The sequence below is a fragment of the Zingiber officinale genome, chromosome 9B (genome assembly GCF_018446385.1).
Source record: "Zingiber officinale cultivar Zhangliang chromosome 9B, Zo_v1.1, whole genome shotgun sequence".
Classification (NCBI taxonomy): Eukaryota; Viridiplantae; Streptophyta; class Magnoliopsida; order Zingiberales; family Zingiberaceae; genus Zingiber; species Zingiber officinale.
In genome coordinates, this window is record NC_056003.1 from 12,656,195 (window position 1) to 12,727,868 (window position 71,674).

Sequence of the window (71,674 nt, forward strand, 5' to 3'; positions counted from 1 at the left end):
GTTATCTGTAGCTCCTCCTAAACTGCTGCTTGCTTCTGTCGTAGCTCCCCCTTCATCGATGCTCTCGATGCTCATTTAGGATGAGCTTGAATCGTAGTCCTCGTCTTGATGACTTGCCATTAGTGCAAGTCTGGAGAAGGCCTCGACTTCCGATTCGGACGACGTATCGTCCCACGTCGCCTTTAAGAACTTGCGCTTTTGGAGAGATTTTTTACCTTTGTCCTTGTCCTTGTTCCTTAGCTTGGGGAAGTTGTCCTTGACGTGCCCTTCTTCGTTGTAGTGGTAGCAGCGGATTGCCATTTTCTTTTTACCCTACGGATGGTTAGTATTTCTAGACTTACATAGTTTCTTAAACCGTCTTACCTTCATAACCATTTCCTCGTCGTCGAGAGAAGACTCTGACTTAGGTTCGTCTCTTGATGCTTTGAGGGCAACGTTATGCTTGGGCTCCTTCGTACATGCACATCTTGATTCATGCACTTCAAATGTTGAGAATAATTCTTCCAAGGTAATTTTTTTCTAAGTCTTTAGAAATATAAAAGACATCTACTTGCCCATTTCGTATTTATTGGAAATAAATTTAGTGTGTACCTTAGCGAATCTCGGTTACTTACCTTTTCTCCGAGATTCGAAAGTCCGATGATGATTTCTTTAATTCTTGAGAGTAGATGCACAACTGTTTCATCTTCTTCAAGTAGCAGGTTGGTGAGCTGGTTGCGAAATAGGTCTCGTCTCGCGAGCTTGGCTTCAGACGTCCCTTAATGCAGCTCAAGGAATTTTTCCCACAGTTCCTTTGCTAAGTCGCAGTTGCCGATCCGGTTGAGTTCTTGTGGCAGAAGAACGCTCAGCAGATGGAATTCTGCCTTGCAGTTTGTCACGTAGTCGTCCTGCTCCTTTTTCGTCCACTGATATTTTTCTTTGCACTCCGGTGCTACAAAACCGAATTCCATAATTAACAATAAATCAAAGTCTGTCTTGAAAAATACCTGCATTCGCTTTTTCCAGCTAGCGAATTCTCCTTTGAATTTTGATGGATAGATTCTTGGTCCAACCATTAGTTCGGTGCTTCATTCGGCGGTTAGTCCTCCTAAATCATTCTGGCTCTGATACCACGTGTTGGGATCGTTGGAGGTCGGCTAGAAGGAGGGTTGAATAGCCTTGTAAAAATAAAACACAACCCTTCTCGATCTTTTAAAAAAATCTTGCATAAAATAGATTAAATAAACAGAAAGAAACTAAACGAAGAGGCACAAGTATTTTTACTTGGTTACAACCGGGGAGGTTGTTAATCCAAGGAATGAATCACACACTAGAATATCTCCTTCAGGCGGAGAAGCCTCTTACAGCAGTGAAGCACAAAAAATGAAGAAGCTAAACTAGAAATGAAGCTCATAAGTGTTGAGTACACAATTCTTGAATTGATGAAAAGTTTCTGAACCAAGGTTGTATTTATAGCCTTGGTCGGAGCGCCTGAAACTCTTCCAGGCGTCTGGGAGGGAATAAAATTTTATCTCCTTCACAACGGATCACGTTTGACCGCGATCCGGTCAAAATTCAATCTCGGGCGCCCGGAATGGCTCCGGGCGCCAAGACTAGTTCGACCGTCGGACCAAAAGTCAACAAGGTTGACTTTTGGTCCGGGCCCTCTGCTTTGGTGCTACTCGCCTCGGTCCGGGTCTTCCGCTCCGGCTCCGCTTGTTTGGGTGATTTCAGTCAACCGAAATAAGCCTCACCCGAATCCAATATCGGCCTTCTCGAGTAACCTTCCGCTCCGGATTCTCGTCCCTCAGAAACGTGCGTGCCTCCTTCTCGTCCGCATGCGTACTCTTCCGCAGCGCCTCGTACCTCAGACGCACTGAGCCCGTCGGCTCCATTCCTTGTCGTCCTTCTCGCTAGCTGCGTCTTTTGCTCGACTCCCTGTGCTTCTAAGCTCCTGCACACTTAGACACAAGGTTAAAATGTCACAGGACCTAACTTAACTTGTTGATCACATCAAAATAACCTTGGAGTTCCAACACTTGATTCCTTGTGTACTTGAAAAAAAAAAGTTGTGGACTGGACCAAGAACATTCAGGAGTTAGAATCCTTTTGGAGCAGAGGAATGAGAACCTATGTATGGAGATCTCTGATTATAGCCAGTCTAAAGGGAGGTTCATGCTATTACAGTACCAAACAGTTTTGTATTCCATACAAGAAACTACATAATTTAGTCCAAACTCTCTCTGAACTGAACTTCTAAACCTGAGTGTATGAAGAAAAAAAAAACAACCTCTAAATGGTATAGGTGTTGCTATACAACTGATTCTTGGAATTTTTGAAAATGTGAAGTACTAGAACTCTGATATTTCTTTGAATATAATTGTTGGCTTGAATCTCTGGTGCTAAAACGATTAGAAACAATATGCTCTTGATGTATATGGCACACAGAAGGAAGGTTATTTACATAATAGTGTAGGGATTATCTGGAAATAAAGAAGACTGGTGGAAGCTGGTTTAAAGGTAGAAACTGGGAAATGCAGGAATGAAATAGTTATTTCAGAACTTCAAGCTATTTCAGAGTTTGGAAGTGTGGCAGTGAAGTCTTGTTACACTGATAATTTTGATTAGTACACTCAGGAAAAAAAACAAAGGGACTATAGCTTAAGGTTGCAGAATTTGAATGAGAAATAATTGGAGAATGATACAACTGGAGTTTGAAATTGAATTCTAAAATGCTGAAATTGTATCTTGTTTAGTGCCAATTCTAAGATTAATTGGGGAGATCAAGGTTCGAAGAAATCTAGGTCGTCCATTCGAGATCAGGGGAGATCTATGTCATCCATCAAACATATGTTCCATCCAAGTCAAAAAGATGATAGATCAGGACCATAGATCAAGATCTAAAGCCTTTGAACTAGATCCGAACCGATCCTACCGTTGATCAAGATCTTGAAAAATCGGAGCAGTTGATTTAGATATCAGATTTGATTTAAATGAGAAGCTACAGCGTCTTTTTGGTTCGTCAATTCTCTCGCGTCAAAACAGAGGAGGTGATTGCGCTTTCTTCCTCTGGCGATCTCAATCCATTTCCACCGCCAGTGAGCAAGCGAGGTCAAGGGTGACCCTTCCTCCATCTAAAATCTACCCATCAGCAACCGGCGACGCCACTACAACCTTTTGATTCATCACTGATCGCCTACTTTGCCGTGATTTCGGGCGAGGAAGAAGAAGCGGATAAGGTGAAGGAATTCGGTGGTTTGAGTAGTTTCCTTTGTTTTCCAGCTGGCGATCTTCCTTACTCGAAGCTCTGCAACTATCTGAATGGGCAGGAGTGTTTGCTCTACCTTCCCCCCATATGACTGTCTACTCCATTGACGCCAACCGCAAGCCATCCTTCTTCTTCCTTGATCAGTTTCGAGACGAGAGGAAGAAGGCCGGAGTTACGAAGGGGATAGGGTTTGCCAATTCCTTCGGAATTCTGTCTTCGTCATGCCATCCATCTTCAGCAGATCACTCATCGACGCCGATCTTCTGCCTCTCTACATATCTAATCCGGAACCTCTTCATGTGTTGGTTTGTTCTTCATCTGTGTGTGGATTGTTCTACAACATTGCTAATTGTTTCTCTTTGGTTGATGATTGATTGTTTACTTGAGTTGTTGGATTGATTGTAATTGGATTCAAGTTTCCAATGGTTAGGATTTCATTTACTCAGTTTTGAATTGAATCATGTATGCAATGTGTTTTCTGAAATGGTTCTTAGAATTTAGTTAGTAATTCTATTAGTTAGTTGAATGCAATGCTTGTTAGTTTAGTGGTCTATGTTTCCATATGCTTGGTTCTCCATTTGGATGTCATTAGGTTGGATTAGATTTCTTTAGTGCTCTAGGTTTCATTCCATGCTTAGTTTTGCTAATGCCTTATTTCATGTTGTCTTTTATTTTCTGCAATTGTAGTTAGGTTGGACTTAGCTCTCATTACCTGTTTGCTATTTCGTATTATAGTTTTAGAACCAAAATCCAAACTCCTCATTTTCATATCAAAAACCTAAAAAACAATAACAAATCAATCCTAAGATACCATTATTGCTATATTCGTTGGGAGACGACTCGAGTCATCTTTATACTACATTAGTGTAGAATGAATTCGGTCACTTAATTCTTTTAATACTCATTTCATGATAAAATTAGGGTTTATCAAACATTCAGTCCAAGACAGATTCACTATGAATAAGTGAGTTCATCATCACTACCTCAAGGGATCTAACTTTTGGCAATGGAGGTAAGGGCCTCGGACTCTCCTTTGATTAAGCGACTTGTGGAAATTAAAGATAAGGTGGTTCAGAGGCTACACAGATAGGGAGCAGTGAACATGACACTACTGACTGGTTCGCAGGCAAGAAAAATAGGATCGCAAATGCTTATGAGTTTTTCAGGCCACGGGGGCCTACGGTATTTTAGGCATCAATGGTATGGAAATTGGGGACTATGCCTAAACATCTTTTTTGTGTTTGTCTCCTTGCACAGGGGAAGTTATGGACGGCGAACATATTGTCATATAAGGTGTACAAATGTTGTGTGCTTTGTGCAGATAGCGCAGGACGAATCTAATGCACATATTTATTTTGAATGCTCCATCACCCAAATTCTATGGAGCAAGATGAAGCAATGGTTAAATATTAGATGTGAGGTCTGAACAAGTGATGAACTGTTTCAGATCTTCCGGCTGCACTACAAAGGTGGAAACCACATTATGAAGGCAAGAAGCCTTGCTATTTCTTATTTGATTTAGTTTTGTGAAAAAACCGTAAGGGTGCGTTTAGTTCAAGTCATCACATAACCAAGGTTATAGGGAATAAAACATAGCCAAATATTATTTGGTTCAACTTAGGTAATGCAACAAAAACTTGTTTGTTTGAAGGTTTTAATGAATACCCTACTTTAATATTTTACCGTATTACCCTTAGTTACAAAACTAACTATACATATTATTATTATTATTATTATTATTATTATTTATTTTTTAATGTTTTTATATTTTTATATTATTTATATTTATATTTATTATTTTTTTACATTTTTTAATTTTAATTTTCATTTATTTATTTTATTTTTAAAATTTTATAAATTTTTTTTTACTTTTAAAAATTTTTATAATTTTTTAAAAAAATTTTATAATTTTTTTTAAAATTTTAAAAATTTTAAATTTTTTTAATATTTTTAAAATTTTTATAAAATTATTTATTTTTTAAAAAAATTAAATTTTAAAATATTTTTTTTTATTTTTTTTTATTTTTTTACATTTTTTTATATTTTTTTACATTTTTTCTTTTTTTTTCATGTTTTTTCTTATCGGAGGGTATTTTTGGTAAAAAAAAATTCGTTAACCCCGGGATCAAGAAAAACCTTAGTTTTCTGAGGTTTTTCGATTCCGGGCTGCATGACCCTTTTGCTGACGTGTCGGGCATGGAACATTACTTGGGAATCATCAAATACCTAAACCAAACAAGGTTTTTGTTGATAACCTTGGATGGATAACCAAGATTATCAAGAATAATCCCGAACCAAACGCACCTTAATAGATGTCGTTTTGAGAATTTTATATATAGGATGTTCCATAAACTATGAATCTATGTCTATCGATTTGTGGACTTCTAGTGATTGATTGTAAGCACTTGAGGGTATGCTCTTGACTGTAATTTTTTAGGACATCTTAAAAAAAACCTAAATTTTGTTTTTTTAATACTTTCTGACTTTTTAATTCTCCTATTTTTTTTTTTCTAGTGATGCCAATACTGATACATTTAAGAATTCTTTATATTTTCTATAAGAATTGCTATCAACCCATGTATTCCAAATTTTAAAATAACTTAATATTATTCAAACTATCACCTCTGTAACTATCTCATAATTAAGAACGAATAAGAGAGTCTTCTTTGCTCAACTTAATTTTTAACTTTACACTTTTTAAAATTGGCGCAATATTGATGATTTAATCTTCTTAGTTTCCTAAATAACCATTAAATGAATTAATTGCACGATCTCTACTAGATGGATAAAAAATGATTGAGATAGATATTAATATCACTCAACTACTACATCTTATATTACGAAATATTAACTAATAAAAGAGGTGATTATCATTATGGAATAATTTTTAAAATTTTGAATATTAATTGCTTACTTATAAGCTAATGGTTATGGGATTATGAAGAGCGTTTAAGATAATATAATCATCTTTTGTTACCTTTAATATAACATATAAATTTAATGTAATTGCATCTTTTCAAATTACAATTGTTGCAAAATTTTCAAAAACAAATCTTGTTTAATGAAGGGCTTTCATGAATTTGATACCTTTTAGTGTTTTTCAAATATAAAGGAAACATTCTTCTCACCACAAGAATTGGTTCTCAATAATCACTTGCAATAATATGCAGCTGTTGAAATACAAATTTCACTTGTTGATTATTGAAAACTTAAGTACAACACCTCTCGGAATACTTTGGCCACAGATTTTGAATCTTTTTTGTTTTCTATCAACATATTCCTAAAAATTGCTGGAAAAAAAAAATCTCTACTTCCATTTTAGAAAGGTTTCTAATTAAGAGACTACTAAGTTATGCACTATTTTGCTGCATCGTCTAGTTAGCTGAAGGCCATCTCTGTACTCTTCAATCTGTCAGTTCCTACGAGAGAAAGTCTATCGTCGTAAACGTCGATACATCCAAATGCATTTGATCCGAGAGGACACTCCAGAGCAGCCTCAAGAACACGGTGATGGATTCCATGAGAGTCGACGGCGTAGCCGCCCTTATGGTCGTGACCGGAAAGGCAAGCCTTCACGCATCCATACCGATGGATCAAAGTCAGCACATCTTCATAGTTCCACGGGAGTGCCAATGCCGATGCTGCTTCAGGATAAAGAGGGAGATGACAACACACGATGACCTTCTGCTTCTTCTTCGTGGATTCACGAAGCACATCATCGAGCCAACGCAATTGATCCTTGCCGACAGCTCCATTAAACATCACGAACCTCTGTTCAAGACCTTCCATGCCGGCCGGATTGTTCTTGTCGACGTTGGGATTCTTGGCCTTGAGAATTCGACTAGCTGCTAGTGTATTCGGATGGTCATGCGGCCAGCCAATTGCACTGATGTCATACGGATCGAGAACGACGAATCTGTACTCCGGACTAGGGGAGAAGTCGTAGTACAAATGGTCAGATTCAGAGGGCAACTTGAGCAACGAAATCAACTGATTGCGAGGGAGATTGTAAAGGCAGTGGTTGCCTATCATGTGGTAGGTCGGTCCATTGAACCTCTCGAATTCTTTGACGACTTTCTGCACGGCACTGAGTGACTCGGACTTTGGGCAATAGCCATCGACAATATCCCCAAAATTCATGGAGAACTGGACCTTCTTCTTCTTCTTCTGATCATCATTCCATTGCTGCACTGCTCTTTGTAAAACCTGAATGCTATGGCGATAGTATCGCGGGACGCCATGGAATGAGTGGCCGTTGGGAATATCGGCATACTGGATATCGGTTATGACACCGAAGGAGAAAAGGGGCTGCTTGGCATGGCCGTCTCCCGACCCACCATTGGAAGCCATTTTAGACCAGCACAGCTCTTCTAGGATTCCTGGATACGTGATTGATCAGCAAAATAAACCATGTTAGCACCTCAATTGCAAAGCTAAATATTCTTGGTGAAGAATTCTACAATAAGATGCATGATACAAAAACACAGAATTCTACAATAAGGACAGGCCATTGCCTGCCCTGCCCTGGAGAAAGAAAATAGAGAAGCCGTATGGGACGATGAAGGTAGGTTTGGAGTCAGCACCACCCATGTGGGTCACCTATAGGCAGCCATTACAAACAACATATCCTTTGTGTGCAATTAGCAATGCAGTGTTTATTATAATCCTTATTTTATCGTCTTCAAGAGCCCATCAAACAAAAGGACCAAACAACTTCGGGTAGGTTCTCACAGTCTTCTCTCAAATTCAAGAGCTAAACCTGAAACTGCCGAACTAAATTGTTCATCAATCGAGTCACAAAACTACTAAAGCGTCCATGATAAGTTTCAACTGCTGAACTCGAAGTTAAATCAACAGCTAATTTCTCATCTAAAAGATCAAATAGCTAAATCGACAATCTACGCAACATAATAAAAAAAAACAATTGAGAAACTGATAGAAACCTAAAGCAAAGCTTTTCTTCGCAAAAATCCAGAACAGGAGAGCATACGAACCTCGGCGAGAGATTTATCTGCAACGATTAATCTATCAGGATGCCGCGAAGTGCGAAGAGGGAGAAACGGAGAGAGGGCAGTTGTTTGATGCAGGGTGAGAATCATCGGTATAAATAACAGCGAGAAGGGTGGCAATTTGAGACTCATTCTTTTTTTTTTTTTTCTATTTCTGTTTCTATTTTTGTTCTATTTTTTTTTGTATGATTTAAGATTTTCTCAACTTTTAAATAAAAACAAAACAAAACAAAATTTTGAATTAAATTTTTTCCCCCTGTTTTTTCGCATGGTTTAAAGATCTGTTCAACTATCCGCAGAGAAATAGTAAATTCTAGCATTGTGTACGATCGACAGTAGCGAAAACAACACGATGCTGGCCCAATGCCACACCTTCTCTCCTCTTCTCGCCGTTTTCCCTCTAGCCTGTGTGGCATGCACGAAGATTGATTAATTTCAGCAATGTAGTGGCGATGAGCATTTTACGTACATTGAGGAAAATCATGCTTGGGAACACAAACGTGAGCGGGAAGAGCGTAAAAGACTCAAAGAGGTGTAAAGAAAGAACAGATAAAACTCCGACATTCGAAAGAGATCAAGAAAATTCAAGGAATTACAAGAAATATAAAACATCTAGAAGATAATTTTGACAATCATTACAAAAGTATTTAAAGACTCACACCTATTAATTAATTGGAAGTAAATTTTCTTAAAAAATAAAAATGCATTAAAACCCCACCTAAACAGTAGACTAAAATTAATTTAATCTTCTAGAAACATCACTTTATAATTCGACACCCCCTCTTAAAGTGATATTCTCAGAACTAATCCTAGCTTTGATCCTAGATCTTTGAATGCACTCTTCGGAAGTGATTTTGTAAAAATATCGATAATATTGTCTTTACTTTTAAATGCGATCATATCAATAATCTCATTGAGCACTTTCTCACAAATGAAATGATGCTCAAGTTCAATATGTTTCGTCCCCGCAAGAAAGACAGGATTGGATGTAAGCTTGATTGCACTTAGATTATCTTCATGAATAGGAATGGGTTGATTAATGGGCATGTGCATATTTTCAAAGAGTCTACGAAGTCACATGCACTCTTAAGCAGCATGAGCAGAGGCTTTGTACTCTGCTTCAGTCGTGCATAGAGATATCGAACCTTGCTTTTTGCTACACCACGATACACTTGTAGCTCCACATTGAAATATAAAACCAGAAGTTAATCTCTAATCATCCAAGTCTCCACCAAAATCAGCATCTACAAATCCCTGAAAGGAAAACTCTACACCCTTCTCATAAAATAAACTCATGTTAAGAGTAGAATTAACATATTTTAAGATCTTCTTTGCCTCTTCAAAGTGTAGCTTCCTTGGCTCTTGCATATATCGGCTGACCACACTAATGGAGAGAGCAATATATGGCCTTGTTATTGTCAAATAAATAAGACTTCCTACAAGTGCACGAAAGGGACGAGGGTCCGATAAACATGTTCCTTCGTCACGACAAAGTCTTGTACTCACATCAAGTGGTGTAGACCGCTTCTTCCCATCAATCAAACCAAATTTCTTAACGAGCCATTTAGCGTAGCTAAATTGAGACACAAAAATTCCCTTATCTAGATTTTCAATTTGTAGCCCAAGAAAATTATTAAGCTTCCCTAGTTTTTCCATATCAAAACGCAACAAAAGTTTTTCTTGAAGGCCAGTGACCTTTGCATAATTGCTGACCATTAGAATTATGTCATCCCCATACAATAAAATGACCACCATAAGTCCTGACGTTTTTTTGATAAAGAGACTCAAATCTGCTTTAGAAGTTGTGTAACCGCAAAATCTTAAATATTTTGTAACTTTTTCATACCACGCTCGTGGAGCTTGCTTTAATTCATAGAGGGTCTTCTTCAACTTACACACAAAACCCGGATGATACTCAGACACAAATCCAAGCGATTGCTCCATATAAATATCTCTATCAAGATCTCCATATAAGAAAGCATTTTTCATGTCCAATTGCCATAATTTCCAGCCAAGGCTAGCCGCTAATGATAGAATGGTACGTACTGAAGTCATCTTTGCCATGGGGCTAAATGTTTCTTCGTAATCTTTCCCGTATTTTTGAGAGAAACCTCCAGCTACTAGCCTTGCTTTGAATTGATCTATGCTCCTGTCATCCTTCCTTTTTATTCGAAAGACCCATTTGCACAAAACAAGTTGCACTTCAGGAGGATTTCGATCCAAGTCCCACGTTTGATTTTTCTATAGGGCATTCATTTCTTCCTTCATAGTAGCTTCCCATTCTTTCACTCCTTCAGCTTCATCACAAGAAGAAGGTTCTTCATCGTCGATAGGATTCGCAAAGAAGCAATAAAAATTTGTGACAAAATTATCATCTCTATAATGAGATGGTCTTACAACATTTCATCTCGGACGTTGGCTGATTGTCTCCTCCCGAGAACCATCATTTTGGATAGAACACAAGTTCTCCCTTCCCCCTTGATTTTCTTCGGACAAATCTTCTGAGAAATTGGACAATGGCAAAGTTACTGTATCATTTTCTTCCTGATAGGCATCTTTAGAATCATGGGGAGAGACCTCATCAAAGATAACATCACGAGATATAACACATTTATTAGACATATGATCCATACACCGCTAGCCCTTTCTTTGTTCATCGTAACTGACGAAAATGCATTTAATTGTCTTAGCATCCAACTTACTCCTTTCAGAATCAAACACATGAACATAGCAGATTGAACCAAATACTCGAAGATACTTCACATTTGGTTTAGCACCAAAAAGAAATTTATAAGGTACCTTATTATTGGTCGGACTAAGCGACACCCGGTTAATCACATAAGGTGCACATTTCATGCCCTCTGCCCACAATGCTTTAAACAAATTCATCGCATGCAACCAACATTTGCAGGTCTCCACAAGATGTCTAATTCTTGCTCAGCCACGCCATTTTGATGTGACATTTCCGGACAAGACATTTCTCTTTGAATGCCATTTTTTCGGCAAAATGAGAAAAATTCATTTGAACAAAATTCCCGTCCGTCATCTGTCTGCAAAATCTTGATATTTCTACACAATTCCCCTTTTACAATTTCCTTGAATTCAAGAAATCTTGAAAATACCTCTGATTTGTGTTTCACAAAATAAACCCATGTGAACCGTGTATAATCATCCAAAAATAGCAACATATAGTTAGATCCAGAATAAGAAGTGATTCGAGTAGGACCCATCAAATCACTGTGGATTCATTCCAAAGGGGATGTGTATCGTGAATTTGAGCTCTCGAAAGAAACTCTATGTGCCTTTCCAAACTGACAGCCTTCACAAATTCTTTCATCCTCAAACTTTGATAAATCAGACACACCATCAACTAATTTTCTCTGAACCATAACCTTTATCTTAGTCATGTTTAGATGACCAAATCTCACATGCCACAAAGAGGTAGTATCATTTCTACTCATCTTCTCAATGTATGAATTTGATGCAGATAGAACAAATAAATCATTCACATGCGTACCAGTATGAACAACATCATTTTTAATTTCTTTGACGTTCCGAAGAAACTTCACATCGCATGGTCCGAAGAGCACAAAATTTTCAGCATCCACTGCATTTGCAACTGAGAAAAGATTCTTTTGTATCCCTTGTACGTGATATACACTTTTTAGCGTGATTGATTCTCCACAATTGTTGTCAATTACAATGGTGCCTTCTTTCTGAATTGTATGAACCGTATTATCAGCGGTGATAATACCATTGTCGCTATCATGTAATCGAGAACACAAAAAAAATGATTCGTCTCCGGTAAGATGATGACCGCAACCAGAATCCACAATCCATTCATTGTTGGTTGAATGCTTTGTGTGAAAAGCTCCTTTAGCCATTAAGTGTGTTTCCTGTTAAGTTTTTCCATCAACAATATCAGTAAAAAAGCAATTCTTCCAATCATCTTCCTTTGGTTGTTTAGACTTCTCGACCACATTAGCCATATTTGCATAATTTTCTGACTTCAATTTAACTCGACAATTCTTTCTAATATGACTGAGTTTGCCGCACCTGTAGCATTTAAACGTCTTCTTAGATGCTTTAGAATAATCTAGAATACCTTCTTCCATCTTACCTTTGCCATTTTCTTGGCCAACGACTCCTATGACGAGAGAAGATTTTCAAGTTCTTCTAGTGATGGTTGTTGAGTTCATCCTTGAATCAAAGTGATAAACAGAGTATACTCAGGCCGAATACCATGGATAATATATCGCTTCTTTCTTGCTTTCGAGATTCACTCTTTGGGATTTAGAAGAGAAATTTCCGAACACAAATTTTTTACTTTAAGAAAATACTCAGAAATCGAGATACCATCTTGCTTTACAGCCGCCAATTCGTTTTTGAGCATTTGCAATTGAGCTACATTCCTCTTATTGAACAATCAATCGAGAGTTTGCCAAATTTCATGAGTAGACCCACATCCGATTATATGCTCAAATATTCCATGAGAAATGGATCGCTTCAAAACAAATTCTACCTTGGCATTTTGTTGCTTCCATTTCTTAAACGCTTCTGCATTCGCTGCAACATTTTCTGGAGCAACAACTCCATTAGTGGAAACGACATCCCATAAATCTTCACCGACGAGGTACGACTCCATACATGTCTTCCAAATCTGGTAGTTGGACTGATTCAACAATTCCAAACCAAGTCCCGCTACACGATCGATGCCTTCCATATTGAGAGAGCGATTAACCTTCCTCATGAAAATAACCGGAGCTCTGATACCATGTAAAGAAAACTAGAACAAATGAAACTCCGACACTCCAAGAAGATCAAAGTGATTGACCGTGAAAGAAACTCTCATGATATGAAGAAACTTCAAGGAATTACAAAAAATGTAAAACAACTAGAAGATAATTTTGACAACTGATCTTATCCGAAAGCGGGAAGGTGGAAAACTGAGGATGTGATGGCTTCGCTGATCGGTTGAAGACCTCGCTCCGCTCTGCAAAACAAGTAACGTCAGTGTTGAGCAAGGGAAGGGGTCCCCGACGTTGGCCCTCCGACACTCAAGTCAGTCATCGAAATGTGAAGAAAAGTGGAGCAACTGTAGAACTATGCACAAACAGTAGATAACGCGTACCTCCACCGGTGATGTACCCCCTTTATATAGAGCTCTAATGGGTGACATGCACGCTTATCAAGACATGGACACGCTCCCTGATATGTCCTATGAAATGACCTGTTAGAAAGTACTTTTGACAACATACCTTAACATGATATGTGTATCCCTGATGAGACAGTAGAAGCTTTCGCCATACGATCCGCCTATCGACCATGCATCATGTCAGTGGCACTACCTCACAAAAGGATATAGAGAGATATTACAATGGTTCCGTTGCTTGGCCGAGTGGGGTAGCCGCTCGGTCGGGGCTCCGCTCCTTCCACGACCAGGTCCCGTTGCTTACCCCAGTGGGGTAGCCGCTTGGTTGGGAGCCCTCTGCTTTGTCGACCTCAGTTGCTATTCCGTTCGATGGTTGTGCAACACATGTCTTCCCTCGTTCGGACAAGCTTTCCGATCTCCCTTGACATCCTGCTACTCCGTATCAAGTGTCGGTTGTCTTACGCATCATCTCGAGCTAGACTGGAGGTCTGCTCAGACCTATCTCCCGTCGGTCGGGCCCTGACTATCCCGACCGACCGTTGTAATTGTCCTCCGTTCGACCATTGACACTTGGATGTTGACCACCTTGACTTTGACCTCCACCCTGACAGTTGACCCCGTGCTAGGTAGACCTCCCTCCATCGCCGCATCACAAGCCTCCCCCTCAAGTCTAGTCGAAGGAGACTGCAAGTCCGACTAACTGGACCATTAGAGTCTTTGATGACTCCCATGCCTTTGCCATTCGGCTTCGCATTGTCATACTGGATATATAACTACCACTCGGCCCAAGCCTTTCAAAACAAACTGTGCCTCGGTCGTTTGGCTGCGTGATAATTGTATATCCGTGTCGCTTGGGCAATGAGTGGCAATACTTGGTGAAAAATTTCCTTTTCTTGCGCTCCTTGGCCGAGCGCCTTGATGTCATCCAAATTTCTTGAAGACTATGTAAATCTTTGATCATTATGGCCGAGTATGCGGCCATACCTTTTAATTTAGCCTCATTAATGTCTTCCGATGACTGAATGTCACGTGCCTCACTTTCTGTCGCCGCACGTTTGACGTGACAAGCAAATATCCACTGATGATGTGGCAAGCGTCTTTTCAAATTCAAAGGCTGGATATTCTCCTAGTTTTTTGCAACCCTGGATCGAACGGCTCAGGTCGATCGACCACGAGGTTTATAAACCTCGTGTGCGTCACCGTCACCTTCATTTCGCGTGTCTTCATCTTCGAGCTCCTTCGCGACGCTTCATTTTCTCTTCTTCTCCGGCGAAATTCCCTGTAAGCTCTTTCACCTTTTGTCATTTGAATCTATTCATTCCTCCCCGAATCTGTTCGTTCCTCCCTGATTCTATTTTCGATGGCCAGTGTCTTGCCTCCCCACTCCTGTTCTTGGACTCTGGTATACTTCCATCAAATCTAGATTCGATAGGGGTGACGCTGAGAGTTTGAAATCCGCTTATGAGTTTCCCCTTGGCTATCAAATTGCTCTTCCTTCTACTTTTGACTGACCCCATGAACCACCGCCAAATTTTTTTATGTTTCTTTAGGGACCAGTTCACCGTCGGTCTGCGGTTCCCTGTCCACCCTTTTTTCTCCGCTTTCTATAAATATTTCCGTATTTCCCTTAATTAATGTCAAACTCCTTTCAACTGATATGCGGGGTAGTAGTTTTGTTTTGCTTGCACGGCATTCCTCTAACTCCTCGGCTCTTCCATTACTTTTATTATTTGAAATTGTCTGAGCCAAGGTCTTTTCTCTTACAAGCCCGAGTGGGTTTAGTCTTCTTCAATAAGATGTCGTCCTCCAACAAGTATTGGAGAGACTACTATTTCTTCGTTCGTTTTCCCAAGCGGCCAGATTTCCCGACCAGTTGGCAGCTAGAAGTGTCGAACCCTCCGGTGCTCGGGAAGTACAAAAGCCGATTAAACTATCTCCAGGCAGTTTCAATCTTGGGTCGGTCAGAAGTATCACATCCACAAGTTGCTACTGGAGGGCATCCTCTACATGTTCGACTTGAGTCTGATCCGTACGAAGCTTCCGTCCAGCCTAGGTATATTATTTCTTCTCCCAATCTTTGAATCTAACTGATTTTTCCTCCTTTTGTGCAGCTCAAATCATGTTGCGAGCGCATTTTGCTGGCAAGTGCAAGCTCGCTGATGCAGAGATCAATGTTGCGGTCATGGCTAAACTCGAGGGTCATGGCTTGCAACCGGTCAACTCCCACGAGGATTCGTTCGGTGACGAGGAGGGAACACAACCGCTGGGGAGAGGAGGGGAAGTTGCCCAGACGATAGCTAGTGGAGCAGCAGCTACTGTTGACCTTCCGCTCGAACGATCATCGATGGTTCCAATCATAGTCACTTCAGAGTCAGCTACCTCCGACAAATCCCTGCGATAACACAAGAGACACCGAGCGGAAGGTTCCTCCCGATTTGCGACTTCTGCCCTGTAGACCCCAACATCGACCGTCTCCCGACCTTCCTCCGAGCGGGGTGAGACCTTCATTCCTCCTCTCGAGCAGGGAGTCGCAAAACTCCCTGCTTCCATATCATCTGATTGGACACCTTCGCTGTTCCCACTACCTCAGGGGATGATTTGCACGTCGTTGGTCGCCTTCATTCCATCCTCTTTGCTGGCAACCCAAGTGTCCTGCATCTGACCAGTCCCGACTTCATATTCGTCTGGCCCGAGTAGTCAGAGGCAAATAACTGTCATCATTCATTTGTTGACCGATGAGTATCGCAATGCGAACGACCCAGTGTCCCTCGCCCCCGAGCACTAGATAAGGATTCAAGGGTCGCTCGCATAGATATGGGTCGATGCCCGAACCCGTGTGGCGGCCATCTCTCCAAGGGAGCTCACCAACAATCATACTCAGATGTCCACTGGGATAAGTGCGTTGCTTTTGCATTTACTTTTCATCTGTTTAGCATTTACAATTTTACCTATTACTATAGTTCTGGGTGGAGAGCCTGGCCATGTGTCACGCCTATCTGGAGCACGAAGTCCAATAGCTGTGTGCTGGAGCACCTAATCGTCTTCTTCTCAGGCATGCGTGGAGCATATGAGCGTTGAGATGGTCCAATCAAAGGCCAATCTGAATAAGAGCTCTGAGTTGTTGGAGGTAGATAGGGGCAAAAGCGTCGGGCAGGCTAAGCAATTGGCTCGACTTAATAAACATGCCAACACCTTTGAGTCCAAGATCCACTCGGCCAATACCAAGAAGCTCTGGACCATCGAAGACTTGGAAATCAAAAACAAAGAGTTTCGGGTGTTGGCTCAGAACCTGAACGAGCGCGGAGGCCTCGCTGAATGCTGAGCGGGAAGGCAGGTCAGTCGATCGGTCTGCAGCGAAGGTCCAGCTTGACTCTAAAGATGCAGAGCTGGCCACTTTGAAGGCGGATTTAGAGGCATCTCGGCCGGTACTAGAAGTTTACCAAAGCACGGAGTCCAGCCGGTTCAAGGTGCAGAAAAAGGCTTACCTCCTCTTGGATGCCTTTAATGACCACCTCACCGATTGGGCGTTCCGTCTTTTCAACTTTGCCATGACGGGATGTTCAACCAACTGAAGGACGATGGTTATATTCCGACCAGCCTGACGATCAAGGTTATCAACAAAGACAGGATGACTGAGTTGTTGCCCGATGACGTACTCGACTACCTCGAGTGAGCCGGCTCCTGCGTACCTTGTCTATTTTTTGTATTGCCCTTCTAGCCTTGTAAAAACTATGCAAATGTTAATAAATGGTCGCCCGTTCCGTGAACTTTTTCATTTGATGTCACTCCTTCATGATGCGTCGTTCGACACTTTCTTGTTTTATTTTCCGACTTGTTTGTCCCTGCATTGTCGCTCAGGATCAAGTAGGACTACGAACCGTTTTCCATTTTACGAAAAAGCTTCTAAGTGCGGCTCCATAGCCCATCGGCCAGCGTTGTACTATTCGCTTGGATAAGTCGATTTTCGTTAATTTTGGATTTATAGTCGCTGCTCGGTTGTTGAAGACAAGGGCTTGAATTTAAGGTCACCTCTCGACCATTGTTGAAGACTTGAGTTTAAGGTCGCCGTTCGACCATTGCTGAAGACTTGGGTTTAACATCGTTGCTCAACTATTGCTGAAGGCTTGGGTTTAAGGTTGTCGCTCGACTATTGCAGTGTGCAGACAAGTGTTTAAGGGCGTCGCTCGACTGCTGGCGTAGATAAGGGGTTAAGGTTGTCGTTCGACCGTTGATATAGACAAGGGTTTAACGTCACCACTCGACGGTCGGTGAAGACTAAGGTTTAACGTCGTCGCTCAACGATCGATGAAGATTAGGGTTTAACATCGCCGCTCGACGGTCAGTGAAGACTAGGGTTTAATGTCACCACTCGATCGCTGATGACAACAAGAGTTTAAGGTCATCGTTCGATCGTTGATGACGACAAGAGTTTAAGGTCGTCACTCGACTTTTAACTTGGTCGATTAGCTCAAGAGTTTGGAACATTTGTAATTTTATTCATATTTGTCCCACATCCAGAAGACATACGTGCACTTATATAGATACATTTATATGTATTTGTACACCTCTCATCCGGCTCTATAAGGTTGGAGATGGTTTGCGCTCCACGGTCGCTCGAGCTGTCTTCCGTCTTCATCCTCTAGATAATAGGCTCCCGAGCGAAGCTTCTGCATGACCTTATAGGGTTCCACCCATAAGGCTTCGAGCTTGGTGATGTCGTCGACCAACTTTTTCTCTTTCACACCAGATCACCGACTTAGAAAGACCTTAGGATCACCCTCCAGTTGTAGTTCTGCTTCATCCGCTATTGATATGCCATCAGTTGAATGACAGTCTTATCCCGCGCTTCGTCTACTAACTCAAACTCCATTAGCCTTCGCTCGGCGTTCCCCTCATCGTAGAGTTGCACCCGGTCGGATTCTACTCCGACCTTGACGGGAACCACAGCCTCGCCATTGTACACCAGCTGGAATGGTGTGACACTGGTCGCCTCTTTTGGTGTTGTGCAAAGATCCCACGAGACACTGGAGAGTTCATCGACCCAGCTATCCCCTGTGTGGTTGAGTCGAGCTCGTAGGCCTCTAAGGATTTCCTGGTTGGTTACTTTCGTTTGGTCGTTGCTTTGGGGGTAGGTCATTGAGGTGAAGGCTTGCTGCATGCCATAGCCTTCGCACCACTCCCTGAGCTTCCGACTAGCGAACTACCTCTCATTATCTGAGACGAGCTGGTGGGGCATGCCGAACTGACACAAGATGTTCTGCCAGATGAATTTAATAATCATCTGTTCACTTATTTTAACTAGCAGCTCGGTCTCCACCCACTTTGAGAAGTAATCCACTGCGACGAGTAGGAATCTCCGCTGACCGATCACTATTGGAAACGGTCAAACGATTTCCATACCCCATTGGTCGAACGGGCAAGACACCGTGGATACCTTCATCTCCTCGATTGGTTGGTGCGGGATATTGTGATACCTTTATCAGGACAGACATATGGCTACTATCTGAGTGACATCCGTTTAGAGAGTGGGCCAAAAATATTCGGCCAGGAGAATCTTTCGAGCTAGTGAATGGTCGCCCGGATGGCTTCCACAGGAGTCTTGGTGGACTTCCTGAAGGATGTACTCTGTGTCCTCTGGTACAACGCACTTAAGCAGGAGCCTGGAGAAGACTCTCTTATACAACTGATTCCCGACCAAGGTGAACCGTTCGACCCTCTTTTTCAATAAGTGGGTCTCTTCCTGATCGGAAGGCGTGACACTCGATCAGAGGAACTCTATCAGTACCATCCTCCAGTCGTTTGGGAAAGTTATCCCTTCCATCCTGTCGATTTGCGCCACCAATGAGACTTGCTGATCGGCTACTCTATCACGATTAGCGATAATGAACTGGCTAACTTCGCCAACTCATCTGCAGCCTGATTCTCTGCCAAGGGAATCTTCTGTATAAGGACTTCTTGGAAATTCACGTTCAGCTTCTCGAAAGCTTCTACATATAGTTTGAGTCGAGAGCTGCTTATCTCGAACATCCCTGATGGTTGTTAAGCGACCAACTGAGAATCCGAGTGAATGAGGACTTTTGTGGCTCCAACATGCCACGCTACCTATAAATCGTCTATCAATACTTCATATTCAATTTCATTATTAGTGGCTTGATAATCCCGCCAAACAAAAAGTTACCTCCGATCCTCCCACGGTGAAATTAGTAGTATGTTGATCTCGCTGTCTTGTCGGGTGGAAGAACCTTTGACATATATTCTCCAAGTTGCTTCCGGTTCGGCGTTCTGGACCTCTGTGCCAAAATCATCTAAGGCCTGAGCTTTGATTGTCGTTCAGGGCTGATATTATATGTCGAATTCATTTAGCTCGGTTGTCCACTTGATCAGTCGGCCGGACGCCTCTGAGTTAAGAAGGACTCTTCCCAGGATGTTGTTGGTCATCACGACGATCGGATGCGCCAGGAAGTATGGGCGGAGTCTCCGAGCGGCTAGCACCAATGCACAAGCTAACTTTTCAAGACAGGTGTAGCGGGATTATGCATCTTTCAATATATGGCTCAAAAAATACACGGGTTGTTGTTCGTGGTCGTTCTGCCTAATTAATGTCGAGTCAACCATATATTCGGTGGACGACAGGTAGATCCAGAGTGGCTCACCAGCGCTCGGCTTAGCTAACATAGGAAAGGAGTTAAGATACTCCTTGAGCTCTTCCAACGTCTTATCATATTCTACATCCCATTGAAATTTCATCGCTCGGCGTAGCACCTTAAAGAATGAATGACTCTGGTCAGATGACTTAGAGATGAAGCTTGATAGCGCGGTGATCCGTCCGGTCCATTGTTGGGCCTCCTTCAAGTTGCGCGGTGGTGACATGTCTTTCAGGGCCTTTACGTTGCTTGGATTTACCTCGATCCCCCACTTGGTGACAATATATCTAAGGAAACAGCCACTCTTCGCACTGACCAAGCACTTGTTCGGGTTTAGCTTTATTCCATAGGCCCTCAAAGTTTGGCAAGTCTCCTAGACGTTTGGCCAAAGGTCAACAGCTCGAAGGAATTTTATTAATATGTCATTGATATATATCTCTATGTTGCGGCCGATCTACCGCTGGAACACCTTGTTCATTAGCCTCTGGTAGGTGGCGCAGGCGTTCTTTAGTCCGAACGACATGACGTTGTAGCAGTACATTCTGTCGACTGTGATGAAGCTGACCTTATATTGATCCTCTTGGACGAGCGACACTTGGTGGTAACCCTGGTACGTGTTGAGCATGAAGATTAGTTCGCAGCCCGCCGTTGAATCCACCATCTAATCTATCCGGGGCAACGGATAAAAATCCTTCGGACAGGCCTTATTCAAGTCACGAAAGTTGATGCAAATCCGCCATTTGTTGCCCGGCTTGGAGATCAGCACGACGTTAGCGAGCTAGCTTGGGAATTGGACCTCCCGTATATGGCCGGCCTCCAGCAATTTCTCTATCTCCGCCCGGATGATCAGGTTTTGCTTCGCGTTGAATTCCCTTTTGTTTTGCTTTACCAGCCAAACGTCCGGTCAGACGTGAAGCTCGTGCTGAGCCACGCTCAGCGAGATACCGAGAAGCTCGTGTGTCAACCAGGCGAACACATCATAGTTTTGTCTGAGGCAAACGACCAACTTTGCCTTCTTCTCGCATTCCAGGTCAGCGAAGACGAAGGTGGTTGCCTCCGACTGGCTCGGGTGGATTTGAACCTCTTCCTTTTCATCATAGACCAACGTAAGAGGTCTCTCTGTGATCGCGTTCACCTCTAAGCGAGGGTTTTTCCGAGCGGCACTTACTTCTGATTTGACCATCTTGACATAGCATCGTTGAGCAGCCAACGGGTCACCCTTGACTTCGCCCACCTTATCGTCCACCAGGAATTTGATCTTCTAGCAAAAGGTGGACACCATCGTTCGGAAACTCATGGAGTGCTGGTATGCCCAATATGACGTTGTAGGCCGACGGCACGTCCATCACAATGAAATTTGTGGTCCTTGTTTTCTTTAGTGGCTCCTCCCCGAGCGAGATGGCCAACCTGGCATGGCTGAGCGGCTACACTTCATTGCCCGTGAAACCATAGAGCGGGGTCGTCATGGGAAGCAACTCATTCCGGTCCATTTGTAGTTGATCGAACGCCTTCTTAAATATGATATTCACCAAGCTCCTTGTATCAACAAAGGTTCAGTGAATAGTATAATTGCCGATTACCACTCGGATGATCAGTGCATTGTTATGAGGGATCTCCACTCCCTTTAGATCCCTCGGGTCGAAGCTGATCTTGGGTCCTTCGACCCTCTCCTTGCTACAACCAACATCATGGATTTCAAGTCGCCTAACGTACGACTTTCTCGCTCAGTTGGAATAATCGTCGGTTGGCCCTCCAGCGATCATTCCTATTTCTCACCAACCGGCGTTGCTCCTATTCTCCTCCTCTCGAGCTGAAGGCCTACTCCGTTTGGCAGGTGCTTTGGCAGGACTTGGGTTGTTCCCTAGCTGGGGATGATGACGACGCGGCTCGATCGTTATCCTTTCTTCTTCCTTTCGCTCGGCTGATCAGCGCCTGTGTCTCCAATCGGGAGATGGTGACAGACGACGATATCCCCTCAGGGCTAGCTTGCTGACTATTAGCGTCAGGTCGTAGCAGTCCCGGGTATTGTGTGTTATCGACTGATGGAAGGAACAAAACATCAGCGTCCATATTTTGCCCTTTGCAACCTTTGGGTGATCGGCTGCCACATGTTGCACAGCATGCATCCTGGGCTCATGGTGTCGCTAGGCTCCTCCAAATCGAGGCCCCTTAGGGGGTTGATGGCTGCTCTGCTGTCGCCGTTTAGACGCTCCTGCCGGCTCGGCGGGCGTCTCCCTCCTCCTTGCCGCATAGGCTTCTTCCATATTGATGTATTCGGTGGCCTTCTTTTGCGGGTGGCTGAAGTCCCTCGGCGGCTTCCGGATGAGCGAACGGAAGAAGGTGTTCACCAACATGTTCGAGAAGATAGTTGGGATGTCCATGGCCACCTAATTGAAGCGATGGATGTAGGCCCTCAATGCTTCTCTGGGCCCTTGCTTCAGCGAGAACAAATTTACGCTCGTCTTCTGGTGGCGGTGGTTGCTGGCGAAGTGGTGAAGGAATGTCGCCCGAAAGTCCTTGAAGCTATGGATTGATCCGTCCGGCAATCACTTGAACCAGCGTTGTGCTGATCAAGAGAGAGTAGTGAGGAGACTAGGCATTTAACTCCGTCGGTGTACTGATGAAGTGTGACCGCATTGTTAAATTTAGTCAAGTGGTCGTCTAGGTCAGTGGTTCGGTTGTACTCTCCGATCGCCAACGGAGTGTAATGCCTTGGCAGAGGGTTGTTCAGAATCCCCTTCGAAAACTGCTGATTGATTCGCTTAGGCGAATCATCCTCCCTGGGTGCCTTCCCTTTCCTTGCATCCCGTACAGGCGCATCGTCTGAAGAAGACCCCTGGTCTTTGTCTGCTCGACCACATTCCTCCGATGGGGTCTTGAACAGCGCTCGATGGAAGGGGATAGGTGCATTCGGCGCTTCCCCATATGTGCCAACCAGCTTCTGGCTATTACCCTGAGCAGATACTCGGTCTGCTCGGTCACCGTATTCAGCTGGTCGACCAGTGATGCTGCGGGCTCATGTGCTTGGCGTTCGGCCAACGCCTGTTGTTGTTGCTGCTTTACTATCTTGGCCGCTCAGGCTTGTACCAGCATGTCGAGCTTCTCTTGCGTAAGCGTCACCATTGTGAATCATCTAGCGTCTTTCATCTTCTCGTTCGAATGCAAGTTACGTTCCCACAGACTATTTTCAAATTGAACTTAAGTCGTTTGTGAACTATTTAATTTCATTACAAACTAAGCTCAAGTTTAAGAATTAAAACTCAAATTAAACTCAAATCTAGCTCAAGCTTAAGAAAAAAATCAACCTAACCAAACTCAGAACCTCTCAGTGTTCAGCTGAGTTTGATTAGACCCCTACCTATTATATTTCTAACCCGATCGTACTTTCAATAAATAAATTTAAAATTTGAGACATCTTTTAAATTTGATATATTTATTTTTGACATATCTTTTAAATTATTAAATTTAAAATTTAAAAACTAGGGCACATAAATTTATAAAAAAAAAGAAATTTATATTACTTAATTTGATTTCTATAATAATTATTATCTAAAAACAAATAACTTTAGTATTCAATTATTATTTTTTTAAAACAACAATAAATAATAATTCTGCATAGGATGCAATTGGAAACTTAAAATAGAGGAAATTATATTTGACAATTTACCAAACAACGTACCTAAATTTTTGAATTTATCAAAAAAAATGTATGTTACTTTGGTATTTATCAAATAGCACAGTTTTTGAAATGCACTTCCTATTTTACCCTCCTGATAATCTGACTTTTTCTACTATTTTTCTTTTCTCTATTATTTTTCTCTCTCTTCTCTTTTTTCCCGACGTGAACATATGAATAACATTATATAAAATTTAATCAATTTTTTAATAACATTTTAATACATTTGAAGAAGCCAAAATAAATACTGGGCACCATAGTTGAACTCCTTGCAATATCAGAAATTCATAGGAATTGAAATGGGTGCAATCGGATGAGCTATTTATGTCCATCAGTGGGGTTCGGTCAAAATCCACTGATGGACTTAGAGAGCTCCGATTGCACCCATTTCAGTTTCTATGGATTTATGATGTTACAAGGAGTTCAAATATGGTGTCCATTATTTATTTCGATTTTTCATAGATGTTAACATGTAAAATGAAAGAATTATCAAAAAACTCACGTTGGTCCTGATATGAAATCATATCAGGACCAATGTGGGTTGTTTTTACGATTCTTTCATTTTACATGTTAACATATATAAAAAGTCGAAATAAATACTGGGCACCATATTTGAACTCCTTGAAATATCAGAAATCCATAGAAACTGAAATGGGTGCAATCGGAGGAGCTCTCTAGGTCTATCAGTGGATTTTGACCATTTCGATCAAAATCCACTGATGAACTATTCCATATCAGGACCAACATGAGATTTTTGACGATTCTTTCATTTTACATGTTAACATCTATAAAAAATCAAAATAAATAATGGACACGATATTTGAACTCCTTGCAACATCATAAATCCATAGAAACTGAAATGGGTGCAATCGGAGCTCTCTAAGTCCATCAGTGGATTTTGATCGAAACCCACTGATGGACCTAGAGAGCTCCTCCGATTGCACTCATTTCAGTTCCTATGGATTTATGATATTGCAAGGAGTTCAAATATGGTGCCCAGTATTTATTTCGGCTTTTTATATATGTTAACATGTAAAATGAAAGAATCGTCAAAAAAGTCCATGTGGCCCTAATATGTTTCATATCATGCTCACGTTCAATTAAAACTCACTGATAGACCTAGAGAGCTCTAATTGCACCCATTTCAGTTCCTATGGATTTCTAAGGTTACAAGAAATTCAAATATGGTGTCCATTATTTATTTCGGCTTTTCATAGATGTTAATATATAAAATCGAAGAATCATCAAAAAAGCTCATGTTGGGCCCGATATGATTCCATATCAGACCCAATGTGGACCTTTTTGACGATTCTTCGATTTTATATATTAACATCTATGAAAAACTAAAATAAATAATGAGCATTATATTTAAACTCCTTGCAATATCAAAAATCCATAGAAACTAAAATGGATACAATCAGACCTCTTTAGCTCTATCAGTATTTATTTTGACTTCTTCAAATGTATTAAAATATTATGAAAAAATTGACTAAATCTTATATAATGTTATTTATATCTTTTGCATGTTGGAAAAAAAGAGAAGAGAGAAAAATAGTGGAGAAAAGAAAAATAATAGAAAAAATTAGATTATCAGGAGAGTAAAATGAGAAGCGCACTTTAAAAGGTGCGTCCTTTGATAAATACCAAAATAACATACATTTTTTTGATAAATTAAAAAAATTTAGGTAGTCCAATATTTTCAAAAAAAAAATAGCAAAAGCATTAATTGACTACAAACTTAGGCATCCAGTGCCACTCAATCCGTCTCAGAAATGACAAGGACATAAAACTTCCGTAAAATCAAGTTGATCGTCCTCAACCCCTCAAGATTAATCGGCGTAGATTAATCGGCGTAAATTAGAGATATATGATGTCAACTATAAAAAAACAATTGAATGAATGAATGAATGAATAAATAATAAGGAACATTAAATAGGCACATACAGTCTGTTTCCTTGGTTCTATATTTTTTCCCCTTTTCATTTATTAGTTCAAAAACAAATATAATCAATCAATTCAGTTGGTCAAATCGAGAATTTGCTAGGGTCAATCTAGTTCTTACTTTGTTTTAACCAATATAATCGCTCAAATTATCATATTTTTCCTTCGCCCACGAGTCGACCTTCCAACATTATCATGTGCACAGGGCAACACTGGTCTCCCTAATCCAACCCCAATTCCTCATCCCCTCAGCGGACATTTCATCAAACATTGATGGTAAGCAATCACAAAGAAACTGCCACCTTTGCCGATTATGGTGCCAAACACTAGTCTTCTCAATGGTGACGGAAGCCGTTCCATTCAAGGATAAGGAGTGGAGAGCCTGTCGAAGCCGCACAAGCCATTCTGAAGATAAACCACAATACAATGGATTTTCATATTGTCACTCCACAAGTTTGGCGAATTTGTATTTTTGTTGTACATTTTCACGAACTGAAGATAGATTAAATAATCTCTTAAAAAACATATAGATTCATTACATTAGCGGTCCTCTAGTACCAACCTCACGGATATAAAGGAAGGTACATATAAATACATAAATATCAGATAAATCTTAGATCAGTTTTAAGAATCAACCCCTGACCAAAATAATCTCTTAAAAATTAGTTACAATGGGAGGTTCAAACAGGGATAAAGAATCTTTCAAAGCAGCCTCTAAAAGTTCAGATATATCCAAATCTACTTGGAGCAAAGGTTCAAGTAGTTTTTGCGGACCTTAATAATTAAAACAAATAGCACATCAGTTTTGGAACGTTTATTTATTGTTTAGGGCTCCAGCCACAACTACACTGAGAATAATAATAATTGGAGGTGTACGTTTCTTACCCTGAATTATCAATTCATGTACCTTTGAAGTTCTCCATCCAACTCTTTCTTGAGGAGAGAGATAAAGTCCTATAGTATAAATCTTTTCACTTTCTTAGCAAACTCATTAAATTCTCAAAGAAATTTAACCTGCTTACTCTGTTTAGTATGCCCAAGTTGCCCAATCTACCGCATCAAAATCACATACATTGTCGCATCTACCTAGCATGGTTGACTCACTCAACTTGTCTAATTCCCCCAACTCTTCTAATCCATTGCGCCTGACTAATTTATTCAATTGCTAGGCACAACCCAACTTAGTTTGGCCTGCACATTCCACTCAACATGACCAAGTTAAGTTCAATTACCTCTAGGGATTGCAAATATCACATAATGTTATATTTAGGAGAGGTGATAGAAACATTTAGCAACTTAATTATGAAAATTGTGAAACGGAACCATTCATTCATTGTGATCACCCTAAATTGTGCTAGCAAATATTGAAATCGAATAGACAGGGAATGAGTCAATGTAATTTCGTTCCATTCTACCCTACCAAACATAGCAATGGTCAACCAACATCCAATTCAGAATTCAACCAAAACATAAAGTGCATGTTCTTAACTGGAGAATTAACTACCTTTTATCGTTGCAAGCTGGGTTATACCATTAACCAAATGTTTCACAACTACAAGGATACAAAACTAATTTAAGAAATTAGAAACCTACTATTAACCATGTTAAGCTCAACAATCTTTAACAGAGATGAAACTAATGGCTGCAAGGATATAAAACAATGTCATAGGAAATAGCAATAGGCTCACCTGTCTGTCAAACTATTATCCAACTGGCTAATAACATGCATTAGCTTACGGCCGTAGGCCTCCAATTGGAGCCGGAAACAAAAGAACGGGTAATAGAGCTCATCAACATTCACTAATTAGAAGAGATGTGCCCTTATCTACAAAGGGGCAATCAACAAAATTAAAGTTGTCTAGGTGGGTGCTATGTCAGGCAGGTTTCTAGCAGCTGCATCAACATCAGTCTCCGACTGATGGATTAAGATAACTTACAAATCAATGTCAATTTGATTGGATCAATGGTGGAAACTAGAAAGATTAGTGTTCACTAATGGAGGAACATGCAGTGAGGCTTCTACCTGCAGCGCCAGCAATGGCACATTCAATCAAGAACATTATTTTACAATCTTCAAATTACCTGCACCAAATGAGACTTCACGGACCAGTCTGATAATAGTCTGGATCACGGTCATCTTCGACACTTTTTTACAGAATGCCCTGTTTTCCGCTTGTGGCGGCTAAAATCCGACACAAAACGAAATGTCTGGCCACAATCAGGTTCAGAGCAGACATAAGGGCGATCCCCAGTATGAACCCGTATGTGTTCAGTTCGGGCCCATGGCCACTTGAAAGTCATCTTGCAGCCTTTCCATGGGCAGACCAATGGTCGGTCATCAGTATGTACCTTCCTGTGCTGCACCAAATACTTGTGAGAGAAAAATTTCTTCCCACAACCTTTTACTGGGCAAATGTCTCGCTTGTGTAATGTCAACTCATGATTTGTGGCAAAGCTCATGAAGCAGCCCTCAATATCACATGTGTATTGTTCATCCTCGTCATTGGTTGTAAGATTCATAGTTTGAGATTTTTTAGGTTTCCTCTTTGCGGATTGTTTATCACGCGTGTATTGGTCATCATCATCATCATCATCCTTGGTCGTAAGATTCACAGGTTGAGACTTTTTGGGTTTCCTCTTTCCAGATTGTTTGTCACATGTATATTGTTCATCCTCATCCTTGGTTGTAAGATTCACGGTTTGAGATTTTCTGGGTTTCCTCTTTGCAAATTGTTTCTTGACAGCCAATTTTTTCTTTAGATCTTCAGACTTGGATGGTCGTTTCCTGAGACAAGTGCTAGGACCTCCTGATTCAATTTTGGAACTCAATTTAAGCTGGCTAGTGCCTTCCTTCTGCCTCAACTGACTGCTTCTTAGAGTCCTTCCCAATGTTGATGCTGGAGTTTCAGATACATCTTCCATTTTTGGATTTCTCTCTACCCTGGAGTATCTGGGTTTCTTAGATTTTGCCTTCGTCATAGACTTCTTCCTCTTCTTTCCAGTCCTTTTTGCAGACAGATTGTCACCATTCCTTTTGGATGATGCTTTGCTAGTATGATCTGTATCAGTCTCCACCAAAGGTTTCAGGTCAGGATCGAGAGAGAAAACCTCTTCAGTCTGCTCCTGGTCAAGAGTTTCATTTTTGTAGGCTAAAAATGGATGAACTTGGTTTGACATCCAAACCTTCCCACACCACCTACCAGCAACAACTATTTTCTTCTGCCGGCCTGGACGTCTACCACAAGCCTGTGATTTCACAGGGGAGTTACGAACAGAGTTGTAACCAAAGGCTTTGTATATGATTGGATTATATGGAACTTGCTTGTTGTAGAGAGGTGATTTGCTGAGGCTTGCAGTATAGTAGAGGTTGATTCCCAATTTCACAGTCCAATCGCTATTCAAAGGCATGATTTCTTCATCATCTAGGGCTGTTTTTATTTTTGTTTGGTCTTCTTTGTCAGCCTCCCTGAATTTAACATCCTTCCAAACATAGTCAATTCCTAATTCTTTTGCCAGCAACTTTGCTTCTGATTCTATTTTGGGATAAACTGCATTTATCATAACAAGCAAATCACTTTACAATCTCTACAGATAGCTTTATTGTATGTGCATAAAGAAAAACAAATAAAACACAATTATCACTTGACCAGAATCGAGTATATGTTCATGCAGTTTTAAGCTTACTCTTGATAGCAAACATGTACTTCAGGTTACAGGATTCAAATTGTATGCACACACTCAGGTATCATGAAAGCTACAGCTCACAGGATTCTTGTAAGAGAATTATTATCCATTGCAACACATTAGATAGGTTACAGTCAACATAGTTTACAGCAGAATTAGGTAATGCCCCCCACCCACCCACTCCACACACAACTTTATGACCACCATACAAGCAGCAATGAAAGAACAAGATTTATGTTTGAAGAAGATTTAATTCTCAGAGATGCATAGAGCAGAAAACATTAAAATGACAGAGTAATTATTTATTTAGTACATGTTTAATAGAATAGAGCTTCTGGCTATCACCCTAATAATGAGCAGCTGTTAGTAGATGCAGCAAACAAGATTTAAAACAAAATAGAAAAGGCAAATTACAAAGACATCTACAACATTCTTCGACAGTAGGAAGATCAATAAATGCACAGTTGCTCCTGGAGGTAGTGAGTTGGTTTCCATTACTTAGGTTATCCCTGGTCACATGTGTCGTACATATGCATAAAAATGATAACAAGGATATTTAATTCCTTCCTACCTATTTGAAGGAATATTGTTTCTAACTATCACTATCATAATAAGCAACTGGTAATTAGTTTCTGCAGACAAAACTGCTAAACAAAATGAAGAAACCAAATTACGAATAAGTCTACAACAATCTGCAACAGTAGGAATATCAAGAAATGAACTGTTGCTCCTCATCATAATGAGGTGGTTTACATTAGTTAGACTATCCCCTCAATTAGTCACATGTAACAAACAAACCAGCACAATAACATCCAATGTTAGCTCAAAAATGTTGAGCAGAAAAATGAAAAAAGGTTCCTATTAAGCAAGCCAATGTATCTGATAATAAAGCAACACCATGCTCAACAGCAATCCTGGTTTGTAGTTTGCCAATGTGAAATGGAAATGAAGCACACTTTCTTACACATTAACACAGTCATCTTCTAACACTTGTGTGGCTTCAGAAAGTTGTCTAAATCTTAAATTGAACAGCAACGTACTTAAGTTTCTATTTTTGTCAGTTTGAAATGGAAATGAAACAGGTGCTCTTATACATAAGCAATCATGTTCCAATACCTACAGCAGATCTGCAAACTGCTTTCAGTTTTCTGCTTCAAGTTTCAAGGAAACAGTGTCCAGTTTTCTGTTTCAGTTCACAAAAAATAATAATTTGAATCTCTGAGTTCTTCATTACTATCTGGGAAGGTTGTTATATACGAAATACGTATACAACTCTTAGCAGACCGAATATGAGACAAAACATGAATCTTTGGAAATTTATATAAAAGTTAAGGAAAAAGCAACTCCTACACCAAAATCCCCACAAAGCTGCATCTCTAAGGGAAAGGAGCAAACACAGAGAGACAAACACAAAGGAATAGTATAAGGATAAATGGGGACAGAAATAGAAATAATACAAAGAAATGATATTTTAGTATAGGAGTAAAAAATAATACAACATAAAATAGCCTTTCAACAGAAATGCACGATCACCAAATTCAGATATTTTAGGACAAGAGTGAAAAATAATACAACATAAAATAGCCTTTCAACAGAAATGCACAATCACATAATTCAGAACATCACCTGGATGACATAGAAGCATCATATGCACCCCACCTACTGGCTGCAGACGTTTTTCAACTTCTGCAGCATGCTCAAGACAGAATACATGCATTCTGGAAGAATCCTTGTCAGATCCTTGCATGGTTGGCATACAGATTGACAATTTTGGATCAAAATTCCTCATTTCTGACTGTATCCCAGCCTTAAATCCTGGCACAGTTGGGTTGCCACAAATATCACGTTTGACAGAAATATTTGATGAAATAGATGTTTGATTTCCCATTCTCAATATGCTGTAGTAATTTCCAGTAGTCTCGATCTTCTCACAAACACCATATAATTTCTTGCAACTCACATCTCTAGGTTCCCCCTTGAGCCTTACAGTATCATTATCCTCTGAATCAGATGTATTCACTATGTCCCCTGTTTCTGATTGACTTGGACTAGATAACTCTGGTTTTAGATGGCTTTTGCCATCCACAAAACAATTGGTTTTCCCATCTAAATTATATGAAACACCCTCAGATTGAGGACTTTGAGCTGATGTAGCAATTTGACAGTCTGATCCTGCCAAACACAAGTCCAACTCACATGCAGCCTCCTTCGAGAAGAGATTTTGGAGTGCAACAGCAGTTTCAGAGTAATGATTGCCATTACATGGTGTTGAATCTTCCACGACATTTTTGTCATCATCTTGGACACCATCTTCGATGTCGGACGTATCAGCATAAACAGAAGCTAAAAGATCAAGTGCAGAAGTATCTCTCGGACATGTAACATCAGAAAACATATCCACACTCTGGTCTGAACCCTGAGCTGAATAAAGGTAACAGTACAATCAGTTATCATTTAATCAGTTGGCAGAGTAAATTTCCGCAACAGGTGAAGAATGTAATGAATAAAAATAGATAAATAGTTCAGTCAGGGAGCCTATTTCCAGTAAGTGAGATGCAGAAAGAATGATAAGATATATTTCATTTGACCAAAGAAAAACGCATTAATCTTTTAGTACCAAAAAATTCAATATCTAAGCTTTGTACAATGAAGATTTGTTAGAGTAACACATAACCCAAAATCTACAAAAATGTGAAAAGGACCAATATGGATCAAGTGCAAATAAACCACAAGCAAGAAATAATGATTAACAAAGAATAACAAAAGGTACATACTTGAACTGATTTCAAAGATTAGATTGGATAACAAGTAAATCCAAAAGTTTATTGTTAAAGTTCTCCAATCTTAGACCAATATTCTATATTAAAGAGGGAAGTTATACATCTCCAAGATTTTAATGTTTTGTTTGACCAAACAACCCATCTCCAGCATAAACATCCTTCGACCACATTAACATAGCAAAGAACAAGCATTAGATGAACTAGTAGATATTTTTCTCATGAACATTGAGCAACACTAAACAAAATTTAAAGCAAATTTACTAACAAACAATAAGTTTCAAGGTTTTCCATCAAGATATCCAAAAAACACATTTATAGCAACAAACTTCAAATATTAAAATCTTGAGGTTGCCTATGATTCATTAGAAAGTCAGGAAGCACATAATATGGTGGAATCTGTCAAATATTAAAACTGCTATATGTTTGATTAAGAATTTAGCAAGCAGCTCTTAACATTCTCAAACACAGTTTTCATAGTTCATCTCATAGTATCAGTTACAATAAAAGGTCCTCGAGAATACAAGACTCAGTAAGCAAAGCATCTCTATACTAGTAATGTCTGAGAGGAGAAAGGAGAGTTTTCTTTCTAGAAAGATCACATTTTTAAACTTAAGCAAATTTAAGTAGAACAAAAAAAAATGAAGTTTAAAATTCATTAAAAATGAACAAGAAAATTATTCTGATGAGACTTTGCAAAATTGAAATACCATCTTACCAATGTCGGCAACCAAATTATTTCCATTTGACTTCCAATTTGTATTTGTATTTACACCAGTAACTTCTCCAGAACCAATAGCATGATCCTTAAGGAAATCACAATCAGCAGAAATTAGATATTTGGCTGCCGACTCTCTTGGTTGAATGATAGCCACACAAGCAAAGCTCAAAATTCCACATGTTACACATGACAACAATCCTTGATCCAGCAAACCATTAGCTTGTATTGTCCCTTCTTTTTCACCTTCCAAATTTTGTAAAACAGAGGTTGAGGAGAGGACACAAGGACTAGCATGTTCATCAGATGTACTAGATGAAATCATTTTATCGCTTTCTACAGATGAATTTCCTCCATATGAAAATAACCCATTGAAATTTCTAATTCTTGAATTCCATCCAGGACCAACATCACTAGAAGGAACAAGTCGTGATGCATCTACAGCCTCTTGATGACTGCACAGACCAAGTGATAATCTAGGCTTTACCTTGACTTGAGACCTGACCAGTGAATTTGAATAGAAAGAACATTCAGATGCATTCTGTGGAAGAACTACACAGGATGTTCCAGCATCCTGAAGAATATCAAGGAGGCGATTATTTTGAATCACACTTTGAACAAATGCATTTTTGACCACCTCTTCTCCTTCTCCTTTCATCTTATCTTTTAGCCTAGAACTTCGTGGTTCGCTTCCATCGCCTATGGGCATCCTATAAAGAAAAAAGGCAATCATTCTACATAAGAATTATGCATCTGAAACATAAATTCATCAGTAGAAAAACAATTCTTCTAAAATCATCATAGTACAAATAATTTTAGGCATTCATAGCTGCCAGCCCGCCACAATGAAAATTAAATCTACTGCATTCACATTTATCAAACTAAAAATAAATAAATAGTGCATTTCATAACCAAAGAAGTTATGACCTCATATTCCTTTATTGAAACATAAACCGTGGAATAAAAAAAGATTCTATGAAATGGAAGCCCAACTGAAAACCTAGGTAGTCATGCCATCACAGTTCATTCTAAATATTTATTGAAAAAATAAAATAAAATAAGAAGGCATAATTTTTATATACACAAAGAAATACAATATTAGAAACTAGAGGCATAGGGGTAAGCCACACTGAGAACATACAAATGGATATAATGTAAGAAGTTTGCTTGAATAAAGGGGAGAAAAAGAAGGTAGAGATGCATTTAACACATTATTCATCAAGAATATATTTATGTTATCAGAAAGCAAACAAATAGTTATCATGATTCACAAGAATACTTATAACTCATTTAATTTCTAAAACATTTTAATTTTTCTCTTTTACACCTTAGGAATGAGAAAAGAATATGATGTCTCACAAAAGAAATGCTCATGTCAACCATAAATGGTGCATCAATACAAGGCAGTGCATATGCCACAACATAAACCACATGAACTAACACCAAACAGAAAAACTTGTGTAGGGACTACAGTCAAGGACTCGTATGAACCATCAGTATAGCTGTATAGGTGGTTGCATGCATTGTTTCCTAGAAGAATAGTCATTCCCATAATTGCAATATATAGCTGAGCTTTAGATTAGTAACAGTAAATTTTTCATAGTAATTCTGACATATATCCTCTTCGTATTAGCTTTACAATATGCAATTAGTTCTATATATAAATCAAGCAACTCATAGGTTCAATCATCATGTGCTTTAAATATGCTCATTTTAAACCCCTTTGAAAATCATTAATACCATAGCCTTATAGATAGAATGATAGATAAGAGACTGGGCTCTCAAAAAATCTCAATATTTATTTTATACTTAAGATCCTTGTATAATGGAAATTTGGAATACAGAGCGAATAGCTCTTCAGCAAGAATTGAAAATGTGACAACAATATGTCAAACATATTTAACTAGCAAGCCTAAAGTAGCAGTGTGTCCAATTCATACTCACCATATGTACTCCATTATCCATATATTGAGAAGGTCTTGTGTTCAATCATTGGAATTCTAGTATGCATTTGAGATTAGAGCCATATGATAGAAAGGAACAAACACTGACCCGGAAAACCCTGGAACTAGTAGATCAGTCCTTGAAAGAAGAGTTGGCGTAGAGGAAGAAAGGCAGGTGTGAGAGATATTGAAAGAACAGAGAAAACAAACTACACAATTCCAAGTAATACTATTTTACTAGCGATCAACACACTGCAATAAGTGTGTGCCCTTGAGAAACAAGTTTATTGTCCAAACATGTATTGATCTCCTTTTAGTCCCTTTATTACTTCTGACCTCCATGACTACCAACTACTGATCCCCTTCAGGTCCCTTTACCTACTTGCAAAGCAAACTTATGCAAAAGATAATCATACAAGAAAGTGATACACACTAACAGAAAGATAATATACAAATAAAGCAACAGGCAAACCTTCTGCTTGATGATATTGCAAGTGCATATAGCAATTGATAATGAGACACCATAGGAGGATAGTTTATTGAAGCCCTCCTCACTGCAGCTTCTTTGGCAAATCTCAACCATTCAGGAGTAGCTATATTTGCTGCTTCACCACAATTGAATCCTACAATGACAAAAGAAGACATCATTCTAATAAATGCAATAACGATGTCTTGGTATGAAAATTTCCACATATGATACGGCAAATCAAGTTTAAGAATCTTGGATATGCATATCAGACCACATATCAAGGCTTCAAAGATTAGGAAATACCAAGATGATGATACAGCTAAGTTACCTTATGCAATCAAAAGTGTATTTTAGATTATCATAACAAAAATTGTTCAATCAAACTTTTAAGACAACTTTCATGACAATCAATTGCACGGGCTAATTTTTCACTAGTTCCATTGAACACAAATTGCTGATCACAATATGTTGTGTTTGCAGCATAGTTTGGTCTCCAACACTAACTATGATTATATATTTGAAAGAAACAAAATTTAGAGCCTTGAAAAATGTGAAGTGTGTCAAACAAGAAAAAAAAATTGATTTAGACTCCATACAATACAACATACATGAATCCTGTCATAAACTGTCCAATTAAGATGCTAGAATTGAGAAAGGTTAAAAGAATCCAATACGTTTAACCTATGCAGGCACAGAAGGTACATGTGCTACTTATATTTGCAAGATAGAAGAAAATTGTCTAAATGAATTTATAGGCTATTTTTACTAGGTGTGGCCTAAAACAAAGGATAAGGATTCAAAGAGTCTCACCCTTATCCTAATTCCTAGCTAGTTCAGGTCACGTTTGAAGATACTATGACTAAACCCGTGAAACAAGGCATGCCTGGAACAGAGTGTTCATTCACCAAAGGTCAGTGGTTTATCGCCCACATAGTTGGCATATCTCAAAAATATAATTTGAGCATTACCTGATCCTGTTTTTCGTGTATCAGTATGGAGTCACCTATTCAGCAGAAATAATTATTCATAATAAGGTCATCACGATGAAGAAAATAATTGTTTACCATGGCTGAACCCAGAATGATAAGCCCCAGGAAAAGTGACAACAAAATCACCAGCATTCTGAACCAACCTAATTTAATAAACACAGTTTTAAAACGTTAGTAAATAATAGATAAAATACCAAAATCACTATGTTTTAAATTATCACCTGCAACATGGGATTCCTGCTCCAACAAGTACTTCAGGAGACATAACTGTGGTCTTCTCACCCAGGATTGCATAAGTCACTGTCATCATCTTAGCCGTATTAGCACGAGGTTTGGCAAGCAATTAGTTGAATCCATAGAATTGAGTGGATAAAAACAAAATAAATTATGAAACAGGTTCTAAAGAGGCAAAACCCACACAGTCTTCTATGCAAAAAACTTCCTGTGTTGCATAAATTGGTTCGTTTTTAGAATTCCAAACGTATGCAGGACTACCTAATCAAGTTACCAACATGCTTTTTCCATTTTGTGCAATGATTAATAAGCTAATGTTCCTCAATGTGTATCAGTATAAGGTACAGTGACTCTAAAACCATCTACAATCTTAATCCTTAGTTTCCCATGAAAACCTACCCTATGTTTAGTGAAGACTGAAGATCTTCAAGGAAAGCATTACAAGGCTAAGATAGAATATCAATTAAGTAGATAGAAGTAAGAAATGTAGGATAAATATGCATGTCAAGGCAGACAAACCCACCGAGCGGATTCACCTCCCCTCCATAGCCATGCACACGAACGACCTCCTCGAACGCGAGCCTAGCATCCCTCGGCACTCCGTACCAGGTCTTGCCCGCGCCCATATGCAGGTAATTCAAGCTGTGCAGCTCATGGTCTTCAACATGCCAAGCAAACCAACTGAACAACATTGCTGCGTAGACCATTGGGGATGTCACCCCGGGGATCTCCTCCTTCATAAACCGCAGCAGCGATCCCTTACCTCGCGACACTCCCCGCATGTTCCATGTAGACTCCCCCACATTAGCCGGAGCGTCCTCACGCCAGCGCCGGGTGGAAGGGGCCAGCAGCGGAAACCCTGATCCAGGCATGTCGTTGGCATACTCCACCGCAAAGGGTTTGTCAGCGGAGGCTCGCCAGAACAGGGTCTCAATCTCGAGCGGGGAGAGAGCCTCCGAAGAGGCAGCCTTGCGGCCGGCTGATCGACGGAGGTGGGAGCGCTCGAGTTGCCTGGCCTTGGCCTCGAACTGCTGGAGCGTGTACCGCTCGCCGCTCTGCCAGACGGGCTTCTGCACGGGGCGGGGGCGGCGGGGGCAGAACCCTACCTGCTGTTGCCGCGTGGTGAAGGAGGACGACTTCCGGCCGCCGCTCCCCGAGAGGTTGCGGGAGGCGAAGGAGCGGTTGAGGTTGGCCACGGCCGTCTTCTTAGGGGCGGGCGGGAAGGGAGGCACGATCTTGCAGATGCCGTACGAGGAAGCCTCCCTCTCAATCCTGAGGATGTACGCGATGGGGTCGACGAACTCCTGCACGGTGGGGTGGAACTCCGGCGCCAATGGGAGCCCTTTGAGCCACGGCGGGACCTCCAGCGGCACTGGCTCCGGCGCCACCACTCCCGGGGCCGCCGACGACACCGCAGATGCCATTAGTGACGCGGAAGGCGCTTCCCCATTCCTAAACAGAGGAGAGAGTGGAAGGGTTTTGGATCGAGGGAGAGGAGGAGGTAATGCGATAAATTTTTATTAAATTTTTTTAATAAAAACAATTTATATTTCACCTATTTCCTACTTATTTTTTTATTTTTTAAAAAAAAGGGCTTGCCTCTTTACCTTGGTATTTGACTATTTTCAGATGTTAATCATTATTAGACCAAAGTGGAGCCGCCGTCTTTTGTATAGGTCTAAAATCTGTTGGACACAAGCTCGGTTCGAGTAGCGGTGCAATGTCTACTTTACCCTTTGGAATATATTAATAGCCATATGCTCTATTCTTATATCAGGAGTAAATTATGATTTCATGTTTTTTTAATCATAACAAAAAAAAGAGCACATTTTTTATTCCTTTCAATTAAATTTATCAGTAATTTGAGAAGTTTAGATTACCCCTCGCATTTTTTTATTTTTCAAAATAGACCTCAAACTTCTCACGTGATCAAAATACCATTAAATTTCGAGAATTTAAGTACATTTTAAAAAATAAAGTAAACTGTGGAGACCAAAGTGAAATATTCTTTTAATAATGCTGGCAGATGAGTTAGGTCGTGTCCATTGAAATGATAGGCATACATTAGATAGAATCTTTCCTTTTATTGATATGAAAAAGTTGCCTTTTTTAATTCTCATTTTACCATTTGTAGATTTTTTTATTGCTTTTTTCCTCCAAAAATTATATTAGACGATGGTTAAATGGGCCATTTGGGCCTAACTAAATTTGCCTGGGCTTATACACCTATCTTTGAGACAATATTTTGTAAGATTAGATTTAAAAGTTTTAGTTAAGGATATTATATTTTTATATAATTATTCAGGTCATAATTAAAATAGCTCTCCAAAAGAGAACCATATATTGAAAAAATTAGAATAATTTTATATTTTAGCTGAAATAATTATAATAATTTTAAAATAAAGATCTTTTACATTTTTTTCAATATAAAATACATTTTAATGATAACAAAAATAAGTGTTAAGTTTTAATTTTTGCTCAATTTTTTCATGTGGTGCTAATTATATCACCTGTTTGCCCTTGAATTACAAGTCCGGTCATTAATGGAAAGCTGCCAAAGTAATAAATAAGCCTTTAATAAAAACAGTGAAATTTCGGCCCGTTGAGTGGCTTTCAATAAAATCCGTGCTTGCTCCACTTTAAACCAAAATGGTTTAATTTATTTTTTTATTTATAAAAATATGTTTATTTCCCATGAATTATTTAAATATTCAGAATCCAAAATAAAATCCTTGATCACTAAAAAATAGTTATGTTGAAACGAAAATGAAATCACATATAAATTATCAAATCATAATAATTTAATAATTTTAAAATGCTAAATTGGAGCAATTTGAGAATTGAGAGACTTTAAAAATTGTCAGAAGTATTACGTAAAAACAGAAGGCCCGGTACAAGATTTAGGCAAGTTTTGGTCTTAAAATAAAAATTATTTTTTGGAATCTATAAATTGCCATCAGGCTTCGATTTCCATGGCCATGGCTATGGCTACGGAGCTCCTTCTCCTTCTCAATTCCTTGCCCTGGTGGCTCCTCCTCCTCTCCTCCGTCGGATTTCTTCTGCTCCTCCGGTCCGCCGCCGCCCTCCTCCGCCACCTGTACTGCACTCTCCTCCGTACCCCCAAGAACCTCAACTCCTACGGCGCCTGGGCCGTCGTCACCGGCGCGTCAGACGGCATCGGGAAGGCCTTCGCCGCGGAGCTCGCCCGCCGCGGCCTCCACCTCCTTCTCGTCGGCCGCCACCCCGCCAAGCTGGCCGACGCGGCCTTCGACGTCGCCGCTGCCGCCGCCCACCCCGCCGTCAAGGTCGACTGCCTCGTCCTCGACCTCGCCGACGACGACCTCTCCGGCTTCGCGAGGCTCCAGTCCGCCGTCGACGCGCTCGACGTCGGCGTGCTGGTGAACTGCGCCGGCGCCACGCTCCCACACGCCATGTACTTCCACGAGGCCGACGAGGCGACCTGGCGCGGCATCGTGCGCGTCAACGCCGAGGCGGCCACCAGGGTGGCGCGCGCCGTCGTCCCGGGGATGCTGCGCCGGCGCAGGGGCGCCGTGGTCAACGTCGGCTCGGCCGCCTCCGTGGTGCTGCCGTCGTTTCCCTTCTCCGCCGTCTACGCCGCCACAAAAGCGTAAGCTCATAGTTTAACTCCTCCTCTCCCTCATTAACAGCTAATTAATTAATACACTAAAAAATTTCTTAATTAAGATTCTAATCAAACAAGCAAAACAAAACCATAACACGTAACCTCTGGGTTAAGTATATTTTTATCGTCATCAATTTGGGATAATTAAGAGAATTAACACATTCAAATTAAACAAAGTCATCAAAAGTTAATCAGTGGGAAGCGTTAAATTTGCGATGCCTAACTGCACACTGAAATGGTCCAACCCAACACAAAGTAAGGGTTCACTCGAAACTCCACAAGTGGCAACAGTACGACCACTGTCACCCTTGATCACCAAATTTATTTTCGCATTTTTGAAACAATTAAACCACGACATGCATTTTATTATTCTTATTATTATTATTAAAAAAAAAAAAGAGAAGTCACATGGGCCACATGATTCATAAATACTGATTCATGTCCATCACATTAATTTTAATCCAATTTACTGTGCCCATGCCTGTGCATCACGTTATTTGCGTTCCCTTCCAGGTACATTGGCCAGCTCTCGAGCAGCTTGCAGGTGGAGTACAGGAGCATGGGCATCGACGTGCAGTGCCAGGTAGGTCCTTTTAATTATGTTATTAATGTAAATTACTTTTCCCTCCGGAGGTGACACTGCACTCCTCTCCCCTCCTTTCTCTCCTTTATCAAATGACAATTGTATTCCTTTTTTTTTCCTTTATTTTTTTAATTTTATTTATTATTTTTTCATAATACTTCTATATTTTTTAATTTTTATAAATTTTGTTTAATTTTATTTTTTAATTAATTTTGTTTATTAGTTTTTCAACTATACTTATATGTTTTTTAATTTTTTTTTTTTTAAATTAATTTTGATTATTATTTTTAAAATTTTATTTAATTTTTTAATTAATTTTGATTATTATTTTTAACTTTTTATTTAATTTTATTTTTAATCAATTTTGTTTATTATTTTTTATAATTTTTTTATTTTTTCAAAACACCCTCTCCTTTTAAATTACGTATCTTCAACTCTTGACATATGTCAGAACCTCTATTCCCTTTAAATTATCTCCTTCCAACCATTGACATATGTCAAAATCTCTCATCCTTTTAAATTATCCCCCTTCCAACGCTTGACACGTGTCAAAATCTTTTATCCCTTTAAATTACTCTCCTTCCAACCCTTGACACATGTCAAAGTCTCTCATCCCTTTAAATTACTCTTCTTCCAATCCTTGACATACGTCAAAGTCTTTTATTATTTTAAATTACTCTACTTTCAACTCTTGACACATCTCAGAATTTACCACTCTCTTTAAATTATTCATATCAAAATTTCTCATCCCTTTAAATTATCTCTTTCATCCCTTTAAATTATCTCATTCTAATTTTTGACACATGTCATATTTTTCACTCTCTTTAAAGTATATATCCTCTAGACACATGTCAAAATATTCCTCTCCTAAAATCTATAACTAAAAATAAATAAAAAAATTATAAATATATAATAAAAGATTATTAAAAAAATTGATAAAGATTAAAAAAAAGTGATTAAAAAATAAAACTTAAAAAAAAACAGAAAAACAAATAAGGGATAAATTTTAAAAAAATAAAATGAATAAAGGAAAAAAAAAAAAAGGGATAGAAACGGAAGAAATTTAAAATGAAGATGGGGCCGGATGGAGGGGGTGCGTCAGAAAAGGTGGGAAAAGCACCCTCGTTATTAATACAGCACAGAAGGATATTAAACGGACGTACCTCGACAGTAGTAATAATTAAATTCTCATTGAATTTAATAATTAATATCGTAGATTCCTTTCTATGTGGCCACGAAGATGGTGGACATCCAGAAGCCATCCACCTTCGTACCGTCGCCGGAGAGGTATGCCAAGGCCGCAGTGGACTGCATAGGCTACGAGACGAGGTGCAGTCCGTACTGGTCGCATTCCCTTCAGTGGTGGCTCTTGGGGTTTATCCCTCACTTCCTGCTCAATAGATGGCGACTCATCCTTGGCGAATTCAAAAGGAGCCAGGCCATGGGCCACAAGTTATATTGTGCTAGCTAATTGGTATATATTGCTTTGTTGTCTCGAAAGATTTATGATATCTTTTATAATTATTGTTGCAATAATTATATTCAAATTGTCGATTGAATGTGTTTATTCTTATCCACCACTAGTAGTAGTTGCCCAGGACAGTGAATGAAGATCTGAAAGCTTTGTTTGATGGACCACCCCATTGAACATTATTGAGGCAAAATCACTCTTTTTTCCCTTTAAAGTAAAACAGTGAATGGCAAAATTAAAATAATTATTGAAAAAAAACATTGAGGACGGTCGTGACTCGTGATAAAGGTTTCGTGCAAGATTTTTTTTTATTTATTGAAAAAAAAACTTCTTTTGTTTTTTAGAAAAAAAAAAGGTAGATATCTATCTTTTTCGGGAACCCCCAAAATTGCAACCGCCCACTTTTTTCGCTTAATTTTAATGTTACGTCAATTTGGCGCAAATAATTGACACGGGTCGTAATAGAATTGACTGCGATTGCTTAGACGGTAGATTCCATTTATTGCTATGACATTAAATGGCATTTAAAATATAACAGACGTATGTTATCAAAAAAAAAAAAAAAAATCCATCGTCAATTTAATTATCCGTTATAAATTATCTTTAAAATTTAACTTTTGTCATATAAACAAACGAACTATGAGAAACTGAGGTAGATGTAGTCAACTTGTGTTACAATTAGATGTCATCTTAAAAGGTGTAACAATTTTATTATAATATAGTAATAAATTGTATATTTAAATAAACGTAATCTTCTTTTATTATAATGGGATGACATTCAAAAAATAAAATATTTTCTTGTATGCCTCATCTATATGCAAGATAAAATGTCCTTCGTAATTTAATTTGTATTTAACTGGGGCTGATGATAATAGACGTCTGAGATGATTTTAATTGGATGAGATTAAAAAAAAATTACTCTCAGGGTATAATCGAATTAGTGATTACAAAATAAATTTATAGAAACAGATACCTATCGATCCGGATAAGTTGACAGGAAATGACCGGTTGAATTTCTTAATTTATCTTGATAGCTAAAGGGTCGACCGTATGGACGTCTGAAACTCCGAATATTGAAGTGAGCTATGAATAGGTTGCTTGTGCGCCATGAAGTGGCCAACCGTATGACAGTGGCCGTGCTGTTGCCACTTCTATTCATGGGCATGAGTGAGCCATGCAGTGAGCCATGAATAGATTAAAAAAGATTGCTTTCTTTTTCTATCTTTTTTATTATGGAGAAAATATTAATTTTTTAAAAGTATTTCACAATAAAAAAAAACATTATTGTCCAATATTAAAAAAACTTTCCTTTTTAATTTAAAAATGCACCTAACACAGTAGATTTTCATTAAAACTGTCATAAATTGTAGAGTACAAACTAAATTAAAATAGTTTTAATTAAGCGCTAAAGTAAAAAAAAAACGCATATTTTATTATTATTTTTATTAGAAGGGTATTCCTTTATTATAGCATGCAGTTAAGTCTTACACTATGTTTAAATAAATCAACATAAATAATCTTTATCTATAATAACTTTATCGAATTAAAGTAACATGAAGACATTTTTACACTTTAATCAACGTTACTAATACTTTTAAAACCGGAAAAAATAGAGCGGACGTCGTCCTCATAACATTTTTTCCTAAAAATTTAGGACGTTTTTCTAATTTTTTTCAATAAATATAAGAACAATACTAAATGATTAAAATATAATCGGTTAAAATACATTTTGTAAATTATTATTAAAAATATTTTAATAACATTATTTTTATATATTAATTGTATGTATATATTAAAATTCAATTTAGCCCGTCAAATTTTTTACTACATAGATTTATCATAAATATAATATAAAACACAAATAATTTTTTTTCTGGTCAAAATCCTAACTGTTCTTTTAAATGCAGCAACTTATCAACCACTACGAACACCTTGAGAATGAGAGGCATATTGATTTAGATGGTCTTTAATACCATTCCTAGCTACCTTCGATATTCATTGCTACATATTAATTTCTAATACAGCCGAGTTATATTTTAAAAACCCGTGAATCGGGTTAGAAAATGAATATAAATATAAAGTTTTTCATTTAACCTATGTCAGCTTAATTCATGTATATCAGTTAAATTTAACGTAAATTTTAAAAGCCTAAATATTTTCTAACTAGCCCAGATGTTAAATCCATAATAGATGAGTTTGATGAGAAATCTAGTAAAGTAAAACATAGTATTAATAAATTTGATTTTTTATTATTTTTTTGCTTATATGGTTATTCTTTTTACACTCTTTTAATCTGTTTTTATTTTTTAAATTATTTATTAATATTTTGTTAGAAATATTATCATTATGATACGAAGGACTAGTTATATGATATATTAATTTTTTATGAACGAATTTTTTTCATATAAAAAATAATGATTTATTTTAAATTTAGCCCACCCCGAAATAAAATTCTAGTTTTGCCCTTGCTTACGGTCTAAAAAACTCATGGAACCTGAAATAAGTACAATTAGAACTATCTAAGTTAATCAATAAGTTTTGACCGAAACTCACTAATAGACTTAAGTTATTTTGATTTCTATAAATTTGCAACCACGGGGAATGGTTAAGTGAAGAGAATGTACATATAGTGTCAAACCTTGATTATGATCAAGGAACAACGTGAGCCTAATGTTAGCATATCAGACCTAAGTGGGCCTAGTCTGATCCCAGATCAACCCCAACATGGCCCTGGTCTAATCTCGGATCAGGTCCAACGCGGCCCTGGTCTTCTGGAGACTAAGATCACCTTCTGGTTGAAAGTTAGCATATTAATATAGCACCTCCGAATAGGTCGAAATAAGCAATAGAGAGTATCGTTTGACTCATAGCAGACTAAAAAACCCATAAGACCTAAAATGGGTGTAATCAGACTTATCTAGGTTGATTAGTAGGTGTAATCGATCAAAATCTACTAATCGACCTAGATTATTTCGATTGCACCAATTTTCAGGTCCTATGAGTTTTTGATGCTGCAAAGAGTATAATAGTTTCCTTTATTGCTTATTTCGGTCTCTCTAGATATGCTCCATTGATATGTTAACTTTCAACTAGAATGTGGTTCTGATCTCTAGAAGACTAGGGCCCACGTTGGGTTTGATCTCTTGACACCAAGCTCACGTTATTCCTTGATCAGAATATTGATCTCGAACAAAATAAGTGAGGGCTCCTATGTTTGGATCAAGAGGATTAGACACCGGGCAGAAAGTCCTAGTTGCTGCTAAGCAAGGAAATCCTAGTAAGTCAGGTGGAACGAGAGGCAAGAAGACTTGGTGAGTCGATGATCGAATGTGAGAAGCATGTGGTCCTTTATTTAAGAGGGGGAGATTGTTGGGTTGTAAGATTGCAAACAAAGTCCCATATTGAAAACAAATAGGAATGATTTTGGGTTTATAAGGGAAAGATATCTCTATTGGTATGAGATATTTTGGGTAGAGACTAAAAATAAAACCATGAGGGCTTAATATCAATAGACTAGATAGACAATACCTCATGTATTGAGATGAGAAGTTAACCTTAGGCCCATCCCTACACATGTTTGTTCTCTATGCAGAACCATGTTTCTAATAGCAAGCAATGGTGGTCTTGCACTCACCCACCCCTCGTGCTTGAGAGTTGGTCTCACTATTATATAAGGAGAGGTGTGTTCAACAAGATGAGGGAATTGCAAACCTTTTTAAGTGACCTTAAGTTTAGAAAATTGATTTGTTCAACGGTTAATCTTCTCTAACGGACAAAATTGTCATAACAAAAAGTATTTTCTAATTTATCTTGATGATCGATGAAAATTTTTTATAGAGTTAGATTGATCATTCCAAAATTAGTCAATAAAACTAAGTTTATTATTTTTTTTCCTCTTATAGAAGATACCTTTCTAAGTGATCTTAGGTTTAGAAAATTGATTTGTTCAAGGGTTCATCTTCTCTAAAAGACAAAATTGTCATAAAAAAGGTATTTTCTAATTCATCTTGATAATCGATAGAAAATTTTTATAGAATTAGATTGATCATTCCAAAATTAATCAATAAAACTAACTGAATTTATTATTATTTTTCTCTTATAGAAGATAATTTTATTTTTCTCAATTTCATATTGAGACGACCATTGGAAGATTATTGCACCCTCAATCAATGTTGATTTATAAGCCAGAGTTCTGCTTGAGTACGAGGGATCAAAAGCTCTATCGGAATTGAATTAAAAAAAATGGTGGGGTTAAACTAGGAGTGAGAGGAGGTATGGATCAGTATCAACATAAAATTAAAATAATTATTGAGTAAACATTGAGGAATTGTGGTCGTGACAGAAGTTACGTGTAAGATTTTTTTTTAAAAAAAATTAAGGTTGATCTTGAAGAAAAAAAAAATAGATATCCATCTTTTTCAGGATCCACAAAATTACAAGCCCACACTTTTCGAGCTTAATGTTAATCTAGTGGCTTGGATGTCATCCATAATGAAGGCCATGAATAGGTCGCTTTCTCTCCTTTTTCTCTTTTTCTCATGGATTTAAAAGTGCACCTAACATAGTACATGTTAATTAAAATTGATATGATTGTAAAGTTTTAACTAAATTAAAATAGTTTTAATTAAAAAAAAAAACGCATCTTTTATTATTATTTTTATTAAAAGGAGGGTATTCCTTTATTACAGCAGTCAAGTCTTACGATATTTTTAAGGAAATCAACTTAATATCTTTCATTCTAATAACTCTATCAAATTAAAGTATATATTTTTTTTTAAAAAAAATTAAAGACATTTTTACACTTTAATCAACGTTACTGATACTTTTAAAACGGGAAAAAAAAATAGAGCGGGCGTCCTTAAAACATATTTTCGTAAAAATACATAACGTTTTTGTAATTTTTCTCCACAAGAAATATGACATAAAACCCGAATAAAATGTTTTTTTTATTCCTTTAACGTTTTGTTGTTATTTCTGAAAAAGCAAAATTAGACATTTAAAATAATTGATGGTCTCGATGCACGTCCCCATCATGACCGGTCAAAATCCAAACTGTCCATTTTAAATGAATTCAAGTCGCTTCTTCATGGCCATGACGCCGTTCAATTTCACCAATCGCGAACCTACTTTCATAAATTGCAATAACTACCGGTAATTTATCTCCTCAGTATAATAACTACCGGTAATTTTACAGAATTACAAATTGGTCCTTCTCTTTCCTGTTACGCGGCGCTCCATATTTCCCGCTCCCGCGCTCGCCTTCGTTCTGACACGACGCCGCCCGGCACGAGGACAGCATCATACCCTTCGCGGCGACTGTTCCCAATTCCTCCCTCCCCGGCGCCTCCCTACCGACACCCTTCGCAGGGTCTAGCAGCCTTTTCTGCCCTCCAAGTCCCATCCCCTCACTCTCTCTCCACGAAATGTCGCCATTGCCCCTTCCACGGCGAGACTCCCGAGGCGGAGCCTCCCGCGCTGAGCTCCGTGACTCCCCACCGCCACCGCACGATCACACGCCTCACAGCGGCTTGGCGATGACGTCTCCGCACCGCCAATTTACCCCCGAGGCGCCGCCCCACCTCCACGGCTCCCCAGGTATAGGCGCAGACCCCGGTCCGAGATCGCCCCGATAGTCCTCCGGGGTCAGGGCTGTGTCGGGCGTCTCATAAAGGATAAAGGTGAGATCTTTTTACTGCACTTCCATGAGAGCTGTTCGAGCAGTGGCTTCTTCTGTGCCTCTGATTTGAGAATTCCCCCTTCTCTTTGTCTTGCCGGAGGATGTTGCTAACTATCCACTTTTAAGGTTGTTTTCTTTCTCGTTGTGTGTTTTAGCAGTCAAATTCCACTATTTTTTCCCCCATGTTTCTTCTATCTTTATGTGAAATAAGGATCGTTGGTTCTGCAGACTGTGGACTGCTCTTCGGAGGATAAAAAGAATGTGAGCTGAGAGGCTTTGGCTTGGTAAGGAAGTTGCAAAAATATGAACGAGACAAGAAGGCATTCTGTTGATATCCCTCTAACTAGAACTCTTGTGGCTCTCAAAAGAGTCCGATCACTGAGAGACCCTGATACGAGCTCACTGAGCAAGATTGCTGCTTTAGTCAGCAATATCGTTTTGGAAACCAGCTCGTGCAATGGCCCAATTCTTGGATCAAACAATGGGTGTAAACAGAGTCTTAATCAAAGGATAAAAATGGATCCAGGACAGGGCAGCTTGTCGTATTGTCACCCTTTGGCTCTCGATGCATCTGCAACGAGATTGCCTAAGCACGCATGCATTCATGGTTCCTGTTGCGGCAATGTGCGCAGGTCCTTAGACTCAAAGTTGACGTCTCCTTGTGCCGGTTATCTTGAAGAAGAGTTAGATTTGAGTCGAATTGGCAAATTCGAACAGCTTGAAATGATACGCTCTTCATCCCTTAAGCAATCCGTATATGAAAGATCATATTCTAGTAAGGATGTTGATGTTATGCGGAATGCTGAAGCTCAATGCACCTGCGCTGACGGAGCCTGTAAGCGTGTCTTGTGCTGTAAACCAGTTGGTCCTGCTTCTGAAAAGTGCGATTTTGTTTTCTCCAGAAACGGTAAGGGCGGACTAAGAGGCTGCTGTTCTAGAGCACCAAATTTTGATGATCGAAAGCATCTTTCTCATGTTAAGGGCCGGAAGTTTCAGTTGAATTCTCAGTTTGATAATGAATCTGTTTCGGGTGGAACTGCTCCATCACAAGAGAAAATCATGAGCTTAGTCGACAAATATAAGCCTAAAATGTTCCATGAGCTAGTTGGACAGGATGAGGTAACTCAATGTCTGTCAGATGCCATTTCCAGAAGAAAAATAGCACCGATTTATCTTTTTCATGGTCCTAGGGGTACAGGAAAGACCTCGGCAGCAAGGATCTTCGCTGCCGCTTTGAATTGCAACTCCCACGAGGATTGCCGGCCTTGTGGATCTTGCGAGGATTGTAAGCTGGTGTTCAGCGGTAGCAGCGGGGTTGTCACTGAGTTAGATGCTTCAGAAGCTACTCATCAAGAGTGGTCAAAGTTCCTTTCAGAAAGTGCTCTTGCTCCATGTTCCTCACACTTGAAAATTTTCATCATTGACGAGTGCCAACTTATAGAAAGGAGTACATGGCCAGCCATTTGTAAGACCTTTGAGAAGCTTTCCAAACATGCTGTTTTTATTATGATTACTTCTGAACTGGATAAGTTGCCCTCGACAACTCTGTCTTTGAGTCAAAGATATCATTTCTCGAGCCTAAAGAAGGATGATATAATTATCAGGTTGCAAAAAATTTGCATGGAAGAAGAATTAGAAGTTGAGAAGGATGTGCTTATTTTTCTTGCCAAGGAATCAAGTGGTTCTCTTCGTGATGCAATAGCAACACTTGATCAGCTGGCTTTGCTCGGTAAAAGGATAACCTCATCCCTTGCTTATGAACTAGTAAGTAGTAATGCACGCTTCGCACACTTGTGACCATTGACAATGCACGGAAGGTAAATTTAATTGTGTTTGTTGTTCAGATGGGCGTTATTTCTGAAGCTGATTTGCTCAATCTGCTACGATCAGCGCTATCTTCAGACACTCCTAGTACTGTTAAACGAGCAAGGGAGCTTATGGGCACTGGAATTGATCCAATGAAGCTAACATCTCAGCTTGCAAAAGTCATCACTGATATTCTTTCTGGTGGAGGTGGATCTATTGCTTCCAAATTCGGTAAGAGCATGTAATGAATGGTCTTGTTTTCTATAGGGACGATAAGGTGTACTGGCAAAAACTATATGTTCATTGTTCAAGTATCAGAAATTGTTTATTTCAATTTGAAAAACTGAAAGCAATAAAATGTGATTGCTAAATGAATTTACGAACATGTTTTAGTTCTTTCGGTGTATATTGGAAAATTGATCGATCACAATAGAGTATCAAGCTAACACTATGTGCCAATTAAAACTACTGATAGCATGTTATGTTTTATACATTCGAGTTCATCTTCACCCTTGAAAAGTTACCTTTGCAGTTGCTGAAGCTAGTAAGGAGAAACTGACCAATGCATTGAAAATACTGGTTGAAACTGAAAAGCAATTGAGAACTTCAAAGGATAAATCTACATGGCTCACTGCAGCCCTTCTACAGTTTAATACTGGAGAATCGTTTTCCTCGTCAAACAAGAAGGATCCTAAGGCATCTTGTGAAGTTGCACACTCAAGAGGTAGTCCAGTATTTTGATCCAATTAGTAATTCAAATAATGTTCAATTTGTTGAGGGTAAAAGCTTGATTTATTTGTTCTATGCAGATGATGATAAATATTTATTAACGTCACAAAAGGAGAGTATGGAAAGTTCTACTTTTTCGAACAATCAGTTATCCGATTTGGAAAAGCATTATGAAGAAGCAGAACTAAAATACATATGGAGGGAAACCATCAAGAACTGCCAGTCAAAATCACTAAAAAACTTCTTATCAAAAGAGGGCACTCTGGCATCTATTCGGGTTCATGAAGGTAAAACAAGTTGCAGTCTTGATTTTTGTTAGGGATAGAAAATGTTGTTGGTTAAAAAAAAAGAAGTTTTTGAGTCAATTCTTAACTGAATAAGCAACATTGATTTCCATGAGTTCAGTTGTTTTGATAAGGTAATATCAAACTCCTTTTTTTTTTCTTTCAATTTTCAGGTATGGCAGTTGCTGATGTAGTATTTTGTGATCTGGATCATGCGCATAAGGCCGAAGAATTCCGAGAAATAATTGTAGCTTCTCTTCAAAGCATTCTCAGTCGCAATGTGGATGTTAGAATCAGTCTCGGTGGATTGGCTCCAATTAGGATGTCCAGAAGAAAACCATTCAGATTTTTATGCTGCACTGGTGGTGGAAAGCAAAAGACAGTATATTCATCCACAAAAGGTACAAATTTTCATGGAAGAAGACTCTGCCAGGTGGATTTTCAAAAACACTAAACGCGCAAGGAAATCGACAAACCTTGAAAGGGGAAGTGAAACCAACAAACAATTTGAGTTCTCTTCGCAGACAAAAGAAATCAACGCCGCTCCTAATATGATCATCATAGTTGTTTTCCTTGAAGTCGATCATCATCGAAAGAGAATGTGGAATGGTTCCTACTACATTTGCTTGTGGCATTCAAAGCAACACATTCAACTGAATGATACTCATTTCTTTTTGATCTGAATGCATCTTCTGTATTCATGAAAGAAACTTGTATTTTCTATGAAACAGATATTTTGATCGAATCAAATATGTTCCTTGTTCTCTCATTAATCTATTGTAGATTTTGCTTCAATTTGAAAAGAAAGAGGTTAACATTTTAATGCTGTTGCTGATTTTGAATTGAAAATATGATTGTATATATATATAGATATATATATAATTTAGGTTGCCTTTAAGATATTTACCTCATTTAAAATTAGAATTTTAGTCGTTTATTATTCTCTTATTATTTTTTAATGTATTTTTTAAAATAATTTTTGATTGGAAAAAAATGTATAAAAACACCACGCGATTCAAAACTATGATTAAAGAATTACAAAAAAAAAATTGAAATTTTTTAATCTGATTATTTTCCTACTTGGTGGATTCCTTCATCGGATCGGATCCAGTTTAAATCCGCCTTCGCCATTCGGATCCAGTATATAAATTCCTCCCACGCGTGAGGTGCCCCAATGAGCACGTGGGAACATCTTGTCTCTCTTCCGGTGATCGCCGTTTATGCTCCCCTCCTCTTTCCCGTTCCTTCCGGTCGCCGCCTCCTCCGGCGAAGTCAACACGCTATCTCTAGTCCCAATTTCTGCGATCTCTTCTTGTCATTACTTGAATCGAGGTGGAGAATCCGATTTTCATCCGGCTCGTTCGCCCGTGCTTTATAGCCCTAACGCCGAGCTGTTGCTTTGATCTCGCCGGCGATTGTGATGGGTTCGTTAGGCGTCCGATTTTACTTGCTTCTACTCCGATATCTAGCTGTGAGTTTTGCCCTTAAATGCATGATTGGTGTTTCTTCCCCATGTAGATTATGTGCGAAAGCTTCGCCTTTTGAGTAAATCCATTTTGAGTGGCTTCCCTGCCTCGTTTCTGGTGTTCCGTTTTTGGTGTTTCTCCTTTGGCGCCTGATTATTTCAGGTGACGTTGGAGTTAAGAGGCTTTGGCTGTAGCAAAAGAGGAATCCACAGACTTGTCAAATCATGCCGAGGTTAGTTTTTTTGGGGACACGATTAGTGGTCCATGGTAATTTTTCGGATAGCAAGCATAAATTTGAAATTGTTAGCTATATGCCACTTGATTTCTTCTATTGGAGACTTAACCAAGGCATGTTTTTGCTGAAAGTTTTCAGTGCCACATCTCACATCTCTTAGTTGTGACATAATTGTAGCAATTCTCTTAAATCTAATTCACAGTTGCTCCTAAAGATCTGAAAATTTGAAACTTTCACCTAGTCTAAAACCAATCAGGAAAGTAGTTCATTTATTTCCTACATTGCTGATGCTTATAATAGTGATAATTCCGTAATACCAGCTGCTAGAAAATAACTGTTGTCTTTTAGTTGGAGAAATTGATTCGTCTAATTCCTTGGTAAATTTTTTAGCCTGGCTTTGAAACCTTGTGTGTCTGTTACCATAGTTTAGTCCAGGGCCAAGAACTTCTATCCACATGAAAAAATTGAATGACCAGTGCTACATTGGTCACCAATTTACAAACCTAATGCCCTTTTCCTTGTACATAATGTACATAGCTAAATATTTTTCATTTATAGGCTAACATATATCTAGTATTATAACCGGATTGTTGCAGTTATATTATGAACATATACCCTACTTTGATTTAACACAATTTAACACATTTTTCACGCATTTCTAGGTATTTGGATTTTCTAAAAGTCAAAAAAGTTGGCAACACTTTTCGGCAAAATTCAAGAACTATATTTGCCAATACAAATCCTAGATTATCCTCAACAAATGCTTTAGCTTTCTCAGACAAATTGCTTCCTCTGTACAAGGTTTTTGGTAGACAACATAACCTATTGATACTCTCTAAAATTGAGGAAAACATGTCCAAGAATAACCCCTTCAGGAAGGTTTTTGCCCTTTCAGCTCAGAAGTCAGTAACCCATCATTCTCAAGTTGTCTGGAAAAAGTTTTGTATGACATACTCTTGCAAAGGAATTGTCTCTTCACCTATCAGAAAACTAGCTTGTGCTACATGCTTTCATATTGCTCGATCCCCTCTAGTCCCTACTTTTCTAGCTTTTGTTGCTGGGGAGATTGCATTATCCAAGATGGCTTGGTCAGATGGGGAGTATTTTCCATCACGTAATGAACTTTATATGCGAGCACAAGATAGCCGTATTTTCCTGGCTTCGATTGTTCTCTCAGTCTTGGAGTGTTTTATTTTGTTACTGAGGGCAATCTATTTGGCCATCTTGTTTTCACCTATGATGGTAACGGCTCCATTTGCTGATAGTTCTGGTACTTGGTTCAGGGAAGTGTGGATTCATCTTGTTCGTTCTACTTTGGAAAAAGCAGGGCCAGCATTCATAAAATGGGGTCAATGGGCTGCGACACGTCCGGATCTCTTTCCTAGTGATCTTTGCACTGAGCTGGCAAAACTTCATACTCATGCACCTGCACATAGTTTTTCCTACACAAAAAAGTCTATAGAAAAAGCCTTTGGCCGCAAAATATCTGATGTTTTTGAGAATTTTGAAGAGGAACCTGTGGCGTCTGGAAGTGTAGCTCAAGTTCATCGGGCTTCCTTGAAATTTCAACATCCTGGTAAACCACTGAAACACGCAGTTGTTGCTGTAAAAGTTAGACATCCTGGTGTTGGTGAGTCGATTAGGAGGGATTTTGCAATTATTAATATGGTGGCCAAAATTTCCCACTTTATCCCCACACTGAGCTGGTTGCGCCTGGATGAAAGTGTGCAACAGTTTGCTGTTTTCATGATGTCTCAAGTAGATCTTGCTAGGGAGGCTGCACATCTGAGCCGCTTTATCTATAATTTTCGCAGGTGGAAGGATGTATCTTTTCCAAAACCTCTCTACCCATTTGTCCATCCTGCCGTGTTAGTGGAGACTTTTGAACATGGAGAAAGTGTTTCTCACTATGTTGATGAACTTGAAGGACATGATCGACTCAAGAGTGCTCTTGCTCATATTGGAACTCATGCACTCTTGAAGATGCTTTTGGTATAGTCTTTTTTTGAGTTCTTTGGTGTGTTTTTATGCCATCCTATTTTCTAGGTTATGGTCTCAGTGTTGCATATTATGGATGAATAGATAACTCCTTATCTTTTTTGCCTGTCTATGTTACTTTCACATCCACATGGTTTGTGGATCAGTTAAGTTCACCTCAATGAAGTGCATTAGTCTCAAAAAAGAGGTTTACCAAATTTTTTGAATCCTTCTCTGTTGGTGAACTTACATGCAATTTTGTTTCTACTAGTTTTTCATAGAGCATCTTTACACGTAATGGTGACGGTCTTCCACAAAAATGTCAAAACCTTTTGGTCCTTTCAAGGATAAGAATCAAGGTCTTCATCACTTTTTCTAATGGAAATTTCCTCAAGAACACATGCAGCTTTATAACTATTTCAACATTCCATTTGTTCTTGTTTAGAATCAATATTTTTTTGGAGCTGGTCTTTCTTTTCATAGTGACTTAAAGTCAATTTTCTACAGGTGGACAATTTTGTCCATGCAGATATGCATCCTGGAAACATCCTTGTTCGGACTCAAACCAAAAGCTCTAAAAAAGGAATAGTTAAATCAAGGCCTCATGTGGTCTTTCTTGATGTAGGCATGATTGCAGAGCTTTCGGGTACTGATCGTGTAAATCTACTTGATTTCTTTAAGGCTGTAGCTCTTCGAGATGGAAGAACTGCTGCTGAGTGCACCTTAAGGTTATCAAAAAATCAGAAGTGCCCTAATCCAAATGCCTTCATTGAGGTACTTTATGTTGCTCCCTCCTTTGCATGGTCAATTTTCCCAATAGTTGTCTTTCTCTATGTTGCAATATTTTTTTTTGGTGATTGGTTTATCTGCCTTATCATGTACATATAGAGTTGTAATGTGTTTTTTGGTTTTTAAGCACTAGTAAATTGAACAATGCTCCATAGTTCTTTCATGAACCTCAAAATGTTCATATGATCAGAATCTTCAATTTTCAGTATTAAAAATCACAATGTTTCTCTATTAAATTCTTGCATTGAGAATATAATCCTGGCAGCACGACTATTTAAGCTCTACTTCTAAGTGCCACAACTAGCTTGTATCCACATTCTAGGCTAGTTTTCTTATTTGTATCTTCTTGGAAACCTCTGTATAAATCAGCTTTGTCATTCTTGGATCATCTGCAGGAAACATGTTCAGTCTGTTAAATGTGCCATGATTGGTTTTACAGATCTACAGATGCTACAGTAAAGATTTTTCACATGGTGCCTCTGACAACTAGAGTGATGCTTAGTGGAGTCTTTTCTAGTTTAGTAATATAACTATAGTATACCTACTTTTATTCATTAGCATGACCTTAGGTATCAATAGTTACAATTTGTGATATTCTTTTAGCCTAGTTGTTCTATATTGCACATTAATTCAAGCCTTTATCCTGTTTTTTTTTTTTTTTTGAAAAATGGTATAAACTTACTGCAACTGTATTCTAATTTATTAGATGTACAAGAGTTCCATTTGTTTCAAGTTCTTGTCATTTTGTTATAATAGGCAAGTCAAATAAATTTGTATCCCTACTTTGATGATTGCACTTGATTTCACTTGAGCTGCATTTCCTATCTGTTCTCTACTTCAGATAACTCATTTTCCTGCACAGTAGTGCTTCTTTAGTGGTGATTTGTCAATTAAGAGGGAGACACTTTTCTAATATTTATAGTTGATGGACCATCACACTTGTCTATGTGAGACTAATGAGCATGAGTTATCCTAGTTTCAACGTACTCCCTCAAGTCCATCATGACTCGGATGGAGGTATGAATCTAGTTTTGATATCATGTTACATTAGAGTGAAGCTCATTCTATCTGAAAATGAGTCCTCACTAGAAATGGGAACACTCTTATATAAACATAATGGATCACTACACTTGTCCATGTTAGACTAATTGACCTGGATCTCCTAGTTTCAACATCAATCATCTCTAAAAATGCAGCAAACCTTTTATATACATATATAAAATAAATTTCTTCATCTATTTTCCATATTCCTATCAGCATTAAACATTCATGAGCATGCAATTTTTTTCTGATGCATACACATCATGCTACAGGAAGTAGACAAGTCATTTACTTTTTGGGGCACGGCAGATGGGGATGTTGTCCATCCAGCTGAATGCATGCATCAATTGCTGGAACAAGTGCGCCGTCATAAAGTTAATATTGACGGGAATGTTTGCACTGTGATGGTCACCACTTTGGTTCTGGAGGTAAATGTCTTGATTTACTTTATCATTTTCTGGTTGTGTCAACTTGTTCTTTATGATCTTACAAAAGCCAAAGTTGCTTATATCACTTTCTGCAACATGAAATGGTATTTTAGACCTTTTACGAGTTTTCTACACAATTGGACTGGTTTTGTCAAAACCAGTGGGTCAATGATTTCAACACAAATCAAGCAGTTCAACGGTCGGCAATTCAATGGCCTATATCATCTAACCAGGAAAGTGGCCTGGGGACGTGAGTCCAGTTATTTCCAGCCAAACCGGACTGGACACTTTGGTCCGGATTTAATAACTATTGTGGATCAAAGAAGTTCCAAACAAATTCTGGTTTGGGCTGATATTTTAAAACCAAGTCAAACTCTTGTAACATAGTTTCAGCTTTCAAGTAAAGTATGCAATAATTTCTAATAAAAGGTCAATTAATTCAAAATTAAAATAAGATGCATATATTTTTTAATCAAATGTGGCAAACCACAATAATAGTTCCCTACACAAGCATAGTTCTTCAAAGATTGCATTAGCACATGCAAAAGGTTCCTGCTCGGTAATCACTTGCTACACAGAGTCTTAAGCTCTTACTTGTTCATGCTCTGGAAATTTGTCATGGAAACTAATCTATTTTGACTCGTCCGCTCCTGTTCTTTACGAAAAGGCATTCAAAGCTATGATTAGTCTGTTGCAGTTTGGTTAGTCTTAATGTAATTTTTCATTTGAATTTTCTGCAGGGCTGGCAGCGTAAGCTCGATCCAGATTATGATGTGATGCGCACACTACAAGCTCTGTTATTCAAAACTGATTGGGCTCAATCCCTTTCCTACACTATTGAAGGACTCATGGCTCCTTAGAGAAATGGCTCCCTTTCAGTTTATCGACAGTGAATTTTGAAAAAAGTCTACCTACGTACTACGTTGGGATAGGCCTTGCAATTTTGCTTTTCAGCATTTCTTTTTTCAAAAAGATTCTACAGATTTTTAGTCGCCATTGTGGCAAAACATGAAATTCTGGTAGATAAATGGAAAATACATGAAAGCATGTGTTCAGATTTCTAATACCGTGTATGTTCATGCTATTTTCCCTGGATCTGGGAGCTTCAAATTAGATCTGGTTGATTAAATATGATTATTATTGTCGTCGCCGTCATCATTATTCCCATTTAGTAGTTGAAGTTTCATCCTTAGAAGTACTTTTCTTGTCTGAATTTTGAATTGGCAATGGAAAGGATACTGCAAGTGTAAAAGCTTCAAGAACACAAATTGAAGCTGAATGGAAGAATGATAAAAAATTTTTCTTTTACCTTATTTTTCTAAAATAAGTATTTTAAAGAAGTTGGAGGGTTTTAATTTGAAGTGTCGATGAAGTGAAAAGGCTATGTAGTTTAAGGCAGGCGGGATTCTTTAGTTTGTAAATTGTGGATTAGAGAATCGTCTATTAATTAAGTGAGGGCTATCAAAATTAAAAAAATGATAATTCTAATTAGTCTCATTAACTATTATTCGGCGTACATGGTGGTCAACTTAGAAACTTAGTATTTTTTGATTTACCTTCTATTTGGAGAAACATTTCCTACAAATATATCGTAGCTGAGGTTCAAATCATGAATGCTTGAGTAACAATCTAAATATTCTATCGCGATACCATTGGTGACAAAAGATGAATACGCTCGCCTCCAGCGCCTCCGTCAATATGTCCCAGGACTAACACGGAAGAGATAAATCTAATAAAATTAACTCCAAGGATATCATGACTCCGGGGATAGAGGTCATCAAAATTAACTAATAGATATAGTGGATCAGATTAATTAAATTAACTCGGGTATAGTTAGACTAGACCATGCACGGGAAGAGGCATATTTTCTTTGTCTTGGTCTATATAAATGTTTTAAAATTCTAATAAAATTCACACAAATCTTGTCTTTGCATTACTTGAGGTCATTGCATTGGAACTAGTCCACCATGTGATCAACATTTTTGGCTTGTATTATTCATCAATTTAAAAATTAATACAATTTTAATTTTCAATTTAATATATAATTGAATAGAAATATAAAGATATTGGAAAGCAATTTTTATGCAAAAATATTTTGACAATTATTATTAATCATGATTCTTCGTGCAAAAATTATAAAATAGAATAATGCTATTAGGATTATATAAGTTTATTATTTTGATGAATTTTGATACATTGACATACGAAATAATTTAACAAAATAAAATTGATTGCTTTTGCGTGGTATATCTCATCATTTCGAAATTTTTATATCATATTATATACTGTATAAAAATTTTTGGTATAAAAAAATATCAATACTGTATCAAAAATCTGATATACCTATATATTAGATTTCTATATTTTCTTGTCCCTACTTTTGCCTTATTTTTAGTTTAAAAATATGTCAGTAGAATATGCCTTTTATTTTTCCAAACAATAACTCTACTTTAGAATAAAAAAATAATATATATATATAAGCGGAGCTAAAAGCAGAAATTTTATAGAAAATTTTAATATTTGATTATTAAAAATAAATATATCATTAATATTTTCTCCATAAATTTTTATAACAAAGTAAATATTTATTTATAATTTTATTTTCTAGAACTCAAAATGACAGCAAATATTTAGGCATCCATAGAAATTTTATAGAAAATTTTAAATATTTAATTATTAAAACTTTTATTCTCAAATTCCAGTGAACAAAATAAATATTTATTTATAATTTTTTTAATAAATAGACCTAATAATCTAGAAATATGTTTACACAGCTTTATACATTTGATTATTAAAAATGGATATAAAAAAATACTTTTTTTAATAAATTTCTGACAATAAAGTAAGTATTTAATTGTAACATCATTTTCTATAGATCTTTGATGTGTTTAATTATTAAAAATAAATATATCATTAATATTTCCTTTTCAAATACTTATAACAAAGTAAATATTTGGATAAACTTTGAGGGAGATGAATCAATGGTTAGATGAGCTCATTAAACAAGCCCTTAGAAAGAACTAAATCAATGGATAAAATAAATCGAACAAGGTTAGTTGGATTAATTAAGGGAATCAGTCAAAGTGAGTAGATTGGGTAGGTTTGTTAGACAAATTAATAAATTTGTCAAAAAAAAAAGAGTGAATAATTGACTTTGTGATGCCAGATAGGATAACGATTATTCTGTAGACAGTGAGTGAAGGAGATTGGAGAAGGTAAGAAAAGAAAATGTTGCAAGTTTGTAAAGCACGAAACAAATTCTATAAAGAAACTGTAAACACTTACGGTGATCTCCCGAGACAATCTTGAAGACGACGAGCCAAACCTCTATAAGTTCTTCTTGCTCATTGTCAGAAGAGTGATCACAGACTGAAAAGTTTTTCGTAAGATCACAAACCAAAACCCGAAGAGATGTTCTCCTTTGCTTCTTTGCCCACCGTCACCTCTTAGCACACCTCTCGATTGCTCTTGAACGCTTAAATATATAAGAAGAAAGCATCAATTTGTAACTGATGTTTTGATGACCCTTAATTGAAATAAACTTTGAGGGAGATGAATCAATCATCTCGCCAATGTTTAACATTGCAAATCTTTTACAACGTCCAATAGAAAATAACGAAAATAAAGAGGAAACTGTTGTTCTTAAAAAAAAAAAGTTTTATTTAGAATAGAAGATTATCTCTTGAATACTTATTTACATAGTCACATATATCATAAGATTTAAAAAGGAAAGAAATTATAATATTTAGATCTCAATTCCTATCTTGTAAAGAAAAAGAAAAAAACTCCTACCAAAAAAGAAAAATTCATAACAGAAATAAATTATCTAAACATAACGCTTATATAGACAATTTCTAACTCATAAAAATTAGAAATATCAAAAATATCATAAAAATGACAACGACTATAAAAATTTACATAATAACCTAAATCAAGAAGGCAAATGACAGAAACCTAATTCTGTCGAATCTTAGGAGCATACAGGACATCATGTAGAAACAAGGTTCATCCACCACATAGGTTGAGTTTGCAAGTGACAATTCATTTAAATTCAATTCTTGCATGGTTTCCCATATATATCCATTTGTTACTAGTTGATACCCGACGGTCCTCCACATGTGTAACTATATCATGAGCTATATGATTTGTTGCTCTTGAATTTATAATCCACAAAGGATAAAAGTCAACTAACAACACTGTACTTGCAACATAATGTTCATGAAAAGAAGATAAAGATGGATCTACCTTTTTATGCTCAGTACAATTCCAAGTAAAATGACCCTTCTTGTCACAGTTATAGCAAGTCAACTTGCTCTTAGGTTTTTATCTATATTTATTTTATTTCTTCTTAATTTGATTTTTCGTAGCAACAACACTAGCCTCCTTTCCTTTTCTCTTTCCTTTCTTAAACCATCTTTTCTTATTCTTGGAACCGAGCCTTCAACTACAAAATCTTGACCAGAAATCCTTACGGATTCAATCCTCTCCGCCTCAAGTTCTACATGGCATGAGACGTCAGCGAAAGTCTTGATACTCTCACTGTAGCTCTCATTGTGGATAAGGTTCTATTTCATCATTTCCCAAGAATCAAGAAGGAACATATTACTGTTTGAACCCGTTGTTCATCGATGACCAACAGTCTTAAACTCTCGTATCATATTACCCATTTCCCTCAGATATTGGGTCATGGTAACATTCGAGGGCATTTTATAGATGTGAAACTTAATTGTCAATTGATTAAACTTACTAAGACTTACTTCACTATATTTCTCTCTAAGGGCGGCCCAAACAGCATATGCCGACAATAATAGCTCATACTTAAATACTAGGTCATCCACCATTAAACTAATCAATATTCCCTTAACAGTTGAGTCCTTCCTTTTCCTTGTCTTATAGGCATTAAAGTCATGTCTATGCTGTTGGTTGGTCCTAGGAAGATCGTACCGGTTCAACTGTACAAAAATTTTGTACAAGTGTCGAACCTTTCCTAAACAACCTATTGTATTCTTTAGAAGTTAAATTAGGAATCGCAAACGGAAATTAACATTATTGATTCCAAATTTAACTTATCTGTTCTTAATGGTTTAGATTTGGACCGCAAGCGGAACTTAACACTATTGATCCAAATCAACCTATGTTATAAATTTAATTAAATATTAATTTTCAAAATTGGATTCCAGGTCTGCATGGTGAGACACATGACCTTCTTGGGTATGGGAGCATCCACCACCGCCTAGACAAAGTCTTTAAAGAAAAGCTAATATTTAATTTCCTTATATAATTCTAGGTTTAACCAAAAGGAACAATCAAATCACAAATTCGAAAAACAAAAAAAACACAACTTCGAAACAAATCCGAAAAACTAGAATCTAATGCCTCTTGTGTCTGGAATTCTTACAAAGAAAAATAACTAGCATGATGCGGAGGAAAATTACTAGTTATACCTTTTCTTTCTATGCTAATAACCTTGAGATCTTCTGCCGTATTCCTCGCCTCCTCTTAGACGTCGTGTGGGCGACGATCCTCCAAGATGAACACCACCCAAAGAACTTCTCCTCCTTCTCTAGATTTCGGCCACAACCACCACAAAAGAACCAAAGAGAGCAAGGGGAAAGGGAATAGGGAGAGGGCCGGCCACTATGGAGATCACCAACAAGAGAATAAGAATTGTTATTAATTGAGACCTCCTTTCCCCTTCTTTTATATTACTTGCCCAAGGCAAATAAGGAAAGACTTTTTACAAAAAATAAAATCTTCCTCTTGTTTTTCCTTTTTCCCTTTTATTTTTCCTTTTCTTTCCTCTTGATTGAATCAATCATCAATCATAGATTGGATGATGATTTAATTTGGCCGGCCCCTTGCTTGGGCACCAAGCAAGGGTGGCCGGCCCTTTAAAAAGGAAGAAAATAATTTTTATAAAAGAAGAAAACCTCTTATAAAATTTTACAAGCTCTCTTACCTATTGTGGATGTTAAAAAAGGAAAGTTTTAAAAATTAAAACCAAGTTTTAAAATTTAAAACTTCTCTTCTAAAATTTCCTTTTTTAACATGGTTACAAAATTAGAAAATTTCAATTTTAAACTTTTCTTCCTTTTTTCTAAAAACCATGAGGACGGTTAAAAAAGGAAAGTTTTAAAACTTTTAAATTTTCTTTTAAACCATGTCGCCTAATTCAAATAAGGAAAGATTTATATTTTAAAAACTCTCTTTTAAAACTTGTAGTTTTCTATAAAGAGAATATTTTAAAAATTCAAAACACCCCTCCTAATTTGACATATTATGGCCGGCCCCTCTTTGCTTGGACACCAAGCAAAGGGCCAGCCCCTTTGTGAAGGAGATTGGCCGACCCCTTTGGCTTGGTCACCAAGCCATGGGACGACCTCTTCTTGGACACCAAGAAGGGCTTTATATGGGTGAACTTGAGGGTTTAATGAGGCTACGACAGGGACCTAGAGGAGAAATTGGTTTTGGCCTTCCGATGAGCTTGAGTATCCCGTGTTCGCCCCGAACACACAATTCAAGTTCATCAATAATAACTCATTCCACTAGAGAGTTATTATTGCACTACCGCACCAATCCCAAATTACATTATGGGCTCCTTCATATATGAGTGTGTTAATCTCCCTGTGTTTAAGATAATGAATGTCCACTAATTAAGTAAGTTACTAACAACTCACTTAATTAATATCTAGCTCCAAGAGTAGTACCACTCAACTTCATTGTCATATTGGACTAAGTCCACCTGCAGGGTTTAACATGACAATCCTTATGAACTCCTCTTGGGGACATTCTCAACTTAGATAACTAGGACACATATTCCTTCTATAATCAATAACACACACTATAAGTAATATCATTTCCCAACTTATCGGGCCTATTGATTTATCGAATTAAATCTCACCCTTTGATAAGTTAAAGAAATAAATACTAAATATATGTGCTTGTTATTATATTAGGATTAAGAGCACACACTTCCATAATAACTAAGGTCTAGTTCTTTTATTAAGTCAGTATAAAAAGAACTTACCTAAAATGGTCCTACTCAATACACTTAGAGTGTACTAGTATAATTTATTAGTCAAGATAAACTAATACCTAATTACACTACGACTATTCCAATGGTTTGTTCCTTTCCATCTTAGTCGTGAGCAACTGTTTATAATTTATAAAAAACTGATAACATGATCTTCTGTGTGTGACACCACACACCATGTTATCTACAATATAAATTAATTGAATAACTACACTTAACAAATAAAATGTAGACATTTGACCAATGTGATTGTTTTATTTCATAAATAAATGTTTACAAAAGCTAGGCTTTTAGTATACACTCTAACATGTGTTGTACTGTAGAACCATCAACCGGTTCTTCTATGAACTGATTTACAACCTCTAGAACTTCTTGTTTCTCAAGAATATAATATTATGTATCTTGAGGTGCCAGATTTTTGTAGTTATCCCGATATAATTTTTCTCCTTTATTGAGTTCAGCTATGATATTCTTAGTTGCCATAACCTATATAAATAAACACATTATTTATTATTTCAGTGTAATTCATATACATGTAATTAATTATTGACTCAGTATAAATTAGAATTAGTTTACAAAATCAAGTGATAACTATGTTTCACTCATCATTTGTATGTGTCAATCCAATCAACATTGATCAATTATATTACACACATCTCATCTAATGAACTAATCACTAAATGAACTAATTATTTTCATATGTACTAATCATATATATAAACTAATCATAGAATGAACTAATCATTGAATATAAATGGATCATAAAATATAAACTAATCATAAGCAAGTTAGTTAACACATAACATACCTATTTTTCCTTTTTATTGAATATAGTACTGTTTAACAGTTTCCACTACATTATTTTTAGTGTAGTGGGCACCACTCCCACTACGAAAATAGTGTAGTGGGCAATTCTATCCCATTCATCCTAGACTCGACGATGATGAGATCAACCTTAGAATCATCTTTCATATCCATATTTAGATCAATTTCTGGATCTTCCACACACTCTTCTGGATCCTCCTCTGATTCTTCAGGATCTATCTCTAGATCCTCTGTGAGATCTATTTCTAGATCCTCCTCAAATTCTTCGAGGTCCATTTCTGAATCTTCTTCAAATTCTTAAAGATCCATTTCTGTGGGATCTGGATCCTCTTCAGATTTTGTAAGATCCATTTCTTCAGAATCTGGATCCTCTTCAAAATTTTCAGGATCCCATTGCAATTGAAGTAATTCTCTACACATCTCTGAATATGAGATGAGCTCTTCAGAATAATCTTATAGTTGGTGTGTTATATCACTGAGATGTTCCGACAATGACTGAACAAGAGCCCATCTTCTGTCTTTGTCTCGGACAGGAAACTCTTCTCATTCGAGTTTCCAAAATATTCGATCGAGTCGACCGATAAGCCATCCGACTCCGTGATACAGGTTATATTCTAGCTCCTTGATCTTCTCCCAAAGCTCATGTTGTTGTTCATAGTGACCTGTCATCATGTATATTGTTCGTGGTATCTGGAATTGAAAATAATGATGTCAGTATAAAATCGAAAATCTAGTAATAAAATCGGTTAAATTCAATTATCACATGGAACAAATATATACAGAATATATAAGCAAATAATAAAAATAAATTTTCTTTATTTGGGGAGTCTCAGTTGACTGACACATTGGATATGTTAACCAACTCTTGTGTTCAGTCTATTTTCCAATCAGAACTAATCTAATTGGACATGGATGCCTTATCTATGTTTGTTCTGGTTTATATTTAACATATTTTATCAAATCTTGACCTATTAGGCAATTTGACTCATATGATCAAATCCGGCCTATTAGAACAAATCTGATATGATTTGATTAGCCCAACCCATGTAATCAAACTACACTAATTAATTTAATAATAAACTAATCTAATTTAAATCAACCAATGGTTTGAATCAGACCTGGTATTATTGAATCAAATTGGTCTAATTAAACCAACCAATAGTTTAAACTAGACCTGAGTTTGATTGGACCAATAGGTAGTCCTACAAATCCAAGCATAATTAATTAAAAAATTAGAATTTTCAATTAATTTTATTAAGAAAAAAATATTTTAAAAAAAATCTTAATGCATGCATGGAGAAAAATAAAGTGTTGGGTCACTTTAGGGGGGGGGGATTTGCTCCATTCGCTTGATTAATGAGTTATTGCAGCGAAAAACACTCAATCAAATGCTAATGCCAAGATTTACATGATATCCACCTTAAACGAGGTGACTAATCCAAGGATCCAACCCTCTCTTATGTTGGTGCAGGAAGCACCAGACGATCAAACTTGTGTTTTGATATTGACAAAAGATTCAAAAGTTAAGATGTCTTGTTGTCTAATAAGGTTGATTGAGCTTGCAGAAAAGTCCTAAGTAGTCTTAGGTAAGAGTCCTAGTGAATTCTAGGCAGGTGGAAAATCCTAGGGGGAGGTAACCCTAGGTCCTAGGGGACAACAATCCTAGGTGATGGAAAGTCCTAGCTGTGATTAGGCAGGTGAAAAACCCTAGGGGTGGTAACCCTAGGCGAAAAGTTCAGTCGGTCTGGAGGACCGATCTGGCAACAGGTAAATTCTCTTGAGAGGAGTAGGTGAGGACGTGTTCTCTTGTGAGGGAACAGTAGGCGTCGGTTCGACCTAGAATTTTTAGAGGAAATCCAAAGTCAGAACCGGATAATCTGAAGGCTGTCAAAACTTTTTATTTACATATTATCTGCTATGTGCTAACTCTATTTTGTAGAAGACTAACATTTTATGCAGGGTTAAATTCAACCTTGATCGATCGATCAAACCTTTGGATCGATCGACCCAACCTTTGGATCGGTCGACCGAACCCCAGTATAGCAGACCGAGTTCGATCGAGGTATCAGTCGACTAAACCTGGGGATCGATCGACCGAACCGAGGATAAGCTGTGATCTGGTCGAGCCAGGTGGATCGGATCAGATAGACCAACGAGGTCAGTGGGATCGGTCAACCGAACGGCAGGATCGGTTGACCGAAAGAAAACTTATCCAGGCGGTAGAAGCATGTGGACGGGAAGTTGGGCATGTTCAGAAGGTTCGATCGATCGAACACCTGGATCGGTCAACCCATCATAGTTGGGTCAAAGACTGATTCCGAGATCAGTGGATGTGGATCAAGTCTACCTCGGCTATAAAAGGAGGGTTGACCAGCAGCTTCGAGTACAACACACTTTCTGAGATCAAGAACAAACAACTATGCGCACTCCTACAACATCTAAACGTTGCTCCAATGACTATCAAGTCAGAAGATAGATTTCATCAAGTCGTTGGTAACAAGTTGTATTTCATATCTGTAAAGCTTCATACTTGTATTATTCTTTTGTAAAGCTTTCCGAACTGATAGTGAATTGTCCAACGAAAGCGATCAATGATCGCAGGCCTTGGAGTATGAGTTGTCATAGGCTCCGAACCAAGTAAAAGAAATCTTGTTAGCATTACTTGTTTTTTCATTCTTTATTCCGCTGCGTATTCTATTTGTTTTACGAAACGAGTGAAAAAGCAAGGCGTGCTATTCACCCCCCTAGCACGTCTACGATCCTACAATTGGTATCAAAGCCGGGTATCTTTGAATTGGTGAAACTACCAATCGAACAGAGGGAGTTCTTTTGAAAAAAAAACTAAAATTAACAGTAATATTTTTTAAAATATTTTATTAATATTTCATTATTTTTTTTCAAAATTGGTAAATTGCTAGTTTTATTTTTGTACCGCACTACTAATCCATGACCAAGTCTTGGGACATTTGCTTCTTTTTCTCTTTTCGTGTGCGAAATTTACTTCTATAATGGCCTACCATGAAGGCTACAGCATAACTCGCCCGCCTCCTTTCTCCGGTGAAGATTTTAGCTATTGGAAGGGCCGAATGGAGTACCACCTCCAGACGTAAGTCGAGATGTGGATGATCATTAAAATCAGTCTCTCACTCTCACTTGACGGTGCAAGAAAACCAGTATCATGCGAGAACTAGGACACAAGTCTGATGAAGAAGATTGAGGCCAATGCCAAAGTGACATGTACTCTCCAATGTGGATTGACAAAGAAGGAGCTAAACTGAGTTGGCCCGTTCTCAAGCGCCAAAGACATGTGGGAGAAGCTAATTGAGTTGTATGAAGGGACCTCCGATACTAAGGTAAGTAAAAGAGATCTAATTTTGAATAAATTATATAACATAAAAATAAAGGAAGGTGAATCGGCGAGTCAACTACACACACACATACAAGACTTTCTTAACGACCTCCACGCAATCAGACAGAAGGTGGAAAGTCGCGACGTCATTAGGTATACATTAAATGCATTTCCTAGGAACACCTTGTGGGCATAAATGGTAGATGCTTACAAGGTCTCTAAGGATCTTTCTTCAATTAGATTAGATGAATTATTCTCAGAGTTTGAATTACATGAACAGACTGATACACCTTTGGTCGAAAAAGATATTGTTTTAGTTGCAGGTGCAAACAGAACACGGGAATCAAAGCTTAGGCGCTATACTGAACCCGAATCCGAAGATGAACCAGACTCAGAAGACGACGATGAGATTACTGCTGAACTTGTGAACCTAGCCCGAAGACTATACAAGAAGAAGAAATGATTCACCAAAAATGAGATCAAAAAGGTGATCCAATCAAAAGGAATGCAACCAAGCCCAAAAATCAAGTCAGAAGTAACTTGCTATGGCTGCAACAAGAAAAGGACACATCGAAGCAAATTGTCCAAACCGGAAGGAAACAAAGAAGCAATGGAAGAAGGCGTTTCAAGAAACGTGGGACGAATCTTCATCAGAAGACTCCAACGAGGACCTCGAGCAGACAAGTTTCCTCGCACTCTCGGCCCGAGAATAACTCGATGAGTCTAAAACAGAAAGCAAATTTGAAGTCAAGTCCGAAACAAGCCACGGATCTGTATTTGTTTCCGAAGGGCCAAACACCGCTGTAAGATCTTCTCAAGTAGATAAACTCTATAATTTAATTAACTATTTAATGAGCAAATTAGTTAAGTAAAATATCCAAGTCAAGTCACTCCAAAAAGAGATAACAACCCTTAAGGAAGTGACCAGCCTAAGCTCCTTAACTGAACCTATTCAAACTGGAACTTCAACTCAGGTTCAACAACTTGAGAAAGAAAATTCCAGTCTAAAAGATCAAGTCAAGGAACTTAAGGGAACATTGGAACAGTTCACCTTAGGTTCCAAGAATCTTGATTTGATTCTTGGGAAGCAAAGGGTCGTATACAATCGATCTAGACTTGGATACAAGACTAAATACAAAATCAAATTATACTTATCTCTTGTCAATCAAAGAAATAGAAAAATAGTCCAAGCATGAGTCTCCAAGTCTAACTTGATTAATCAAGTGGGACTTGGTCAATATTTGATCCCCAAGGATCAAATTCATTACCTTAATAGATCCTATCGAGGCTATGATCTAGGGGGAGCCAATAGAAAGACCATTCTTATTAAATAAAATTATTTGATATCTGTTTACTGCTTTTTCATTATATATGCTTAGAGTAGGGTGGATAAGGACCTAGGCTTGATTGAAACTTGACTAATTAGACTTAAAAATTTCAGAAAGAAAATTAAATATTTAATTTCTTTAAAAAGTTTTGTCTAGAAGTGGTGGATGATCCGATACCCAAGAAGGCCTAGTGCCTCGTCATAGCCTGGAAGTCAATTATTGAAATAGATATTTAATAACTGACTGTTAAATCTTAGGCTAACTCAAATACGAATCAATTCCTTGGATACTAATCTAAAGATAAATCAACCATCTCACAAAACTCTTAAGGTTCTCTGTTTAAAAATATAAAAAAGGGTGAGATGGACTTAGATTTAAAATATCCTAAATCCAACTAAATCTAACTTAAATCTAATTAAACTTAAATCTAACTCAACCTAACTTAACTTAACCTAAATCCAACTAAATATAAATTAAATCTAACTCAACCTGACTTAACTTAACCTAAATCCAATGAAATCTAACTTAAATCTAATTAAACTTAAATCTGACTCAACGTGAACTTAAACTAAAATTGACTTAAATCCAGGTTAATAAATTTAACAAAAAAAAAATCAATCATCTCATAATCACCCATAGATATAACATGATTGACAACATAAATTGGGTGAGATGAAAATTAAGGAGTTGAACTCAATCAATCTATCTTATAAATCCATTTGAAATTGGATCCAAATCAAATGCTCAATGTGTAGGAACACAATGATTTAGGTCAATGGATGTTCGATAGTGGATACTCTAGACACATGACTGGAGACCGATTGAAGTTCACCAAGTTAAAATACAAAAACCTAGGGTCAGTTGCATTCGACAACGATGGAAAATTTAAGGTAATCGGAACAGGTAATATCGAACTAAGTTTCGATTTTATTGTTTGAAAAGTATTATTAGTCGATCAATTTAATTTCAACTTATTTAGCATAAGTCAACTATGTGACTCCGGATACCTAGTAACCTTCTCTAACTCTGATTACCTAATTAAAAATATTGAAAATCCCAAAATCATACTTAAGGGAATTAGGAAAAATAATGTTTACACAATTAACCTACCTACCTCCTCATTAAAGTGTCTTCTGACACAACAAGAAGAAACTATGTTGTGGCATAGAAGGCTGGGTCACACTCACAACAAACTCATTTCAAAAATAAGTAAAAATGGTCTAGTTAGAGGTTTACCCAAATTAAAAAACCTAGAAAACTCAATTTGTAATGCTTGCCAACAAGGTAAACAAACTAAGTCAACCCACAAACCAACTAACCTAAATCGAACCAACTCATTACTTGAGCTCCTACATTTAGGCCTATTTGATTCACATGGAGCTAAGTCACTAAGCAGAAACTAATACTGCTTAGTCATAATTGATGACTACTCTAGGTTTACTTGGGTAAAATTTCTAAAAACTAAAGATGAAACTTTTGAAATCTTTAATAATTTTTGTAAGTTAATAGAAAATGAAAAAGATACTAAAATCAAAAGAATTAGAAGTGATCAATCACGGAGGGGAATTTGAAAATTATAAATTTACTAAATTTTGTAAAATTAATAGATATAATCATGAATTTTCATGTCCTAGAACTTCCTAACAAAATGGACTAGTAGAACGGAAAAATAGAACGTTACAAGAAGCTGCTAGAACCATGTTAAATGAATATAACCTAATCAAATAATTTTGGGCAGAAACAATAAACACGACATGTTATATTCAAAATAGGATATTAATTAATAAATTCTGCAATAAAACCCCTTATGAAATTTACTATAACAAAACACCCAATTATCTAAAAGTTTTTGGATGTAAAGTACACATATTAAACACTAAGGATTACTTAGGTACATTTACATCAAAATCTACAACTGGAATATTTTTAGGGTACTCCATAACTAGTAGGGCTTATAGAATCTATAACAAAGATACTAAAAAAATTGAAGAAACAACCAATGTAATTTTTGATGAAGAAAATAACTTACCTAATTTAATCAATGAAAGTAACCATCAAAATATAAGAAAAATAAATGATGAAGAAGATACTCAACTTAGAACTAAACAGAGTGAATCACAAGAACTGATTGTTGACTCCAACCCAAGAATAAGTTCTAATCATCCATCTGACCAAATTTTGGGTGACTCAACTTTAGGAGTAAGAACTAGATCATCCTATAGTAACCTAAGCCAAATAGGCCTTATTTCTAAAATTGAACCTAAAACTATAGAAGAAGCCTTACTTGACCCAGACTGGATAATAGCAATGCAAGAGGAGTTAGCTCAATTTGAAAGAAATCAGGTCTAGAAACTTGTACCTAAACCCACAAATAAATCTATAATTGATACTAAGTGGGTATTTAAAAATAAACTAGATGATAAGGGTGAAATAGTAAGAAATAAGGCTAGGTTAATAGCAAAGGGGTCCAGCCAAGTAGAAATGTTAGATTATGATGAAACCTATGCACTTGTAGCCAGACTTGAAT

The 71,674-nt window shown here is 37.8% G+C and overlaps 5 protein-coding genes and 1 long non-coding RNA gene across 7 annotated transcripts; 4 read left to right on the forward strand and 2 right to left on the reverse strand.

Annotated features, from left to right (window-relative positions):
- The first annotated feature begins 1,936 nt into the window (after positions 1-1,936).
- LOC122024433 lies at positions 1,937-4,638 on the forward strand. The gene is made up of 2 exons (XR_006123425.1): positions 1,937-3,218; positions 3,309-4,638. It is a non-coding gene; the product is annotated as an uncharacterized LOC122024433 (long non-coding RNA).
- Positions 4,639-6,625: 1,987 nt separating this feature from the next.
- LOC122025701 (manganese-dependent ADP-ribose/CDP-alcohol diphosphatase-like) lies at positions 6,626-7,597 on the reverse strand. Its single transcript, XM_042584545.1, has one exon. It carries the CDS (start codon positions 7,595-7,597, stop codon positions 6,626-6,628), a length of 972 nt encoding a protein of 323 aa, XP_042440479.1.
- Positions 7,598-27,312: 19,715 nt separating this feature from the next.
- Positions 27,313-37,967, reverse strand: LOC122022336 (lysine-specific demethylase JMJ705-like). The gene is made up of 7 exons (XM_042580298.1): positions 37,007-37,967; positions 36,471-36,549; positions 36,325-36,392; positions 35,264-35,414; positions 32,849-33,558; positions 30,980-31,774; positions 27,313-29,217 (listed from the first exon to the last, which is right to left on the reverse strand). Exons 1-7 carry the CDS (start codon positions 37,905-37,907, stop codon positions 27,803-27,805), a joined length of 4,119 nt encoding a protein of 1,372 aa, XP_042436232.1. The 5' UTR covers positions 37,908-37,967; the 3' UTR covers positions 27,313-27,802.
- A 1,492-nt stretch (positions 37,968-39,459) lies between these two features.
- Positions 39,460-42,276, forward strand: LOC122022338 (very-long-chain 3-oxoacyl-CoA reductase-like protein At1g24470). 2 transcript variants are annotated; one of them, XM_042580300.1, is made up of 3 exons: positions 39,460-40,111; positions 40,640-40,709; positions 41,926-42,276. In XM_042580300.1, the coding sequence occupies exons 1-3, from the start codon at positions 39,462-39,464 to the stop codon at positions 42,178-42,180; spliced, it is 975 nt and encodes a 324-aa protein (XP_042436234.1). In that variant the 5' UTR covers positions 39,460-39,461; the 3' UTR covers positions 42,181-42,276. The 2 variants fall into 2 exon arrangements, with proteins under 2 accessions (XP_042436234.1, XP_042436235.1); XM_042580301.1 differs by having other exon boundaries at positions 41,950-42,276.
- A 5,203-nt stretch (positions 42,277-47,479) lies between these two features.
- On the forward strand, positions 47,480-51,443 carry LOC122022337 (protein STICHEL-like 2). The gene is made up of 6 exons (XM_042580299.1): positions 47,480-47,983; positions 48,086-49,621; positions 49,702-49,894; positions 50,196-50,387; positions 50,473-50,679; positions 50,850-51,443. The coding sequence occupies exons 2-6, from the start codon at positions 48,161-48,163 to the stop codon at positions 51,128-51,130; spliced, it is 2,334 nt and encodes a 777-aa protein (XP_042436233.1). The 5' UTR covers positions 47,480-47,983; positions 48,086-48,160; the 3' UTR covers positions 51,131-51,443.
- Positions 51,444-51,855: 412 nt separating this feature from the next.
- On the forward strand, positions 51,856-57,767 carry LOC122024277 (probable serine/threonine-protein kinase abkC). Its single transcript, XM_042582859.1, has 6 exons — positions 51,856-52,100; positions 52,195-52,374; positions 53,040-54,369; positions 54,862-55,128; positions 56,457-56,612; positions 57,353-57,767. The coding sequence occupies exons 2-6, from the start codon at positions 52,367-52,369 to the stop codon at positions 57,470-57,472; spliced, it is 1,881 nt and encodes a 626-aa protein (XP_042438793.1). The 5' UTR covers positions 51,856-52,100; positions 52,195-52,366; the 3' UTR covers positions 57,473-57,767.
- Positions 57,768-71,674: the final 13,907 nt, after the last annotated feature.

Excerpts from the sequence above, each read along its gene's own strand:
- LOC122025701 (XM_042584545.1), bottom strand. The coding sequence starts at position 7,597 with ATGGCTTCCAATGGTGGGTCGGGAGACGGCCATGCCAAGCAGCCCCTT.
- LOC122022336 (XM_042580298.1), bottom strand. The coding sequence starts at position 37,907 with ATGGCATCTGCGGTGTCGTCGGCGGCCCCGGGAGTGGTGGCGCCGGAG. Across the intron at positions 36,393-36,470 it reads GCAGGAATCCCATGTTGCAG|GTTGGTTCAGAATGCTGGTG; the intron begins GTGATAATTTAA and ends TTATTAAATTAG. Across the intron at positions 29,218-30,979 it reads GATGCTTCTATGTCATCCAG|TTTATCCCAAAATAGAATCA; the intron begins GTGATGTTCTGA and ends TGATAAATGCAG.
- LOC122022338 (XM_042580300.1), top strand. The coding sequence starts at position 39,462 with ATGGCTATGGCTACGGAGCTCCTTCTCCTTCTCAATTCCTTGCCCTGG. Across the intron at positions 40,112-40,639 it reads GTCTACGCCGCCACAAAAGC|GTACATTGGCCAGCTCTCGA; the intron begins GTAAGCTCATAG and ends GTTCCCTTCCAG. Across the intron at positions 40,710-41,925 it reads GCATCGACGTGCAGTGCCAG|ATTCCTTTCTATGTGGCCAC; the intron begins GTAGGTCCTTTT and ends TTAATATCGTAG.
- LOC122022337 (XM_042580299.1), top strand. The coding sequence starts at position 48,161 with ATGAACGAGACAAGAAGGCATTCTGTTGATATCCCTCTAACTAGAACT. Across the intron at positions 49,622-49,701 it reads CATCCCTTGCTTATGAACTA|ATGGGCGTTATTTCTGAAGC; the intron begins GTAAGTAGTAAT and ends TTTGTTGTTCAG. Across the intron at positions 50,680-50,849 it reads ATCTATTCGGGTTCATGAAG|GTATGGCAGTTGCTGATGTA; the intron begins GTAAAACAAGTT and ends TTCAATTTTCAG.
- LOC122024277 (XM_042582859.1), top strand. Across the intron at positions 55,129-56,456 it reads ATCCAAATGCCTTCATTGAG|GAAGTAGACAAGTCATTTAC; the intron begins GTACTTTATGTT and ends ATCATGCTACAG. Across the intron at positions 56,613-57,352 it reads TCACCACTTTGGTTCTGGAG|GGCTGGCAGCGTAAGCTCGA; the intron begins GTAAATGTCTTG and ends AATTTTCTGCAG.